The 63,686-nt window shown below is 57.1% G+C and overlaps 2 protein-coding genes across 2 annotated transcripts in view; both read left to right on the top strand.

Annotated features, from left to right (window-relative positions):
- The first annotated feature begins 2,963 nt into the window (after positions 1 to 2,963).
- SRRM3 (serine/arginine repetitive matrix 3) lies at positions 2,964 to 55,904 on the top strand. The gene is made up of 15 exons (XM_032430802.1): positions 2,964 to 3,143; positions 22,926 to 23,190; positions 29,489 to 29,590; positions 37,472 to 37,600; positions 37,681 to 37,761; positions 38,217 to 38,246; positions 38,665 to 38,727; positions 38,846 to 38,881; positions 40,780 to 40,830; positions 41,260 to 41,364; positions 41,742 to 41,919; positions 52,044 to 52,420; positions 53,304 to 53,528; positions 53,631 to 53,768; positions 55,587 to 55,904. The coding sequence occupies exons 2-15, from the start codon at positions 22,958 to 22,960 to the stop codon at positions 55,813 to 55,815; spliced, it is 1,977 nt and encodes a 658-aa protein (XP_032286693.1). The 5' UTR covers positions 2,964 to 3,143; positions 22,926 to 22,957; the 3' UTR covers positions 55,816 to 55,904.
- A 6,744-nt stretch (positions 55,905 to 62,648) lies between these two features.
- HSPB1 (heat shock protein family B (small) member 1) overlaps positions 62,649 to 63,686 on the top strand; it is a 1,512-nt gene continuing 474 nt past the window's right edge. The window contains exons 1-2 of the mRNA XM_032430767.1: positions 62,649 to 63,159; positions 63,670 to 63,686. The exon at positions 63,670 to 63,686 is cut by the window's right edge and continues 47 nt beyond it. Coding sequence (XP_032286658.1) covers positions 62,790 to 63,159; positions 63,670 to 63,686 — 387 coding nt within the window. The 5' untranslated portion in view covers positions 62,649 to 62,789. The remainder of the gene's footprint in view (positions 63,160 to 63,669) is intronic.

Here is a 63,686-nt window from a genome sequence, read left to right as displayed (position 1 = left end):
TCAAATAAATAAATAAAATCTTTTAAAAAAATAAATAAATAAAATAAAATAAAATAAAATCTTTTTAAAAAAATGGATGACATGATGCTAAGTGAAATAAGCCAGTCACAAAAGGGCAAATACTATATGGTTCCACTCTGTGAGGTCCCGAGTAGTCACATTCATGGAGAGCAGCAGTAGAGTGCCAGGTGCCAGGTCACTGAGGGGAGAGGAGATGAGGAGTTAATGTTTCAAGTGTAGAGAGTTCCAGTTTGGGTTTGCGTGATGCCTGCACAACAGTGTGAATGGACCTAATGCCACTGAACTGTATACCTGAAATGGTTAAAATGGTAAATTTTATGTTATGTGTATGTGTGTGTATATATATATATGCATATATATATGTTTTTGTTTTTTTTTTAAGGAGGGTAAGAGGGGACAATAGCCCTACTCTATATGGGGAGGTCTTTGAAGAGCTCATCGGTCGAGTGTGATTCAAGTAGAGATATATGTTCCAGGGGAGAGGGACTGGGGAGGAGTGGGCACCAGGCAGGGGTCCAGGACCTAGGCCAGGCAGATACCATGGAGGTGAAGAAGAGGGACAGTTCCAGGAGGTAGAAGTTCTGCAGGGAGAAGAGGAACCAGAGGGCTCAACGCCTCACAGGGCTCTGACTCAGAGGCTGGGCTTTGGGTGGGGAGGTGCATGGGGCAGGGACCCAGAATGAAGTAGACAGTACCTCCAAAGGCTTAAGTGAAGAGAGCTTGATAAAGGGACTGTGCACAGAGCTGCAGGTCAGGATATGAGAACAAGCCAAGAAGGACAGAGAAGCGCCCAGGTTCACAGTTTTAGGAGCCACCAACACCGTCTGAAGGGTCACAGAGAGCAAACAATGCCAGAGCCAGGCCAGGAGCCCTGGAGCTGGGGATGAGAGGTCACTGGGCCAGAGCTAGAGAGGAACTCCTCAGGGGAATAAATACCTAGCTTCTCTTTCCTCCTGTTTTTCATTCTCCTGGTGATGCTTCCTCTTGTATGAACCCAATCAGTAGCCAAGGGTAAGGGAACCTGGGTAATTGGTCTGCAGAGGTCAGTCTCGAAAGTCCCAGAGGAGGGCAGAGAAGAGAGGAGAATGGACCCAGAGGGGCAAATGGAGAAAAACAGCACAGATGGTCATGCCATTTGTTGAAATGAGTAACACAAGGGAAGGAACCCTTCTTGGAAAATTAGCTGGCCGGTAGAGAGCCCAAGGAAGATACCTATTCCTTTAAAGCAGGGCAAGGAGGTGTAAGGGGTAAAGGGGTACTGGGGCTGAGGGGCTGCCCAGGCATCTTGGGTTCCCCCATCCCAGGTCTGGTAGAAAGAGGGCCCAAGGCAGCTGGGAAGACTAGCTTGCAGCCAGCTGCAGGCCCCTCTCCCCTTCTGCCCTGAAGTACCTCCCCCCACTGTGAAGCCAGAGGGCCAGGGGCTGCGGAGGCAGATGAGGGGAGGGCCAGAGGAAGCGTGCCCAGCTAGGGCAAGGTGTGCCCAGGCACTAGTCCCAAACAGTTGATGCCAGGGCTGGTCAGGAACCAAATCAGTGTGGTGAGGTTCCATAAAGCCAACTTGACTCCATTTAAGGAACGGGCTTCCCTCTGAGGATGCCCCCTCCCTGCACCTCCTCTGGCCTCCCCCACACCCGCTTCACACACTCAGCCATGGCTCCTTAGGCAAGGCAAGACCCCCTTCAGGGGCCCTCTCCCAGCCCTTGATCTATCTACTCCCTGCTCTGCTTTGGGAGGCCTGGCCAGGCAAAGGGGGCAGGAGGAGCGAGCACACTGGTGCTAAGCCAGCCCAAGGCCCCGGCCGATGAAATATTCATGCAGCCAGAAGGCAGGAGACCAGTCCAGGACTCGCCCCTGGGGCTATGAGGCTGTGCTAACGGCAGCAGCAGCTGTGGCCCACCCCTCTCTCCCACCCCAAGCTTTGTTCAGCAGAATGGAAAGGGCCTGGAGTGCCAGGATCCCAACCACTCAAAGGCACACACACTCCAAAGACACACGTGGGTGAAGAAATGTGGGGGGGTGGGCAGGGAGAGGAGGGGAGAGGGGCACACACAGACATTCGTATATACAGATGGGCACACATGCACATAAAGCCGCACACACTTACAACAACCACACTCCATCCAGGATGACTCTCAGTGTCCTATAAATGCCTTCTTAAAATCTGCGCCCCAAGAACACATCACTCACCTCACCCTAGTCTGGACGCTGCTCAAGCCTGCTCTGGCACTTCCAGACCCATTCCTTGGGACAGGAAGCCTCTACAGGGGCACCTGGTGGGTCCCCCGCAAAGGCCTCACGTTCCTGGCTTCCACTGCAGAAAGGTCTCTGGGCTTCCAAATCCTCTTCGGGAGCCCGCCCTACCCCTGAATTTCCCCGCACTCTGACCGCTCAGTGTTCGGTCAAGGAAAGGAAGGTGTTAGCTGCAGGACCGACAGGCCGCCCAAAGCCACGAAGAGAGTGACCAAAGGGTGACTTGAACCCACGACGCCAGACGCCCAACCAAGCACCCCCGAAGGTCCAGAGATTCCGTTCTCAAATTCCTCTCCCAGTTAGGATGGCCCTCCCGTCCCCTCCCAACCTTGGTCCAGCTACCAGGAGGCGGGATTCATGATAACAGGGGCCTCCTGGGGCATCTCCCAGTCGCATCCCAGGGCCCTATTAGACACCAGCTGAGCAGTCAGTGTCCTGGCGAGAACTCAGGATAGCGAGATCTGCTTCCAGTTCCAAATTAATAACCTCCCTGGCCCCGGGCGCCTCCAGGTGCTGGTGTGCTCCCACCCGCAGGGAGTGGAACTGATGTCGCTGCAGTGGCGAGTCCTCGCTCGACGCCCCGCTCCTTGCCTCTCCTGCGGGGGCCCCTCCGGGCCTGCGGGGGGCGCTGTGGGGGGCCGGGCCGCTCTGGCCGGCGGGCGGGCAGGGAGGCCGCCTCCATGGTGGTGCGCTGTCCAGCATTTCAGCAAGCGGCGGCGGCGGCGGCGGCGGCGTCCGCGGGGAGACGGAGGGCACGGGGCCGTGGGTGCCGCGGAGCTGCCCTGCCAAGCCGAGCGGAGGAGGAAGCCGGGACTAGCGGGGCCAGAGGGCCTGGCTTCAGCACCCGGCGGAGCGCGGCGGTCAGCGGGGAGGTGAGAGCCCCTAGTGGGGCGGGGGCATTTCCCAGAGGGGCTGGGGCTGGGTTGAACCTCGGGGCCTCCACGGTCGGACAGGGGCTCAGAGTCCACAGGCCCCGGAGCAGAGGGTAGGTTGGGGGACGGCAAGAGTGTTTGATCCAGGGTGCGAGACACTGGGAAACAGATGAGGAACATTGTTCATTTCACTGAGAGGAATGGAGAAAGTGGGAACCCCGCGGGGTCCTGGGCAGGACTCCCTTGGGCATAAATGACCATGGCCTGGCCAACGAGGATGCTAGGGAGGCCCCCACATGCGGTCCAATTGCCCTCCCCCAACTGTGGAGAAGGACCAGCTCCCTAGGGAAGGGAGAGATCAATGCAGGGACCCCCATGGAGATGCTGGTCACTGGGAGGGGTGGAGGAAGCAAGCCCCCACCTGAATGCTGGGCTTCTGTCCAGCAGGGGGTGGCAGCATAGGGGACAGGCTGGCCCCTTTCCCAGCTGCCCAAATGCCCCTAGGGAGGCAGGCCTGGCAACGAGAACTGGGTCTCACACAGGATGGCATTTACTCTAACACTGGAAAGAGGATGGAGGGTACAGAAGAGAAAATAGCCACGAGGAGTTTTGGGGCGTTCTCTGTGGCCTCCCTTGAACGCCTGGGGAGAGTTTCTGAAGCTCAGAGTGGGCCCGAGCTCAGAGCAAATTCCTGGTCTAAAGGAGAGATGAGAGAAGAGACGCAGCCTCTGCCTCTCATCCTCCTCCCCCTTCCTCTCAGGGCTCCTGCCAGGGCAGTGTTGAAGCCTCCTGCAGTTCCTGCTCCTGGCGGCAGGTCCATTGTGGGGATGGGTTTGGTGGGGAGCAAGAGTAGGGCACCCAGGTCTGACCTGCTACTTCAATGCTTGTGCTCTATCCCAGCTGTGACTTCTCACTCCCCAAAGACCTCACTCACTCACCCACTGCTGGCATTGGAGGGCCTGGGGCTGGCCTTTGGTCCTGTGTCAGGAGAAAAGGCAGGAACTTAGACGGAGAACAGGGCAGGGGCTGGAGACTTTCTTTGTGCATCTTAAGGTCGTGGCCCCAGCAGGTACCAAATTCTTCCCCAGCCAGAAATAGGACCAAGCTGGTTAGGAACTTGCTCCCACACATTACCAGCTTTTGGGCTCCTTAACTTTATGCCCCATCCCACTCTCCTGTGAGGGGTGGAGGAGGATTCTTGAAGGGTGAATAAAGACTTGATTGGATTTTAAGAGGTGGGGATAGGTGGGTAGGGTGTCATGGACTCTGAAGTCTGAGACACATGGGTTCAGATCTAAGCTGCATGACTTCAGGTAAGCCACTGACCCTTCCTGAGCCTGTTTCCCAATCTGTAAAACAGGTGTCATGTTAACAGCATCTACTTTGCTGTTCAAAGAAATAATCCAGATAATGGATGGGAGACGACTTTGGGACTGGAAAATGCTGGGCTCGTGTTAGTCGATTGAAGGCAAGTAAGCATTTTTTAAGGAGGAGCTGGATAAAGGTGGGAAAGTTTTCAGCATTGTTTGAAGCACGTCTTTCTCTTCCCAGAGGAGGTGGACGTTGGCCAAGGGCCTCGTACCAGGCTCCGTGCTAGGCACAGTGCTGCAGATGACTCACTCAGTCCTCACAAAAGCTTCCCAAGGAAGCCATCGTTGTCCCTATTTTGCCGCTGAGAAATGAGACTGGAGTAACTTTCCCAAGGTCACGAAGCCACCCAAGCTGTCTTCCCTGGGGCAGAAGTGCAGCTGATGACCTGTCCCAGCCCCTTGATAACAAGGCCCAGTTAAATGCCAGTTTCTTGATTCGTGATGTGGGCTTTCCAGGTGGGCAGCCTGAGGCGTATGAGTGAGGGTGTGCAGTGCAGTGAGGAGCTGACTCCCCCAAGGTCACTGGGATATTTGGAGGCGGAACGTGCTTTGAACTGGCCAGCTGGGTGCTCCCACCGCAACCTACCCTTGCCACTGTCACGCCTGCCAGAGGGGGACTCTGGGTCTGGCAGGCCCATCTGCTCACTGCCATACCCACTTCTCACCTCCTCTGCCTGCCAACCTCTTGCTGACCTCAGCAAGCCAGTGACTGCCTGTTCCTTTCTGAGCGGTTAGCCCCCACCCCCTGAGACAGGGCCATGGTCACATGCCACTGGCAGCACTGCTGGGGTCAGCCTCCCCTACTGACTTTACTCTTCCTCTGCCCACTTCTTACTGCCCCCCGGGGCACAATCAAGGCTCCTCCTGTCCCAGCAGCCATCAAGGGCTCTGCTGAGGAGATGAGGGGAGCCCACCCTCCCTTCCTTAACTCCCGCACACCCTCCGAGCCCCTGCCATGCACCTGTCACTTCACATACGTGACCTCATTTCCCCCTCACAAAACCTGGAATCAAAGGTGGTTTTGCTCCTTTCACAGAGAAGCAAAACAGGGCCTGGAAGTGACGTGACTTTCCCAAGGTCACAGAGGAAGGTCTTGGTGCAGCCCACAGCCACTGCCGCAGGGACCCAGTGTGGCTTCCACAACACCACTCTGTCCTCAATTCCCCAGGCTCTCCTGGGTGAGGGTCAGCCAAGGCACTGTGGGCCGGCAGGAGGTGGGAGGAGGCGGGCGGGAGAAGTGGCTGAAGGACTCTGGGACAGAAGTCTGAGGACCTTCGACCTTCTTTCTGGGCCCATCTCCGCCCCTGGCTCCTTGTGTGACCTTGAGCAGGTCCCTTCCTGTCTCTGGGCTTCGATGTCCTCAGCCATAAAATGATGGGGTTTGCTGGATGACCCCCGAGAGCCCTGCCAGCACCACGATTTTAAGATCTCTCTGCTCTATAAATGTGTATGTCGGGAAGCCTGTGGTTCTATCGGCAGAGGTAGAAGTCACCTCCAAGTGTTTCAGGGCTTGATTTATTAGTTGGAGCTGAGATTTAAAATTCACCTGTCCCTCCCATCTACAATCTTGGGGTCTTAACTAAAGGGGGAAAATATGGCTCAGAGAGGCCCAGTGGCTTGTGTGGAGACCCCAGATTCTTTCACTGAGCCAGGATTTAGCTGTCCTGGCCCAGGATTGGACGTGACCTGCAGGGACACTGAAGATGCCCTCCATACTCCTCCCAGAGTTGTTCACTAGACTCCAGGAGGCTCCCAGGACACAAGTGCCCAGGCCCCAAATCCAGGGAAGCGGCAGGGGTGTGGTGGTTGAGGCTTATTCATGGTGTCTTGGAGAGGGAGGGATTTTGCAGCTGATGCTCTAAAGAGTGGATGCAGGGTCCAGGAGAGGGAATGAGTTGGTCTGGTGACTAGTCTAGTCTGAGTGGGGAGGGGAGGTCAGGCAAGAAAGTTCCTTCTCAATTCTAACACCTACCTGTGTTAGGTGTGAAAGGGTGGGGGGCTCAGAGAGGAGGAAGGATCAGAGAGGGTAATCAGTGAGAGTGGGTTCAGAGAGGAAGGGGGGTGGTGGGTTGCTCTGTGAGGAGAGAGAGAGGTCAGTGAGGAGGCAGGAGCCCCGAAGAGCAGAGGGGCTTATGACAGGGAGGGGCTCATCACCAACAGTTACAGACTCCAGGCTGGCCCAGCCTAGGTTCTCACTGTGGTTTAGTGCCTGCTGAGACCTCTGGGTTCTGCTCCTTCACCTTCTTCTGGGCATAGGAGGGTGACAGCTCCATCCCCAGAGACCAAGCCCTGTTGACTCCATGTCCCTCAGAATGGGGGCCTAGGGGACCGGGGCAGGTGAGCAGGTCCAGGCTGCCCAAGCTGACTCTCAGCCTGGGAGAAAGGCCACAGTGGCCATGGGTGTCTTAGGTCTAGAGCAGCCCCCAAGCCCCAGGGACACCCCTACCCCCAGCCAAATGCTGCCAGCCCATCCACCTGCGGGGCTGCTTCCTAGGCATTCAGCCTGGCCTCAGCCTCCTGCCACCCCCTCCCTGGCCTCTCGCCTAATGCAGAGGCTGCTGTGCCAGCTGAAGCTGGCAAGTAGGGCCACAGTTCCTTTAGCATCCTGCTGGGGTCTTTGAGGCCTATGAGGTGGTCTGGGCCCAGTGAACCAGACCCTGGGCTACAGGCAGCTTCCCGAGCCGGGGTGCTTTTGGCCTACCTATTTTATTTCTAGCTTTGAGCAGGGCCTGTGGCTCTGAGACCTGTCCCATACTGAGCTCCATCCCCACCACCATCCCCCAAAACTCCCCAGGTTGGAGACAGGTAAAAGCAAGTCTCACTGAATTCTTGTGATTCTAAGAATGGCACATCTTCCTTGCACAAGACTTGAGAAAATAGAGAAGCCAAGGAGAAAATAGAAATCATCTGTAGTCCCACCACCCAGAGGTAGCCACTGTGAACATGGGGGATATTTCTTCCAGGATTTTGTCCATGTGTTCAGAGATCCCTAGAGTTAAATAACTGGAAACACACTGTTGAGGGAAGCCGGCATCCTATTTTTCACTCTATCATGAGAATTCTCTGATGTCTTTAAAGATTTTTCAAAAAGCTTGCTTTAATGGCCATTTGAAGGCTGGACATGGCTGGAACTGCTTCCCAAGGGAGCCGTGAGAGCTGGGAGGAGAACCTTGTCCTCCACCCTTCCTTCTTGGGTGGGGCACACACCTTTCGGGTCTTCTGGCTATGGGGGTTTCCCTTGGAGAGATGGCTTTGGGCCGTGTAACAGTCAGCCAGAGACTGAGGAGGGGAGGGCCAAAGCTGCTGGGGGAGGAGGAGCATGTGAGGGTCATACATCCCCTTGGATCCAAAAAGACCTCAGAAGAAAGCTTAGAACGGGGAATCAGGTGATTGCCAGTCTCCTGGGCTCTGATCTCATTTAGGTCCGAACCTCCACAGTCGGGTCTGTTTCCTCCCCTGTACAATGGGCATAAGGATACCTGCCTCCAGATGTGTGATGAGAAGTGACTTGGGCCAGGATTAAATCCAGTGCGCTCCCCCCAGACATGGCAGCCATCTGAGTCTGAGACCACATGGTCAAGATCTACGGAGTGCCTCCTGTTTTCTGGTCCTGGTCTGAGCACTGAGGACCCAGGAGAACCAGGCACCAACCCTGACCTTGAGGAGCACCCAGACTAGTGGGAAAGGCAGGCATGAGGGAACAGAGCTGATGTTCTGATAGGGCTGAGGTGACCATGGTGATGTGGGCAGCCAGAGGAGGCTTCTGGGGGGGGGGGGGCATTGAAGTTGGGCTTTCGAGAACAACAGGGAAGGTGCCAGACAGAGAAGGCAAGGGCATGACACTCCAGAGACCAGCGTGGACACAAAGCTATGAAAAGTCCTGGTGAGCTAAGAGGATAATGAATAATCTAATGTAGCCATAGCACACAGGGCATGCCTGGGAGTAGAAGGTGGAGGGCAGCCCAGGGGGCAGTGACAGGCCCGCGCAGGTCGAGGAGGATCTTAAGAACCACTGTAAGCTGGGGATTTATTTGGAAAGCAGTGGAATTCAAAGAAGGCTTTGGAGCATCGTCATGAAATGGTCAGATCTGCCCTCTAGGAAGCCCACTCTGGCTGCATGGGGGTGGGGGGAAAACATGGAAAGAAAGAGACCAACTACAAACAGGTGGGGGGTTGAGAAGAGGTGACTGCAAAGGGGACAGGTACTGGAGACATGCCACCGGGAGATTGTCAGGGGTGTATGTGTATGTGGGAGAAAGCAAGGCCTGTGGGCCAGGGGCAGGGCAGGATGGGGAGCCCAGCCTTGGCTGCTGGCCTGGCCCTCAGAATCAGACAGAGAACCCCAGGCTGGGGGAGCAGGCTTCAGGACTGGCAGAGGAGCCAAGCCACCCCTTTTCCCAAGAGGGCACCAGAGGGAACTTCTGGGATGGGAAGGAAGCTGGGACACTCAGCAGGTCCTGCCTCCAAGCAGCCCTGTCCCCCCTCCCTGTCTGGCCCTGTCTGACACGTGCTTATTTGTCCCTGTGACTCATCCATCAGTGTCCCCAGACACCTCTCTTCTCTGCCTCCAGATTCGCTCTCCCTCTGTCCCCTGCTCCTCATGTATCAAAAAGCAGAGATGATCATTCATTCATTCATTCATTCATTCATTCCTACATCAAACTTTTGCTCAGCACCTCCTCTGAACTTAACAGCTCAATTACCATTGTCATCCCCAAATTCTGTGCTAGGCGCTGGAGAAAGGGAGAAGCAGCCCTCCGTTCAGTGGGGAGCAAGGCCCATAAACTGGTGAATGTTTTGAGACAGAATATGGGTTAATGAGGGTGCGTTCCAAGGACAGCTGGGTCACTGGCAGCGGGGGAGGTTGCTTGCCCAGTTGACTTTAGAGCCGGCTTCACAGATGGACTTGATAGGAGTACAGGTTTGCCAGGGGGAGGGAAAGGGGAAGGCATTTCTGGCAGAGAGAACAGCATGAGCAAAGATGCGGAGGGAAGAACACCAAGCTCTTGGGGAACAGTGTGGCTGGAGAGTCGGGGTCTGGGCCCAGGGGCTGAGGACCAGGCTGGAGAAGGAGACCTCATGAAGGGCCTTAGTGCCAATCTGGGGGGAGGGGGGGCTGGGCCTTTCTCCCGTGGGCGGTGGAGAAACCAAGGGATGTTTCCAGCAGGTAAGCAAATGGCCAGAGCTGTTTCGGGAAGGTCACCCCGGAAGGGCAAACATGATTTGGACAGATGGAGAGAATTGGAGGCCTGCAGTGTGTTTTCAGAACATGGGTCACATGGCCAGGGGCCTCTCCTACTGCAGCTCAGCTCCTCCCAACCCGGGACACCCAGAACCACGGCAGCCATGGGTCTCTAGGTGCAGAGTACCTACCTCGGGGTTTCCAGAACAGCCTGTGAAAAGCAGATTCCTGGGACCCACCCATAATGATGGATTCAGTGTGGGGCCTGGGGATCTGCATTTTTGAAAGCTCCCAGGTGATTGTACATGCCAGAGTTGGGAACCAGCGCCTCGTCACTTTGCCCATGCTCTTGCCTGTGCCTGGATGCCCTTCTTCCCCCTTCCTCGACCTCTTTGAACGTCAGTGTCTTCTGGACAATACCTTGTTCCAAGCTCTCCTCCCTCTACGTGCCCCCAAGTGTCCCGTGCTACTTCCTTCTTGGCCCCTCTTGTATTCTGTCCTGGCTGGTTGTTTACCCTTCTGTCTCCCTAGGCCGTGAACACCCATTGGGCATTTCCCATGTGCTGGGTCCTGCTCTAAGGGCTTCCCGTGTACTAACTCATTAGTCTTCACAACGTCCTATGAAGTAGTCAGGTCACAGCAGGGCGATACTGAGGCACAGAGCGGTTAATAAAGTCACGAGCATCACCCAGCTAAGACACGGTAGGAACAAAGAGGCCGCACCGTTCGATGATAGCGCAGACTAGGAGCTCTTGGAGGGCAGAACCCCTGTGTTAGTCACTGTTGTGGGTCCCCAGTGCAAACACAGGGTCTGGCCTATGGGAGGTGTTCTGTGCGCTCAGCTATAGGATGGGCTTCAGGGTGACGACACCCTTCCAGGGCTGCTTTGCAGCTTGGGGACGTCCAACAGGGGTTGAAGCAGCAAGGTGCCCAGTCTGGAGTGGGGATGGTGGCAGCAGAGGCAGGGACTCCTGTCTGGGATTTTAGGGCAGAACAGTTTTCCAGACAATAGCCCTCCTCTGCTGTGCTGAGGTGCAGCCTCTCCGGCATAAATCAGACCCTCTCAATCCCGGCCAGGGACCAGGGGAGGGCTTGGGGGGGTGGGAATCAGACAAAGCCCCGATGAAGATTCTGGGGCTGATGGCAGAGCAAGGTGGAGACTGGGAGAGCGGCCCCACCCAATCACCCAGTCTGACCTTAAGGGACTCACCCCTTCCCAGAGCAAGAAGAGCCCCCACCATTCCTGCCTCCCACCCACAATCCCTCAGGAGCCGTAGGTTATTGTCAATGATGTTGTTAATTAACTGCTTAATTAACTATTTAGGCTAATCAGATTAATTGACATTAATTGGCTACCATTTGTCAAGGACCCTGGAAAGCTGTGCCTCTCAAAGTTGAAGTGTGTGACTGGGGCTGAGCAGGGGAGTCAGGGAGGTGATACGGTGCTGCAGAGCTGAGGGAGCAGATGGCCGGCAGTGGCAGGACCAAGGGCGCCGGGACGGCCGCACAGGGACTGTGCATCTCCCAGTGGCTCTCAGGGCTGGGCCCTTGGACTCCTGAGTTCTGGCTCTTCATGCTTTGGGAAACACATCACTCTTCCTGTCCTTTAGTTGAATTAAATAAAAAGGTCTGACGAGGGACCAGAGGGAAAAGGGAGATACTTTCCAACCTTAAGGGCTGTAAAGACCTCGGAGTGGGGAGACAACTTAAAATCCTAAATAAGCCATTATATAAGTAGGTCACCGCATAACAACTGCTGGATGGCATGCATATATTTGGCTAAAGAAAAAAAAGGGAAAGATGAGCAGTATAGGGTAGATAAAATATGCAAAATATCATATGTGATCAAGTGATCAGATTTGCATTATTTAGTCAATTACAGCCCCCAAAACCCACAGTACATTTTTATGCCTGTTTTAAAACACAACTTACAGTTTTAACTTATAGCACTTGAAACAAAAAAGAAAAAACTACTATGAAATGCATCCTACGTTTTGAAAAAGAAAAAAAAAAATGCCAACCCACTCAAAACTGGGAGTGTGAATTCAGAGCTGCTCTCTGAAGCTTAAATGGCTTCTACATCTAGGAGGCCAACGCTGGGCTGGAATTTGGTAGCCTTGACTTTTTCGCAGACCCCCTGTGGGTCCCTTGTCCTCTCCAGAATCCCTGGGCCTGTCTTCCTGAGTGTTTATGTGGAGCACAGGAGGTGTGAATTTTGAGTATTCTGGAGATGAATACAAATGTGAGGGGAGAAAAGGGGTCCATTTTTGCAGGAGGGTCAAGCTGCCAGGATAGGAGGGGTGCTTCCTGGGTAAGAGGGGGACCTGGGTGACAGAGATCTCTAGCTTGGTAAGGGAAGACCTAGAGAACAAATGTGGGGTCTCTCTCTCTCCCCCTTTACTGCCCGATCCTGCAGCCCCTGGGGGAGGAAGGACCAGAAGAGACTGGAGGCTGTTGCCTAGCAACAGGAGGCGCATCTGGATCGATGGGAATGGCAGGCGAGGCTCCAGCCCCCAGCCCAGCTCTCTCTCTTTGATCTCACCCGGCCCAGCAGAAACCTGGGGGGGATGCCCAGGGCAGCCTGCTTGATTAGAGCTGAGTCAATAGAGGGAATTTTCCATAATGAGATTGTGTGGGCAGTGGAGGCCGCTGCCCTGGCTTGTCCTGTCACCCTCCCCAGTGGGTGGAAGGGGCTTGTCTATCTGTCCTGCACACATCCTTCCTGCTGAGAACTCCCGGGGCAGCACATCACCACCAACTTTGATTCTTCTAAGTCTTGGACCACCGGAGACTCAGAGCCCAGCGCTACCCTGGCCCCAGTAGTACCCAGGCCCCTGACACTTTGGCCAGATGGGGAAACTGAGTCTCAAAAAGGAAAAGAGATCTGATCCTACAGCTTCTGGCCCATCTTACCCTTCCTCAGCCCAGCTCCCAGGTGTGAGCCTGAGGGATCTGGTCCTTGCGGGGAGAAGGGGGTGAAGGGCATGATGGAAACTGATGTCGGCCCACGGGCTTGTCTGATTTCACTGCAGGTTCAGCCCCAAAGGCCAGCTAGGGAGAGTCCTCAGAGAGTACGGAGTCCTGGCACACAGGTGTCTCTCCCCAGGATGCCTCGCCAAGGCCATCTGGCTTGGACCCTCCCCAGAACACAGAGATCACCTCCCTGGCAGCCCATGCCATTAGTGACAGCTCAGCCATGAAAAGCTTCTTTCTCCGGTTACACCTCCCCCCACACCACCCCCGCCGAACCTCAAATCTCCATTCTAGCTCAGGCAGCCACAGGGAAGCTGTCTGCCATCCGAAGTCCAGTGAGGACCCTGAAGAGAAGCAGAGTGGGCTGGGTGGGACGGGGTTCCTTTGTTCCACCGGAGTGCAGGGAAGGGAGACTAATAGACTACTTGTTTGTTTGGGATCAGCACTGGTCTATACAGGTCTGCCTTCCAAGTTGAACTGGTCTGCATTATTTTCAATGACCAGTGTTGCATGTTCTGCTCTATTCCATTGGTCTTAATGCTGGTCTGCATTGGTCTGTGGGTTCCCCCACTGTCCTCTGTTGATGAATCCAGTCTGAACTCTGGCTTCAGGCCCTCTGTGGCCTGTCCTGGACTGCACTGGTCTTGCCAGGGCTGTACCACCTCAACTGCGGGCTCCTCTGTAGGGAGCAGACAGCTGAGGCCTCCTTGTCCTTAGGGACCTGCCACCCAAGTCCTCTACTCTGGGACCCCAAATCAGAGCCAGCAGAAACAGGGACAGGGGCCCTGGGCTGATTGGCGGGAGCCCGGATGCCAGGCAAGTCCTTTCTACCCATTCAAAGACAGAGCTGAACTCCAAGGTTTACCGAGTATATGACAATGTGACCTGTGCAAAAAATGCCAACAAACGCAAATTCTGGGCACATTGAAGCAGTAACCAGGGACCTTTCCTGCTGAGGTCTCTGGAAGTGGTAAAAAAATAAGTAGTGAGCTCCCCATCAGCACAAACACAGGCTGAATTTCAATAAAAGTTCACAGATGTTTTAATAAAGGCTCACAGATGGGTTGCATTGTGCCAAGCTCTGTGCTGGGCACAAGGGACACAAAGATGGGTGTTACTCTTGGAGAGCCCTTGGAGCCCCTGCCCTGGGAGAGCCCCCACCAGGCCAGGGAGCAGTCACAGTAGAAAGAAGTAGATGCTCAGAGTGGCAGCCCAAGGGTAAGGCTCTGAGAGCACAGCAGAGGTGCGTCCCCCACGGGAGGTCAGGGAAGGCTTCACAGAGGAGGAGATGCTTGAGCAGTGTCTTGTAGGGAAAAATGGAAGGGAAAGGGCATTCCAGGCAGAGGGAACAGCAGGGGCTGGTGTGTTCTAGAGTGCAGTGTGTCTGAGACACAGGGGGTCTGGACAGGTTGTTCGGGACTCAGGTGCCCGCTAACCTACCTGGGGTTTCTCCTGTGGAGAGTGGGCTTGCCCTCCCTCCCTTGCCTGCCCTGGACACCCCAGCCTGGCTCTAGGAGTTTGGCCAGCCCCGCCGCATCCATGCATCCATTCCACAGCAGACCCAGGCTGTAGGCAGAGGACAGCTCCAAGCCCCGCCCAGGCCTGGCTGGACCCCCACTCCCCCCGAGGGCTGCAGCCCAGGCTGTGGGGCCAGCACCCTCGTGGGCCAGGCTGCCTGCCCCTCCTGGAAGGTTGCCCTTCCCCCAACCCAGCCAGACCCAGCCCCCGGGGCTCTGGCCAGAGCCTGCCTCCCAGCTCCTCCGGGGGCAGCAGGAAGCTCCGGCTGCTGAATAATTAAAAGGAAGGCTTTCAGCGGCTCTCCCTCCCCCCTGCAGCATCTTCTCAAGGGTTGGGTAACAAACAGCAGTGCCAACACCTCCCAAGAGAGACTCCAAGGAGGCAGGGAGGAAGCTCACTCTGCTTAACCCTCTCATTGCTGGCCTGCCTGAGTGCCTTACTCCCCAGTTTCATGCTGCAGGCTCTGTGGGGGTTTTATCTGTGAGAAGCCGCCTTGTAGGCCTGCTAGTCTTTACAAGCTGGTGCTCATTTGGAACGGTGCTTATCTACCTGATCTGTTCTGATTTATACTGATCTATAGGTCTTACTGGTTAACTCCCGCCTGTAGTGGTTTAAGACCCATTGGCATTGTTTATGGGTAAGACTAGCAGTTAATGCTTATACATAGAACTTACTATGTACCCTTAATTTAAGGGCTAATTACTTCACCCCTAAACTGGGGGTGGGGGAGGGATTTATATTAATCCCATTTTACAGGTGAGGAAACTAAGCACAGAGATTAAGTCAGTTTAGGGCACATGGTAAGCGCCTTGAACCCCGGCTGGCTCTTTGGCCATTTGCAGATCTATGTCTGAGCTGGGCTGACCCTTAGGGTCAGACCTCTCTCCAAAGGGCAGGGACCCCCAAAAGTGAGGGCACTGGGCAGCAAGAGAGATCCTTGAAAATGCAAATCTGACCATGACCTCCCCAGCTCAGCAGCCTTCACTGGCTCCCCGTTACCTGCAGGGTATGGTCCTAGCTCCTCAGTTCCCCGGCCCCCCTCCCCCAGCCCTCTGTGCTCAGCCATGCACAAGCCCATGCTCTTCCCTCTTTCCTCTTCAAGCCTTCTTCCCACACATCCCCACATTCTGCCCAGGACATCCTTCCTCCCCTTCATTGTCCCACAAACTCCTCCTTATGCTTTAAGATCTTGCCTCCAGGAAGACCTCCCAGCTTTGCTTCTCCCCACACACCCAACTCAGTTGACGTATCTGCCATATCCCCCATCCCAGCACTCATCTTGCTACATTATAGGCATTAGTGCATCTTCCCCTGCATCTCTTATCCTCGGGGGTGGGGGCGGGGGCAGAGTGGCCATTCACTGAATAGCTGTGACATGAATGAGTGACCTGAACCTAGGGCTGAGGGGGCTGTTACGTGGTCCTGAGCCCCCAGACCCACCCTCTCCTTGTACAGATTGCAGGGAAGGCTTCCAGTTTGTTCTACCCACTACTTGATGACCTTTGCCCATCTCCCCATGCTCATGCTTATGGCCTGGGGGTTGAGAGAAGGGTCCCCCAGGGAAGGGAGGGGTACTAGGAGAGCAACCCCCACTTCTGCTCCAGGGGAGCCAGGGGTGCAGCCTGGCTTCAGTGCCAGGGGTGGGGGTGGGGTAGGGGCACACCCAGATTTCTTGGACCCAGTGGAGATGGGTTTTCTTTTCCAGCTTGATAAAATATCTTGAGAAGCCGCTATGGTTGCGCACTCATTTTTACAAAGACCCGGACTTAGTTTCACAACCTAAGTACCTGGTTTCCTGTGTGTTTGTAAGTTCCATCACGTTTCTGATGTGCCACATCAGAATTTTATTCCTCCAGGAAACTCAGGAGGCCTGCCCCTCCCCACCCCCCTGTCCACACACTGGGCTTCTTCTCTGGGAGGGCTCACCCTCTGTTCACAGACTGGCTTCATCGCATCATGCATCCCACAGACCCTGCCCCTCGTGGTCCCAGGTCCCTGGGCAGGGCCAGGCCTTTGCCCTCAGCCTGTGCTGTGCCCTGTCTCCACTCCTTCTTCGTTCTACAGACTCATCTTTGGAAGGGCCAATTCAAACACCATTGTCTTTGTGAAGCCGTCCCAGAGCTTCACAAAACAGACGCCCTCTGGTCTCTTTCTTGTTCCCCCAGCATGGGGTGGGGTGAGGAGGGTCATCAGGATCTGTCTTCATAGCAAGCTTGTCACTGAAAGAATGAACCGCGCCCCACCACATTATGAAGTAGGGGGTATTGTCTCCATTTTACAGATGCGAAAAATGAGCCTTGGGGAGATTTAAGGACTTACCCTGGTCACCCAGACGGAAGTGGTAGAGCCAGAATTCAAGCTCAAGTCTTCTGGCTCTGAATCCATGCTCTTTGTCTACTCCCCACCCCGGTCCTGGGCCAACGGGAGACAGAAGGACCTTAGTGGCAAGATGGTGGTTAAATTGTGTGACCATGGATCCAGAGCTTGCTTGAAGCCATGGAAATCTGTACCTTGAGGGGGTGGTGGCCCCGAGTCCCAGCACTATATCTGGGGAGGTGGGTCTCTAGAGGGCAGGGGCAGGTAAAGGAGCCCCCAAGGGAAGGGTGCTGCTCTCTAGGGATCAAAGGGGGCCCCAGGGGGCCCACCTTGGGGGTTCTCTAGTGCTCGAGGCTGAGATGGGAAGGGGGAGAAGTAGCCACAGGGAGGGAAGGGAAAGTGGCTGAGGTCAGTCCAGCAAATTCCTCGGAATGGTGCCCACCCCCTGCCCTGGCCAACCTCTGCCCTCTCCTCCCTCCCCAAACAACTACCTGGTTCACTCCTGGGTTTCAGTCTTCCCAATGTAATGACAACTCCCAAGTCAGGCCCCAGATCATAGCCTCCTCATACCCCTGATCTGAGGCTTCCTAGGCATCTTCACCTGGACGTGTAGGGATTCCTCACACCCATTGTGTCCAAAAGAGGACAGTCACCATTGACAAGCAACGATAGTGACCACCAGTACCACCCATGAGACACTCATCGCATGCCAGGCACTGGGATAGCATTTCCCAGGGGTTAGTCCTTTACAACACACCCAGAGGGAGAATGCTATTATTAGTTCCATCTTACAGGCAAGGAAGCTGAGGCACAGAGTTTTAGTCACATGACCAAGGTCCCTCAGCTCATGAGTTCCCCCCCAAAAGCCTCCATATCTCCCCATCAAACCAGGGTTCCCCAGGGCAGGTCCCGCTCTCCCCCCTCAGATGCATATGTGGTCCACTGCCCCCTCCCCAGACCTGGCCAGGTTGCTACTGTACCTGAGCATCCTACCCTTCTGAGCCCTGGGGTGAGTGATGAGCTCGTTAGCTGAGAAGCCTCTGTGCCTGTCAGCAGACTGGACCCTGCAGTACTGCCAGGCTGCTTCGCCTTCAGTGAATCTCTCCCAGCAGAGCTGGGCTTGAAGGTACCTGCAGCCAGACTGTGTTCCATCCTGTTCTCAGCCAGGCCAGCTCAGGGGAGCCTGGCTTGGGTCTGAGGGATGGAGGCCAGCCCAGGGATTCAGCCATAAGACTTGGAAGTCAGGGCTCTGGCTCTTGAACCACTTCCTGGCCAAGAGGAGAGGAGATGCCCCGTCCCCCCACCCATCAGCCAGCATTGTTAATATGCACCGTGGGTATGGCTCCCCCCTCCCCCCATCTGGGCTTGCCCTTGACAGCCTCAGGGCTGAGCTCTGGGGGTGGCTGGTGTGGCTCTGGCCACTGACTACATCAGCAGGAAGGGGCCAGGCTGAAGGCTTGGTGGTATATATACAAGTTAGTATTGCCTGGATTTCCAGAGGGGGAAAGGACCTGCGGGATCTTTGAGTCCACCATCTTCATTGACCAGTGGGGAAAAAGGGTCCAGAGAGGGGGACTGACTTTCTCAGTGTCTCACAGCCAATCAGCACTAAAGACTTCCCCCATTTGCTGCTCTACCTCCAAAGAAACTCAGTGTAAATGTTTCCAAGGACCTTATCATGTTAGGGTCAGGGTGAGAGTGAGGGCCTGCTTGACCCCCAAAAGCTCCTCACTCTCAGTGCACCCCCAATTTGCCCTCCATGTTTCCCATCACAATAAACGGCTGCACCATCCATCTGGTCTCCCAAACCAGCCCATGAGCTCCCAGATGAGCTCCCAGATGGCCAGGATAGGGTCATGTTCATCTCCAAATGCCCAGCCTTTCATAGGCTCGGGCCCGAGTAGATGCTGGGTGGGTGTTTGTTAAGTGAATATAATGTCTACTTCCCGTTCGAACATTCCTGTGATGGAGAACTCACTTATATTAGGATGAACTGAACTGCTTTTTTTTCTTAAAGGTTTGATTGCTAAGAGGAAAAAAAAAAAAAAAAAATCCTGTCTTGGGCTTAGTTGAAGTCCACTCTAGCTGACTTCCCTGCAGGAGTCATGGCTTTATTCTGGAACAGCCCAGATTGGCGAGTGTGTGATGGAGGACGGGCAGCGTCAAGGGCACTTGAGAACTTGTTATAAATGCAAATTCTCAGACACTACCCCAGATCTACTGAATCAGAAACTCCAAAGCTGTGTTTTAACAAACCCTCTGGGTGACTTTGATGCTGAATAAAATCTGAGAACTGCTGCTCCAGACACCAGCTCCCAATGGCTGGTCCAGAGAGAGTCTGTGTCAGAATCACTCGGGAAACATGAACGATGCCCCAGAGATTCGGGTTCAGTAGGTCTGGGGTGGGTCCCAGGTAGGCTTGACCTATAAAATACAAGACACCCAGTTAAATTTGAGTTTCAGATAAACAATGATTTTTTTTTTGTATAACTATGCCCCAACTATGAAATTCATGAAATTCAAATTTAATTTAACTGTGTATCTTAGTATTTTTTTCTTAAGACTTTTATTTATTTATTTATTTGAGAGAGAGAGAAAGAGCACAAGCAGGGCAGAGGGGCAGAGGGAAAAGGAGAAGCAGGCTCCCAGCTGAGCAGGGAGCCCCATGTGGTGTTCGATCCCAGGACCCTGGGATCATGACCTGAGCCAAAGGCAGATGCTTAACCGACTGAGCCACCCAGGCGTCCCAACCCTATCTGATTCCCTACAGATTCAGCCAGGTTTGGCCTAAATCCTCTACAATCCTTCAAGTATTTGAAGATAGGGATTCTGACCACCTGTATACTCTTATCACCTCCCTATTCTAGAAATCATGTCTTTGTTGAGGCAGCCTAAGATAACATGCCACAATATGATATTGACTCGAATCGGGTCTGTGACCATTGAAAACCCCTAAATCCTTCCTAAATATGCTGCTTCTAAATCATGTCTATCCCATTCCAATTTTAGAAAGTTAGCTTGGGATCCAGCTTCAGAGTGAGGGATTTGTCTCTGTCGTGTTCCACCTTCTTCAATTCCTTTCATCTTTCCAGCCTACTGAGTCCTTTTAGAAACTGACTCTATTTATGAGGCTTCCCAGGTGCTGTCCTCGATGAATCTGATCATCAGATTATCAATGTTCCATCCAGTCAGTGGTGAACATACCAGATCAGACATGGGTGAGGACAGAGCCCTGTGGTCCTCCACTAAATACCTCCATCTAATGTGACATTGATCCATGAATCAGCTCCCTTTGAGCACAGGTCAGTCTATCCACCGATTACAACAGTGCAGAATATTCATTCCAATAACCACAATATCTCTCTCTCCTTATGTAGTTTCACAGGGATTCCATAAAAGATAAGGTCAGATGCCTCTCAGAGAGACCTTGTGCCTGCAGTAACTCCCTGGTCGGCTGGCCCAGCACCTGCAGCTTGGAAGGAAATGGGCTCCACATGCAGTGACTATTCTTAGGGGCCTGGCGTTCAGGGGTCAATAACCTATATCTGATTCCTGCCTGGTGGCGGCCTCTAACCCACCAGGTGAAGTTGGTAGAATCCACCATCTGTCCCAGTGAAAATCCAGATGGCCCCTGCCCCTGTGCCCATATACCGTCTCTTTTCCTTCTTAGAGCCATTCCTGAAAGATTGCCCTCAGCGGGCTAGCAATCTTAGCCAGGTGTTCTCCTAGTGCTGGGGATAGAACTGCTCGGGACGGGGTCTGGAGATCTGAGTGTGCTCAGAACTGCTCCCACCAGCTTCCCCTCCCCGCTGCCCTCAAGGAGCTCAGGCCAACTTCTAGGCTGGAGAGCCTCGCCCATGTCAGAGAGAAAGCATGCAGGGCAGCATGGCTCAGAACCTGGCTCCGTGGGCTCCCCTGGAGCTGAAGCACTTTCTCCCCATACCCTCAGCATGCCTCTTCCAAGTGGTGGGTAGGCTCTGGGGAACCAGAATGAGGGGATCCCTCCCCTCAAAGGGCTCACAGTTCAGGAGGGGGGGTCAGATGCAAACAACAAGTTGAACTTCAGTATCTATAGAGGTGAGGACAAAAGCTGGAGCACAAATAGATAATGGCCCACTCTTCCTGAGAAGCCGGGACAGCTTCCCAGAGGAGGTGACACTTGGGCTGGGCCCTGAAGGATGAGCAGAAGCTCCCCAGGTGGAAAAGAGAGGAAATGGAATTCCAGCACAGGGGAACTCTATGGGCAAGGGCCCAAAGGAATGAGAGTACATGTCTGGGGACTGATGACCAAGGCCAAGGGGCTGGATGTTGGCTACAGGATGAGGCGTAGCAAGGGAGGAAGTTGCAAGATAGCATAAGGCAAAATGTGAAGGGGTCTTACACGTTGTTAAGGACTCTGCAGGAGGCAGTACTCGATCCCGCCTCCTGTTGTAATTATCTTCTATTTGTTCCACCCGTGTGCATCAAGCTCCACCTGCTCATTCAGGCACTTTGCTGGCACTAGGAGTTGAAAGCTAAGCAGCCCTCAGTGCGGGGGCGGGGTGGGGGGGAGGGCAGACCTATGAGCCCACGGTGACAACAGCCACTAGAGGCTATTAACCAGGGCATGACACAGTCTGATGTGCTCCTGGACTGATCTCTCAGGTTGCTGATGGTGATGGTGGGGTGGGGGGTGCGGGATGGGGGAGGCAGGATGTAGAGGCAGCGGATCAGAGTGAGGGGCTTGGATTTTGCTGGTGACAGGAGGGGAGCAAGTGGATAAATGGAAGCGATGTTGAGAAGAGGGGATAGGGGACCAAACTTGGTGACAGGTAAGCTGTGGTGGGCCCTGGTGGAACTGGGTGCAGGGCTGGGCTAGGACAGAGGTGGGAAGCTGGCAGGGCTTAGGGATGGAGAGAGAGGTTAGAAGAACAGGTTTGGTCTGTAAAGCCCCAAGAGCCTTCCTCTCCAGAAGAGTCTAGATGATGCTCCCAGGCACAGGTAGGGACCAGAGGCTCAGAGAAGGTCAGTGACATCCTCAGCGTCACACAGCAAGGAGTAGAGGAGCCTGGCCTAGAACCCAGGGGCTTGGGATTTAGGGGGATGAAAAGAGTTTATGTTCTCATCGTCACCATCACTGCCTGTCACTCTGTCCCCTTCCCTGCCTTCCAGTTTTTGTGGCTCCGAACACCCCCACCCCCATCACTCCAAGGCCAGTGAGGGGAGTGACTGTTGTGGGGTTGTGTTGCAGGAAAGGCCCCATCCAGGATGTCCAGACATGCCCAATCCCTTCTTCCCACCTCCCTCCACAATTCCCTCTTTCCCATCCCACTCCCTGGGAAGGAGGCCTCTCTGTTGCTTAGCAACTAGCTGGAGCCTAGGAGAAAGGAAATGGAAATAGCTGGAGGTGCCTCCCCTCTGTCAAGATAGGTCCTTGGTGCACAGGAGGGTGCTTGCACATGGTGCGTGTGCATACTCTACTCTGAGCCTAGTGTGGAGCCAGGGCCTCTTACCTTTGGAGCCATGCTGCCTCCCACGTGACTCTGAGCCTGCAGGAGGATGCGGCTGTCTGCAAAGCTAATGTCGGTGCCATTTGGGTCACATCTTCAGGAGCAGTGTTTCCAGAACAAAGGAGGGGACAGACCTGTGGGCGTCCCTCTGGATCTGGCCCACCCCTGGAAGGTTGGCTTTGGAGACGTTGGCCAGATCAACTGAAAACTGCGTGTGTGGTGGGATTGCAGTCAACTGCATCTTCCCATCTCCCACAGGGCTGCCCTGGGAACCGACTGGGAGTGGGGAGCCCATGTAGCCTGTGACCCCATAGGCCAGCAGGACAGTGTGTGTTCAGAGTGAGGTGGAGAAGTTTAACTGAGGCTGAAGGAAAAACAAAAATAAAACTGACAGATTTTACCTGGGGCACCTGGCTGGCTCAGCTGGAAGAGCACGCAACTCTTAATCTCAGGGCTGTGAGTTTGAGCCCCACATTGGGTGTAGATTACTTAAATAAATTAAATAAATACATAAATACATAAATAAATACTTAAAAAAAAAGACAACAAATTTTCCCAGAGACCCATGTGGTTCCCTGGGGAAGTTACTAGCAGGTGTGCAAGCAGGGGCCCAGGAACTGGTATAAGGGAGAGTGCGTTGCCTAGGTGGTTACTAGGTCCCTGGAGATGACTATTCCAAGCCCACGGCCCTTGGAGGCATTCTAGTCCAGCATCCACCCACTTTGCAGATGGGAAAGCCTGATGTGACCCTGAGGTGTGACCCAAAGGTGCTAACCTGACATCAGCCCCCGCCCCCGCCCCCGCCCCCAAGCATGAGAGGACGCGGATTAGAGCCATGAGTGGGCCTTTAAATCTCCAGGATTAACCCGCGCACAGGAGCTTAGCAGGTGGCCGAGAAGTGACCACCGGCCTGGTGTCTGTGTCTGTCTCGCAGGGCCGAGGCCAGCGGCTCCGGGGCCAGCCGCCATGTCCTCCACCGTGAACAACGGGGCGGCCAGCATGCCGTCCCCCCCGGATGCGGCGAACGGCTTCCCGCAGCCGGGCGCCTCCTCGGGGACCTGGCCGCGGGCGGAGGAGGAGCTGCGCGCCGCGGAGCCGGGCCTGGTGAAGCGCGCGCACCGCGAGATCCTGGACCACGAGCGCAAGCGGCGCGTGGAGCTCAAGTGCATGGAACTGCAGGAGATGATGGAGGAGCAAGGGTGAGCGGGCCGGGGGGCGGGGCGGGGCCGGCGAGGCTTGAAACCCCGCGGGCAGGCCAGGGGCCAGACTGATCCAGTCGGGGTGGCGCCCTTGCAAGGCCAGACGAACTTCATTCATTTATTCGTTTATTCAACCAATAAGCTGTCTTGAACGCCCGGTTTCCGTCGAGCTCTGAATTAGGCTCAGATTCACGGACGCCAAGGAGACACAGTCCATGTCTTCCAGAAACATCCAGTCCAGCGGGGCCGGGGGTGGGGTGTGGAAGAAGCATCGAAACATCCATGGCAAGTCAAGGTCTCAGTTTGCCCTTCTCTAAAACGGCTCTATTGAGCTTCCTGGACTCTGCCAAGCAGGTGCCGCAGCCATGCCCGAGGGCACAATGGGCCCTTACTACGGGGGCGTGGAGACTGCCTGTGGTTTCAGCAGAGGAGTTCCTGCCGGCGGCCACACCTGGAAGCTTCAGTTTTACCTGTCCTGTTCAGAACCAGTCACAGGGACACGCAAGGGCGCCATGTACTGCGCTGTGCAATGTTGGGTCCCAGAGCCAGATTTGAGTCCCTTCCTCAAAGACCACCCCTCACCCCCCTACTCCCTCCCCATCTCAGAAGAGAAACAAGCATGTTTATAACCAACTCCACCATAAAACAAATTAGAATCATGGTTATGGGCCAGGACAGGAGAGGGCCAAGTGCTTCAGGAGCTCAGAGGAGAGATTCTGAGAAAAGATGTTTGAATGGGCCTTGAAGGATGAGTAGGAGTTCGTCAGGGCTTGTGCATTGATCAGTCAGTAAGGATCTTTTTAGGGACTTCCCTCAAAAGTCCAGTGGAGACAGGACAGGCCTAGCACATGGAGGTGGAGGCAAAGAAACAGAACAAAGCCATTCCCATGGTGCAGCTCCAAGAAAGCTGGTGGTCCCAATGTTCCATTTTGCATCTGCCCTGAGTATTTTGAAACTAGTGGGCTGGCTGCTGAGTGGGAAACAGGGCTCACCCATCAGACTTGTACTGTCAGTGAGCTGAGAAATCACAAATGCCCAGAGTGCATTGGGTCCCAAAACCATATGGGGGCAGATAGCCTGTGTCCAAAAGTGCTTCCAAACCACACCTTTGTCCACCCAGGCCTCCTGGGCTCCCCAAGAGGCAGCCAAGACATGGCTCATCATCACCGTAGAGCCCAGGAAGACACTGAGGCTCAGAGATAGTCATTGGCTGCAGGCAGAGCCAAGGCTGGGCCTGGATCCAGGGTCCTCAGGGGACAGCCAGGCAGGGTCCCTGGGGCACAGAGACTTGGTCCAGGTGGGGGTGGGGAGGGTCCCTGCAGGGAGCGATAAAAGGATGGAAGGCAGCTGAAAGGAGGCTTCCAGCTGGCAATGAAACCAGGTTTGATGAGCCGTGGATGTGGACAGAGGAAATGAGATCCCTTAGGGACAGGGTCGAGTAAGGGGTGGGAAGAGGAGAGCCCGAGGACCTTATCAACCTACAAATCCTGCTAAGTTGGGAGACTCAGGCCTTGAAGGGATTGTGGGCAGGTGGGCAAGGTTAGGGAACAGGAGGGGTGCCTGGGCCAGAAGAGGGCCAGCCTTCTGTTCTGTACTCTTGGAAACTGCCTCCTTCCCCGCGCCCCCCCCCCCCCGGAGCCCCACCTCCTTCCTGAGCCCCCTCTCTCCCCCTTGCAGAGCCCCATTCTATCAGGGAACTCCTAAGGCCCCTTCTCATGGCACCTCTCCCCTCCAAGCCTCCTCACCCTGGCTGAATCTCCTCCTCCAGGAGCCCCCAGCCCCTCACTGCACACCAGAGGGTCATTATCAGATGAGGGCAGCCTTAGGCAGAAGGGGTTGGTGTTTGGCCATGTCCTTGATGTCAGTCCCCTGGCATCAAGGACCCATGCCTCTCTGGGAGGCACCCACCAGGTCTCCAGTGAGTGCCCTTTCCCCCACCCAAGCCCTCACTCCAGGTGGTCCTTAGACTGGAGTCTCCTGGAAAGCTAGCTCTCAAGTCACCAGCCCCCCACTGCCACCCCTTAGCAGCAGTCTGGTCAGTGGAGGGCACAGCCCAGACGTGAGCAAGCCACGGCTACTTGGCCTGTGCGATAGGGAGTCGTTCTGAGAGTCCCATGGGCTAAAGATGTTCGGGGCTTCCCCACCTCCAGCCAGTCCCCATAAGGTGCTCCACGAACACTGGGCACCCTTGCTCTGTTATAGAATCTAGTCATTAATATCTGTTTCTACAAACACTGGTTCATTCGAGCTTATTTACCAGGTTCTCAGGCATTTGACAAATATTCCCACTAGTCACAGGAACACACATTCTTTGGCCCCATTAAAAAGCAATCCCTTCCCTAATATTGATGGATGGCTGGCTAATTCACTGGTGATTGATGCTGCTTTGGAGTCACCTTCCCCGGCAGCCTCCGAGGGCAGCCTGCAATCACTGGAGGGCCAGGACCAGAGCCCCCCCGTGTGGTATGCTGCTCCCACCCCAGCCCCGACTCCCTCCCACACACACCCACCTATGCCCCTTCCTGTGAGGACTCCCGAGGTGCACAGAGCCTGGAGCTTGGAGGCCTCCCTTCTCCCTGTTCTGTTTCCTCATCCATCAGATGGGAAGAGGAAGGCTGCCCACCGCCGCAGAGCTGCAGGGAAGAACAAATTAGTGACCAAGGAAGCGATTATTTAGGAACCTCCAGGTCTGGGCAGAAACGGGCAGAATGACACAATTTCTAATCTGGGGACCTCTTTGAAAATGCAGTGTCTCCTTACTGCACCCCAACCTCAGAGGGCCATCCAGGGAGCAACAACGAATTTGGCCTGTCCTTCCCTTGTGACCCCTTCCTGGTGGGGACACTGAGACAGGTGTCAATGCCCTCCCTGTCCCCAGTTCCCTGGCCAAGCCTTTGACTTTTAAGCCTGAGATTTTGGCACAGCAGCTGGACCCCCTGCATGGTCTTAAGCTGGCAAGTGCTGCCACCCCCACAAGGAGTGGATGGTTTGGTACCAGCCTCCCTATCTCGGCCCTTGCCTCCAGGCCCTTGCCTCCAGGGAGAAGAGTCCCAGGTGATTCCCAACCTGGGACGATGCTGACCTGGCAGGGGTGTGGTGTGGAAAAAGGCAGGGAGCCTAGGACTACTAGATCCTCTGTCCCTCCTGCTCTGTGACAAATAGTCCTTTTTTTTTTTTTTTTTTAAGATTTTGTTTGTTTATTTGAGAGAGAGAGCACGAACCGTGCGGAGGAGCCAAGAGAGAGGGAGAAGCAGGCTCCCCGCTGAGCAGGGAGCCCGACTCGGGGCTCGATCCCAAGGACGCAGGATCATGACCCGAGCCTAAGGCAGAGGCCCAACCAAGTGAGCTACCCAGGGCCCCCAAATAGTCCTTACTATTTATTGAGCAGCTACTATGTGCCACCCACTGCACAAAGTGCTTTGTAAGCATCATTTCCCTCAATCCTTGCGACAGCCTTGAAAGACAAGTTACTACCCCATTTCACAGATGTAGAGGCTGAGGCTGAGAAGTGTATGGACTTGTCCAAGGTCACAGAGCTAGGAAGTGGGGCGTGCCAGGACTCAAAGATAGGACTGCCTGGTTCTCGGCCTCTTGCCTTACTCATGGTCCAACGTGGCCTTGGCTGAGGGTTGACCTCAAGAGGCATGAGGGAGCAGGAGACTTGGAGGTAGTGGTTGTACCCAAGACCTCTTTGCCCATCCTCGGGTCCCCAGCTTCTCCCAGCAAGATGTCCCGGGGCATAGAGGGGTCCTCCCCAAGTCTCCACGTCCATTCAGTCCAGCCCTCCCGGCCTCCCAATGACACATGCTGGAGTCCTGGAGCCTGCCGGCTCTAGGTTGAGCCCTAAGTCCCTTCCCTGCACACGTCCTGCTCCAGGTCTCAATGAAACCCTGACTTCTGCTCCTACCACCCAGCCTCATATGCTCCACAGACCCCAGGAGTCCGGGGAATGTGGACACTGGCCTGAAGCCCATCCCGTTCAACTGAGGATCTGGCCCAGCCTCGCTTTTGGACCATCTCCTCCCCAACCCCTCCAGGCCCAGGGCCCCATGCCTAATGGCCCAGCCAGCCTATCTCTCCCTCCCAGAGCCCTGTGAGCCGGGGGCTGGGCAGTGTGGAAGGGCCTCTGCTGTTTGTCTCTATGCTGCTGCCAATGACAAGCCTGTCCCCTGAGGAGAAGGTGAGGTGGGAGGAGTTCCTCTGTGCCTCCACCACTCAGAAAGTGCGACCACTCCTTCTTCCTGGGCACCAGGACAGCCCAGCCGACCAAGGGCTCTGCACTGCCCAACAAGAAAGGCCAAGGCACCTCCAGCCAAATGCCCAAGTCTGAGGCTAACAGGGACTGGGGTGGACATTGATGAGCCAAGACCCAGGCTTGGAAGAGAGGGGCCCCTGCTCTTGCAGGCATGACTTAATCCTCCCTACGGTGGGCCACAACACAGGTGCCTGGACCTGCAGAAGGACAGAGCACAGCTGGGGGTCAGGGGATGCGTGCTAAGAAGCAGCTAGTGCTCCTCATGTAGCCCCTGACATCCTCAGTTGGTCTCCAGGCCCCAGTCATCCTGCGTCCTTGATGGATTGTTGTCCGCTTCTTCGCCTGTATCCTCATGGCCACTCTCTCGCTCCGACTTCACCATCTCCTGCACAAACCCCTACAGTAGCCCAGGGCCAGCCTCCCTGCCTCCAGATCCCTCCCCTCCAGCCGTGCAGCTACCAGAGACAGATGTCCAAAATGAAAATCCAGCCTGCAAACAGTTCAATGCCTCTCCATCACCAGCCACCCGTTTGTCAAAAAAATGTGGATGCCACATGTCAGACAAGGTGCCAGATGCTGGGGACACAGTGGCAATCCAGACAGACAAGGCCCTGCCCTCAGGGAACTCCCAGGCCAGTGCAGGACACAGAGGAGTCAGTCAACAGGTAGACTAGCACAAGAGCCACCCGGAGGTACAGGTTGCTATGGAAACACAAATGTGGGCACCTAACGGGGGGGGGGGGGGTATCCGTCCTGGTGTAAACATCCCATGAACCACGTCTTTGTGCTTAGCCATGATTATTTCCACAGGGTAAACCTGCAAGTTAATTTTATGAGTCAAAAGATGTGCCCATTTTTTAAGGGTTTTGCAAGGACTTGCCAAATTGCTCTCCAAAAAGGCTGGGCCAATCCCAAACGCCTGTTGGAGAAGTTGGGGGTGGGGGAGAAGGGAGGAGAAGAGGAGGGAGGACAGCCATGGGGTCCCTGAGGGGCAACGACGTGCCATTTTCATGGACATGCTCCGTGCGGAGGCCTGGGTCTGCTGTGTGGACAGAGCGGCTGGTGAGCAGAGGACAGACACAAGACAGAACCCGGTTCCTGTTTTGCCACCACCATGTTTTCCATCTGGGACAATGACCTGCAGCCCAGGAAGGGGAGAGGGAGGGGTTTAGGACCCTGAGACTCATTCAGTAACAGACAGGTGCTGTGTGCCAGGCACAGGGCAAGGGGCTGGGTGAGCAAAGATTCCCCCCCACCCCTGCCCTAGGGCAGCGTGGACACAGGCTGGAGGGGGACATGCCAGAGGAGCTGAGAGGCCCTGCAGCGGCTGTCACAGGGGCGCAGTGAGAGAGGATCATGGTGGACCCCAGGGCGTGGGAGCAAGGATGATCATTCTGGACTTTGGTCCCTAGCCTGAGCCTGGGCTTAGGGAGGGAGGGAGAAGGGAATAGAGAAGTCAGGGGATTCATTCAAGACCAGACCTCACCCACCTCCCCTGCCAGACTGGGAAACATTGGATCTAGCACTGGGATCTGGGACAAGCCACTTGGCAGCCTTGCTCATGCAGAGGTTGGGATGCTCTGAGGACTTCCCAAGGCTGTTGTGAGGATCAGATGTCTTTGAAGCCAGGAAAGCAGAAAAGGCCTGGATCTTCATTTCTCCCTTAATATGTCTCCAGAGAGTGACTGTAGTCTGGATGTGGGCGGGCAGTCTGCCCTGGAGTAGAGGAGGACCGGGAGGAAGGGCACACAGCCTCCGCTGGACAGTCTCCCCACCTCTAAGAACAACAATTCCTTTAGTTCATTTGGTTGTTTGGCTAGTTGTTGCTTGTTTGTTTAGTTGGTGGTTTGCCTGGCTCGGTGCCAAATGGGTAGGTCTTGAGCTTCCCCAGCGCTGAAAGCCTTGCTTGGTGGTGGGACCTCGGACGGGTCGTTGCAAGCTGGAAGGTGCACCTGTGATGGGGGGAGGGGTGGTGTGGGGGGAGCAGGCAGGGAGGGAAGGAAAGCCAAGACAGCAGCCCTCACCTTCCCCGTGCCCCTACAGGTACTCAGAGGAGGAGACCCGGCAGAAGGTCAGGACTTTCCGGCAGATGCTGATGGAGAAGGAGGGAATGCTCACTAGGGAGGACCGGCCTGGGGGCCACATGTGAGTGCTCCCCTGCCTGGGGGTGGGGCAGGGGAGGATGTGAGCTCAGGCAGCAGCTGGGTGCCAGAAGGGCCTTTCTAGAGGGGGCTGGGGGGGGGGCAAGGTGGAGGAGAGGGCATGCATCCCATCCACTGGAAGCTCTGGCTGGCCCTGGGCACAAATCAGGGGCCACTGGGCCCCCCAGCATCCCCCAGGGCTCCCCTGCTATGGCTCAGCAGTGGGGAGGCAGCCCAGAGCCCAACTTGGGGAATCCTAGGCTGCAAATCGGTGAAACTTAGAAATGTTCTGACCCCAGGCATGGCTACTGGCTGACAGTGTGGCCCCGGGCCAGTCCGTCCTCCCCAACTATTACCACCTGTAAAATGGGCGGGCCCCAGAGTAAACATGGGTTCTGGAAAGTAGGAACCAACACACCAAATGCCATTGCTCGCGTGGTCAAAGTCTTGTCGGGTAACAAGAACAAGGGCTCTGCGGGGGTCACCTCTTGCTCCTGTCATGGGCCAGAAGGAGTACCAGCGTGCCGTGGGCCCCTGGGCATCAAACAGGGAAGTGATGGGGCAGCAGATTTGTCTCACGTTAGAGACCTGGGAATCACTCAAAGCCGGAGGAGAATGCAGCAGGCTGCTGTGAGGATGGTGGAGGCAACCTGTCCCTGCCAGTGTCCAGGCCCAGGGGTGGGGGTAGGGGGAGGGCTGACCAAGCCCCATGCCCTGCAGGAAGTGCGCACGGAAGGAGCATCATGGAATCCACTCAATGGACCTTCCCCTTGCTCAGCCTCGGAGCCCCCACCTAGTCCTGGCTCTAAGTGGGACCGAGGCCGGGTGAGCAGCCAGGGTAAATGTGCCTGGCATTTCCTCCACGGTGGGACTAACTTGGGCAGCAGGCATCTTGCTGAGGCCCTAAACCCCTGTCACCTTATCTCACACAAATCAAAAGGACAGCAACACCTTCTGAGAGATTTTCCCGTTGCTGTTGTTGTAAGGACAAATGGCCCTTCGGGAGTAGACGGACCTGGATGGGCAGCGGGGAAGCCCTTTCTTCTTCCTTCTCGACCTCTGAGGGCTCCAGGGGTGGGGGAGTCCTGCCTGACCTCACCTAAACCTCACCTCTCCGGTTCGGGGTTGGGTAGGAGCAAACATGGTCAGAGCAGCCCCAGGCTCGTGTGGGGCTCATGGGTGATCTGGGGGAGCCAGGCTCAGGGGTGATGAGGTGATGCTACCACCACCTCCCTCTCTCCAGCCACCCAGAACTCACAGCACCCCCAGCCACTCCTGCGCCCTCACTTCGGTGGTGCCCATCCAGTCCTACTCACCCAAGAGCAGGGCCAACGCCTCTCTCCCCTTCCCAGAGCTCCTGACAACCAGATCCTCCCCCAAACCAAGAGGTCCTGGCTTTCTGACCTGTGCCCCCTCAAATCACCCCAGGGCTTTTCTGGAAAGTCACCCTCTTCCACACAGTGTGAGGGCAAACGTCCTGTGTGGACTCTCCGGCCATCTTCCCTGGCCCTTCCAGCAAGAAGCCTGCCTTTCTTCCCTCTCCCGGGCTCCTTCCTTTTAATGGAATTCCCATCCTTCCTCAACTCCACTTCCTCCTCTGGCCACCACCCTACGTTTTTCTCTCCTTTCTCAACCGAATTTCCGCGGAGTGTGTGGCACACTTGACCTCTACTTCCCTAGGCCACGGGAGCCATGGTGGGTTTCTGCCCTAACTCCCGTGACCTGCTCACCCTGTGGCCTCCAGAGTCCTACTCCTCATGACCCTGTGCCTCTCTGCAGGCCTGGCCTCTCTCTCTGGCAGGTGCTTCCCCATCTGGAAGCCTCCTCTTCCCCTGGCTTCCAGGGTGCGGTTCTGTGTCGCCCCTGCCCCTCCGGTGGCTCTCTCTGTCTCTCCTGCTCCTGCCCTCCTCCCAAATGTTGGACCCTTCCCTCCACTCCCTGGGGGGAATCTCATCTGTGAGCCAGCTGGGACCGCCTCCTCTGAGCGAGTGACTCTCCAGTCTTCTTCAGTCGTCTTGATCTTATCTTCCCTCGGATGAAGGAATGATGCATTTAAGAATCGGGGACACGCTGGGAAATCTGCCACTGTGTCCATCATCAGAAGACATGTCCTTGAGGGTCTGTGCTGCACGCCTCCCCCTGTGCCGGTGCTAGGAGTGGGGAGGAGAAGCGGGGAAGGTGGGGTCCCCGCCCTCTGCAACCTGAAGCCAGGAATTACCAGCAACTCCTGGCCAGAAGAGACAACAGGGTAGCCCCTTGAACCCCTTAGCCCTCGGGCCTGTGTGTGTTCAGTGGAGGGTGGGTGTGGTCAGTCAGGAAGGGTCCCTTGGAAGGGGCAGTGTCTGGAAGACTCGGGGGTCAGGGAGGACTCCTGCTCTAGAGGCAGAGGAGAATATAGCCTCGACCGGGGGTCCTGGGATCCCACTCTCATGTTGGAAGACATTGAAGACACGATCTTTATTGGTTTTGTTTACTGCTATCTCCCTGGTGCCTAGAACAGTGCAGCTTGCCCGATTTTCCCCGAAGTCTGTCTCCTCCTCTGTATGGGAAAAGGGACAGGGTCAGAGGCTTCTCCTAGCTCAGGCAGCCCAAATGGTGTGAAAATAGCACTCCGGTGACTACAGCAAGCCAAGGAGGCTGATGGCCGCCTGGAATCTTCACAGGCTGGGAGGAGCTGCTGTTTGTGGTGCTGAACCCAAGGCCCAAGGCAGAGAGGTGACAGGGAGCTGGTGACAGATTGGCCCGCCTTCCTGCGGACTGGGCATCTGAGCCTGTCTTCACTTCCTAGCCCAGAGTCTGGGGTAGTGGAAGGACAGTGTGGGCTCTGGCGTCAGACACGTCACCTGCCCCAAACTCTAAGCTCAGTGTGAACCGCCTGGGCCCTGGATCCCAGCTCCGCCACACCCCAGCTGTGTGACGTGGGCAGGTCCTTGACTTCTCTGGGCCTTCGCTTCTTTATTTGTACAGTGGGCCACCCAGCAGTCCCTGTGCTTATGCATCTGGCTTCCTGCCCCTGAGACCCCAGCCCCTCATACACTGGCATTTTGAGACATGGAGAAATCCGATGCCCTCTTAGAGTGAGGTGGCAAAGCCAGAGCCAGTAGAAGGGTCACCACACAGGGAGGAAGTGAGGAGGGACGTCTGATTTTAACCCGCTATGGACTGTAAGAGCCCATGGCACCTCCGACTCAAGAAAAGTCTCGAGGGGGCAGGGTCATTCCCAGAGCTTTTTGTCCCCAGAGATCATCTTTTTTCCTTAAGTTAATTGACTGGTCTGAGTGACAGCCTCTTGAGACAGACCCCCTTCGGTCTACTCTCCACACTGGATACAGGACATCTATTCCATAGATGATGGGAGCCAGTGGAAGGTTTCCGGGAGGCGTGATGTGGTCAGACAGGTGTTTGGGGACTTCCCTCTTGGGAAGAGGAATCAGAAGGGTGACACGGCAGGGAGATTAGTGGGGCGGCTGGCACTCTAATTGGGAAGCGAGGCGAGAGAGAGAACGTCCCAGAGACATTGAGAGAGGACACGCCTTTGTCCTTGGAAACTGATCGATGTGAGGAGACTGTTTCTCCTTGGAAACCCTCTGTGGCTCCCCAGCTCCCATGCAGCCAAGCTGCACTCGCTGGCCTGGCGCTGGGAGGCTCTCCCCACCCTCAGCCCAGCCTGGTGCCCCACTCCCAGCCTCACACAGCAGCCAGCCCGACCTGCTGGCAGACCCCAGCTCCATCCTGCACGCTCTCCCTTCATGCCTTTGCTCATGCTAGGCCCTTCTGCACCTGGTTCAAGTTCGCCCCATCGTTCAGGGCTGCCTCTAAAAACCACTTTCCCAATATTCTCGGGATAAAAGTGAAACCTTCTCCTCCTTGGAATCCACACAATGCTTTCTTACTTCTTGTGGTTGCTATCAGTTCTTTTTTATTTTTTCGTCCCTCACTCTGATAGACAACCTTTAAGAAATAATTGCTTTCATAGTTATGTAACATCACAAAATGCTTGGGAGAGAGAGGGTTTATGGAAAACAATATTCATAAGCTACTCCCTCACACAGTGAGCAAATTCTAGTGTTGTTTTTTTCTGTGCATCTAATTTTATGCATCGAGCCACCTCTCTGGGCCTCATTATTTTATCTATAAGATGAGAATATTAGTGATGGTACCCATGTCACTGACTTGTTCTGTGCATTAAATGACTAAATGAGATAAACACACATCAAGTGCTTAAAAAAAAGGATTCCTGCTTAGAATAGTACCTGACACCTGCGTTAGTAATTATCACAATACGCCCCAGGGCACTGTGAGGAGCCGGAGGAGAGGCCCCAGGCCTGACTCATCCCTGTTCCTGTCACCGTGGGGGCCCCCTCCCCCGCTTCCCCCCTGCCCAGGCCCCAGGCAGGCCTGGCGCTGGCTGCGTGAATGAGCAGAGAGGGCAGACCCTTTGCCTGGAATCCTCCCCCCCTCTGTCTGGCCTCATTCATCTGTCAGTTGGCCATTATGCTCCCGGCTAGTGGCAAACAGAGCCAGTTCATTAGAGAAACTGGCATGAGAAGAGCGTGTGAGCGGCAGTCTTTACCCAGGTCAGAGCCTTGCCCAGGGCAGCCAGTCCCAACAGGTGTCCTGTGCGGTGCGGAACCTCCATCCATGCTCCGTCCCTCTGCAGTAGACCTCGAGTGCGTGGCTGGCTCTGGCCAGCTCTGTGGGGCTTGGACTGTTCCGTCACAGGGGAGTAACGCCTCCCCTGCCTAGTCCGCAGACATGGGGAGGTGTCGACTAGCTGACAAACACGAATTTAAGAGCAGGAAGTGCTGAACAAATCTGGAACTTGGTGCGTATACCTACAAATGTGTCTACAAAGCAGAGAGGCCATGGCTGAGCTAACATCTGCAGCGGAGGCCAGCCGGGCAAGTAAAGGCCTGTCTGTTTGACCATGAATTCTCAAAGCCAACTGCCTAAGTGAACTTACATTCTCTACTCAAAGGGGATGTTCCTTTCCTTCTCTGGGCCTCAGTTTATTCTTCTGTAAAATGGGGGGTGCGATTTCTCTCAATCAGGTAGTGGCTCGGATTGGGATTTGTGAACCATGAGGAGCTCATGGAAACGTTAGAGAACATTACTGTTAGTGATGATATCATCTAGGAAAGGCAGGCTAGGAGAACCCAGGTTTCTAGGCTGGGGGATCCTACAAAACAGGTATCCTGATACCAGCTGTACAAACTCAGCAAGAGAGGCCGCAGCCTAGGCCCATTTATAGCCCTGGAACATGCAAGGCAAGTCTTACCAGAAAGTTCTGAGAACTTGTGCCTCTCCCTGAGCCTACTACTCATGCTCTATGCTTGTCTTAGCAGACTCCTAGCAGACAAGATCCCAAGTAAACCTCTCAGAAGGGACCAGAGAGTGAGAAAGGCCACATGAGAGGGCCCCAGGGAGGGAGGTTGCAGAAGCTCTATCCCTGGGCCAGAGGAAGAAAGATGTCTCTAGGGGTGTGGCCAGCAGACCAGGAGGGCACAGCACGGGAAGGAGTTCAGATGTTACAGGCAAAAAAGGATTCCTGCAGAGAGCAGTGCCCAAACTGAGCTATTCTATTTTGTAAATAACCTTCATCACATTTGTGTCGAGATAAACGGAGGCTCCCTCCAGCCATCAGCTCACCCACACAATGTTTGAGGGGCCCTTAAATTTTGCTAAAGACTGTGTTTTATGTGTCCGGCATTTGTGTGGCTGAGGGCTGTGTGGGGGTGACAGGGCTGCGGATGGCGGGGGGCTGGACAGGCCAAGGAGCTGGAGGTTTCAGAAACAGGAAGGAGGAGGCCGCTGGCTTCAGGAAGAGGAATGTGGGGAAGAGAGGTTTGAATGGAGGGATGTGGGGATGTTTGGCTCTGTGGGGATAGGAAGGATGACATGAACCCCTCCTCCACCATCCCAGAAAAATCTCCCATACTACCTGTGTGACCTCAGGGTTGCCCAGACCAGGTGTGTGTTTAGGAATCAAATGGCATTCTTGATATCAGCCCCAAGGGGTATTGCTTCCCTGTCAGATTTGGGTTACATTCTTTTTCGGGGGAGGTTTTGTTGTTGTTGTTGTTTGTTTGTTTGTTTAGCGAGACAGAGAGCCAGGGAAGGGACAGATGGAGAGGGAGAGAGAGAGAATCTCGAGCAGGCTCCACACGCAGCACAGAGCCTGACACGGGGCTCCATCCCACCACCCTGAGATCATGACCTGAGCCGAAATCAAGAGTCAGACGCTTAACCGACTGAGCCACCCAGGCGCCCCCCCATTCTTTTTTTTTAGTACATCAGTCCTTCAAAGAGCAGATTCGTGGGTGCTCTACTGGAGACGTGCCCCTGAAAATTCTTGCCCTTTCTTTCACGTGTCACAACCCTGGAAGAGAAGGTGTGGGTGCCTTAGTGTCTAACAGGGGTCCCTCTGTCTAACAGTGGCGACCATGTGCGGGACAACCGTCGTGGGCCAGGCCTGTTGCTCCTGTCAGGAGCTTCACAAACAGAATCTTACTTAATCCTCTCCTCAGCTGGCATATTCTTTTCCTGCTTGTGGAGATATAAGGAGCTGGAGACTCCGTGAGCATGGTCATGCCTGGCTTGAGACCTGTCTGTGTGAATCCAAAGCTCATGTCATATCCTTAATGCTCTGGGCAGGGAAAGAGTGAGCCTGGTGAAGGGCACCCAGGAGTGAGGCTAGTGGTGCCGAACCAGGGATGAGGCTCCATCTGGGAGGGGCACTGTCGGAACCTGCATGAACTGAAGAATGGAAGGTGGGGAGGCCCCCGCCTTGAAGCCATTGCCCTGGAGCTTGGTCTTTGGAGGCTCACTTCTGGGCCTGTTCAATTAAAAAAGGAGCTGCACAGTACGGGTTACCTCAGTGAATTCTCCCAGGAGCCCCATAACGTAGTCATCCCACTCATCTTGGAGAAGAGGCTCAGGCAGGGGGCACGACAGGTACCAAGTCACACGGGGACTCAGGGCCAGCGTGAGATGAGGGCTCCTCTGTCACTTGGAAGCTCATGCTCTTGCCCGAAGCCCAGCTGCCTTTAGGAGGCAAGCCTCCCTCCACCAAGTGCCCGCAGGGAGCAAACATCTGTGGCAGAAGATGGCTGGGGGCTCCCGAGCTGGCCGCGGCGCCCCGGCGGAGTGCAGCGGAGGGCTCGGCAAGATGGATGGGGAGCCTCCGCGGCGGCGCAGGGCTGGGGCCCACGGCGCTGCCACCGGGCAGTGATTGATGACAGCCCGGCAGCGGGAGAAGAGCATGAATATTTCAGAGCGGCAGCCGGGGCTGGGGGACGGGGTGTTGAGGGTGGAGGGAGGGAGAAGCCCGGCGGGGGGAGGGGGGGAGGGGACTAGGCCAGCGAGCCCGAGTTAGGAAAAGACTGACACCAGAGATGGGGAGCTAGGAGATGGGAAGGGGCTCTCTGGGAGCTCACGAGGGAAGGGGGACTGCGGAGGGGGAGTGGGCTGAGCGAGGGGCAGGGGGCTAGGGGTGGGACGGACAGTGGGGCTCAAGGACAGGGGTCGGTGAAAGGGGCTCTACGAGGGAAAGCAGGGCGGGAGAGAGGAGAGGAACACCGTGAATGGAACCGAGGGCCTCGGTGAGGGGAGGGCCTCACCAAGGAGGAGGCGGCTCACTGAGAGGTGAGACCGTAGAAGGGGTGAGGACCAAGGGAGGCGGGAGGGCACCGCTGAGGCGGGGGTGGGGGGGCTGCCCTGGAGGCAGCCCTTCAGGTCACCCAGATCCCCGCCTGACCCTCTAGAGGTCGGGGCCGCACGCCGCCGACCTTGCGGGGAACCAGGCCTCGGGGCGCTGCGCGGAGAAAGGGGCAGGCGGAAGGCGCGGCCCCAAGGCGCGGGTGGTGAGCGTCCCTGTCGCCGGCAGCGTGGCGGAGACCCCGCGGCTGCTCGAGGGCGCGGAGCCGGGCCTGGAGTACGCGCCCTTGGACGAGGACGACGGCCCGGTGGACTGCGACTGCCCGGCCGCCTGCTACCGCGGGCACCGGGGGTACAGGTCAGCGCCTACCGCGGCAGGGGGCGGAGGGGGGCCACGGCCGCCCCTCCTCCTTCACCCCTCCTCCCCTTCTCCCCCAGGACCAAGCACTGGTCCAGCAGCTCGGCGTCGCCCCCTCCCAAGAAGAAGAAGAAAAAGAAAGGCGGCCACCGGAGAAGCCGGTGAGAGCGCCTCACCGCCAGGCCGGAGGGGGCGGGAGGGGCGGGAGGGGCGGGAGGGGCGGCGGTCCCTGGGTGCCCACCCCTCTGCGGGCAAGAGACCAGAGGCTGCATTTGGGAGCCCCGCCCCTCGCTGAGCCCCCCCCCCCCCACTGGCCCCTCACTGGCCGGGCCCCTCCACTCACTGAGTCCCTTCATTGGCACTCACCCAACCCCAGAACTGGATATACTGACCCCTGGGTGACAATCCATCTGCTGGAGGTCCCCCTTCCTCCCTCCCCAGCAGCCCTCCAGTCACTCACCACACCAAGTGTGAGTGGCCTGGGGAGGAAGGATTTAGCCGGGTCACCTCTGCGGTTCCCCATCTGTGTGTCCCCCTCTCCTGTCCTTAATGAGAACCTGGCAAACGTCTGGAGCCCCAACTGTCTGTCTGTCCTTTTCTCTCCCTGGCCCCTCAGCAAAAAGAGGAGACTGGACTCCGAGTGCAGGTCAGTGATAAAGGCGGGCAGGGGTGGGGATGTCTGGGTGGGCGAGACTCCAAAGCCATCCCTCAGAGGCAGGCGGCCTGCCACAGCAGAGTCTGGACCCTGGAAACTGCCAGAGTGCTGGTTTTCCCCACGGAGGCCAGGAATGCCACCACTGGAGCCTCTGACATTTGGGTGTGAATCAGCCCTCACTTATGATGCCAAGGAGGCTGAAGGGTGGCTAGGAGACAACACGGGCGGCTCCGTCACCCACTCTTAGGGACCTTGCTGACTCTCGGGGCCCCGGTTCACTTTGTGCAACGGGCAGCTGGCTTCAGCTAGATGCCCCAGGCGCCCAGACTTCCCAGCCATGTCCAGCTGCCCCTGCCCCGCCCCTCCCGGGCAGCGGTTCACCAGAGCCCCCACCCCCCTGTGTCCGCAGCTGTGGGAGCTCCTCACCGCAGCGCAAGAAGAAGAAGAGTGTGAAGAAGCACCGCAGAGACAGGTACCTTCTCTCCCCTGGGGTGTCCTCTCACCTCTGTGGCCCAGGACTGTGGCTGTGCAGATTTGTGTCCCCAGGCCACCCCAGACAAACTCAAGAGAACTCTTTTGTGGCCCTCCAGGTCTGATTCTGGGTCCCGGAGGAAGAGACGACACAGGTGAGTGATGCCCTGCTGAGGATGTGGACAGAGGCTAGTGCCACCCTGCAGGGCCAAGGCCCAAGGGAAGCAATGATGGGAGGAGGGTGGTGAGGGTCTTTCCCTGCTCCATCCTCCCCCCTCCTGGGACTCCTTCCCAGAGCCAAGCAGGGGAAGGAGGGCAGGAGAGGAGGATGGAGGCCAAGTGTTTGCAACACTTGCTGGTCCCATGAGTCAGCCTTGATTTGGGGACCCTAAGAATTTCCAGACAACACAATGGGTCCATTATCCAAGGGGTGTGCCCATAGAGGCGTCAGGAAGGAAGAAGCATCAGGACCCCAAATTTGCAGGGAAAGGGCATCCATACAGAAGGAAAGCTCAGTAGGTAGGATACCGGTAGGCAGGCTGTGGCTAGCTGTGGTGTCTGGGGGACAGGTGCCAGCCCCCAAAAGACCTGACTGCCAGGTCAAGGAGGTAGCCTCCAACCAGACAGGGCTGGGAGCCAGCATAGGGCTCTGAGCAGGACAGAGACTTGTTCAGGATGGACTGGGGGAGGGGGGAGGAGGAGATGAAAGTCAAGAGCCCTGGCAGAGGCTGGGGTGGGGAAAGTAGAAAACTCAGCGAGGAGGAAAGGAAGATGTAGGGCAGTCACATCCCCAGGGCTGGCATGGGAGACAGAGCCCCTCCCAGTGGCCCTGAAGAGGGTCAGGGTCCCCAGTCTCATTCCTGCAGTGGGACTTTGCCCATGGCCACTTGTCAGGTGGGGTAGGAGCATAAATAAACACCTAATCCTGACCCTCCAATTTCCCCAGTTTCCCATCCCCCCTTCTTTCCCTTCCTCTCCTCCTCTCTTCTTAGGGGCCAGTGTGGGCCCCTACTGCCCCCTAGTGGTCACCATCAGTCTGCACCGATCCTCTGGCCAGCTCCCATTGGTCCTGGGAAGGACCTAAAGGTGACCTAGGGCTAGAGCAGCTCCAGATGGGGAGACTGAGGCCCGAAGCAAGCAACATGAGTCCTAGAAATGAAATCTTTGGCCTCCTGGGCCTGCCCCCACCCACCCTGCTCCTGTGAAAAACACATCCTGTTGTTTCTTAGCATCACCTGGATATTTGGTCAGAAGAAGGCATCTGTTCAGGGCTAGAAGGATCAAGCTGGAATCTGGTGGCATCGGGGAGGGTGGGGCTGAGGGGCCTACAGGGACCAGGGGTGGAGTGAGACCTTAGACACCTACTAGGAAGCTTTTCAATCTCTTTGTCAAAGATAGAAGAAGGACTGTGGGGCCTGCCCCAGAGAGCTGGATGGGATGGGACGGTATGGGGCAGGATTGGGTGGGATGGGAAGCTTTAGGGGCAACCCTCGATGAGAATCCAGAAGACCCAAATGTCAGGGAGATCATGCCCAAGGGAGAGTATTTCTTTCCTAAACCCCTGGGGAGCTGGCCCAGAGCTGAGCCACAGTCTGAGGGGGCAAAGAGGCAGGAAAGCCTGGGCTCTGCCCTAGAGAGCCCCATCTGAGGGGACCTGGGACCCAGGGGACACAAACAAGGTGGGGAGGGGCCACTCCAGCATGATGACTTATAGAAGGGCCTGTCCTGAGACCGATTCCAGAAGGAAAGGACAAGTCAGCCTTCTTTCTGGGGTGGTGGACACATCACTTATGGCACCCCCAGGAGAAGCAGCTACTGGGGCTCAGACAGGCAGCGGTCGTGGGCCAGGGCCTACAGGAGAAGGAAGGAAGGAGGCTTGGCTGAGTGAAAGGAACCAAAGCAGTGGGGTGGGATAAGCAAGTCCGCCCGGCTGGGGGTGGGGACTCAGGTCCCACACAGGAACAAATCTCAGATCCACACCCAGGCACAGCCCTCCTCCTGCCCCCCTGCTGGGCTCAGGCTGAGCTGTCACCTCAGCCTCTGCTTTCTGCAGATCTCGAAGCCCCAAGAGCAAAAGAAAAGAGAAGAACAAAGAGAGGAAGAGGTGAGAACCCTTCATCATTCTCTAGCTCCTCCCCCTCCCCCTTCTAGAATCACAGAATTGGGCCCTTGGAGATAGTTCATTTTGTCCCCGCTGCCCAGATGGAAAAATTCAGACCCAGAGAGGAAGCCAAGAGCCCCTGCGAGTCAGTGACAGAGCGGGAACTGGAACCCAGGCCTCCTGCCTCCTAGTCCAGGGTTCTTTCAAGCTCGGCCCTCGTCACTCCCCCCACATCCCTCCACCAAGAGCACCAGCTGAGGGGTCAGTGAGGTCTTGGGGACCAGAGCTGTCTAGACAAAAGGACGCCTTTTCCTAATTCCCACAAATGACCCACCTGGATTAGGGAGGTTATATCTGTAGGAGACTATAGGGGGTGGGGTCCCCCTTGGGGAGGTCAGGCAGAACTTAGGTACTGGCTGGCTTCTGTCCCAGGCCACACGCGGAGTCCCCGGGTCGGAGGTCCAATCGCCACAGCAGCGGCAGCTCTCAGAGCCCCTCCCTCTCCTCCCATTACAGCGATTCCAGATCACCCAGCAGGTAGGTCCTGGGCCCCTGGGAGCACTCCAGAGGTGGTTCAGCTCGGCTTTCTTGCAGAATGAACACTCCCGAGGGCTGGAGAGGGGGCTGGGGAAGAGGATGGTGGACAGAACAGCAATGGGGGGGGAGGATGGAAGTCTACCAGGAGTGAGCATGTGCCCACCCACCTGGCAGTGGGCGAGGAAGAACTTCGGCCCCTGCCCAGAGACGCCCCAGACCTTGAACTGGAAATCGAGGCAGTGTGCAGGTTAGGGCTTTGCTCTCTGAATGCAAGGGAGAAGGCGGGTGGGGGGCTGCTCTTCGTGCGGGGGCAGCGGTTCCACTTGCAGAGGGGGCGTCCCACGCCGGCTCCCCCCATCTTCCCTCCCCCCTCCAAGGCTGAGCCCCAAGCACCGAGATGACGGGCGGAAGACGGGCAGCCAGCGGTCCAGCGGGAGCCGGTCGCCTTCCCCGTCTGGCGGCAGCGGATGGGGGTCGCCCCAGCAGAACGGCGGCAACAGACAGCGGAGCGGAGCGCACGGGGGCCGCCCCGGCTCGGCGCACAGCCCGCCAGATGTACGTACGCTTCGCTTTGCAGAGGGTTCCCGCGCCGTGCGGGCTGCGCCGCGATGGGGGCGGGGGCGGGGGGGCGTCACCGCCGGGTAGGGCGCGGTGAGTGTGCAACGGGGGATAGGCGCCGCTTCCCCCTCCCGGCTGGGGGGGGGGGCGACCTGGAATGCTTGGTTGTTGCGCCCACCTGGCCCGAGTGTCAGGGGGAGGGGGCCTGCAGGCTTGGGCCACCCTGGAGCTTGGCAAACGGAAGGCCAGAGGGGGCTTGACCACTGCGGCTCTCAGCCGGTTGGGAACAGAGCTGAGGAGAACCCAGGGTCTCCTGCTGCCCTCCCCCCAGGCATATTAGGGTGGGAGGGGCATGGACGATGCTAGGGGTCGCAGTCAGGAACCGGATTCAAGAGACAGGATCTCCCCTGGGCATTACTTAGGCCCTGAGTCTCCCTCTCCCCACCAAGCCCTTTCCCCCTCTCTGAGCACCCTCCCTTCCTCAACCCCCTCACTGCCTCACTCCCCCTCCCTCAGAGTCCTCCCCTTTCTCTGTCCCCGAGCTGCCGCCACTGAGCTGCATTTCTAAAGTCCCTGCTCCAAGGAGAGTCTGTCCTTTTCCCCGGGACTGCCCACGCGTGGACAGATGTCTCAATCCTGCAGGCTCCCATGTCCCATCCTTCCTAAAGCGCCTGCCAGTGTCCCCATTGCTCCCTCAGGGACTCCACACCAACACCACTCAAAAACTGTCCCCACCCATCCTTCAAGAGAGGCACAGAGTCCTTGAGACCCACAAGCAGGTGTGGTGATGGTAGGGGCTGGTAGAACAGACAGGCTTCTCAGCCTTTCCCAGGTGGATGGGCTGGGCTGGGGGTGGGGGGCTCTCCTGAGCCCCAGGGGAGGCCCACATCCCCTTTTGTCTATTGACTTTGAAGTACAGGATAGAGCCCCCTCAGGGAGAGGGGGCTGCAGTACTGGCAGGGGCACGGGGTGGGCACGGGGGACTTGGGGTGGGCAGGCCTGCAGGTTCCCCCCCACCAGACCCAAACTGCCCCAGATGCCTCAGCAGGGAGGGTGGGGGCTGCCCCTCCCCAGACCTCAGGTCTCAGCAGCAAACATGTCCGTGTTGGTCAGTTTCATTTTGATTTTTGGCTGTTTCCTTCACTCCCTTTCTTTTCTCAAACACCCTTATTCCCAAGACCTTAGGGAGGAAAGCCAAGGGCAGCTGACAAAAGGTTCTTGGTCTCAAGATTAATTTTTATTTAAGGACATTACCTGTTTCGAGACTGCCCCACTTGGACGGGGTGTCAGGCTCCTGAGCTCCTAGGGGCCTGGTTGGGCCACATAGGAAGGATCACACCCATGTCCCAGGATCTGCCTTGGGGGTGGGAGAGGACACACAGAGGTAGCTGGACGCAGTCAGGACAGGGACTGGTGCCACAGGCCCCAGAGCTCCATCTGGGAAAACCCAGGAGAGGGTGTACCCATCCCCCCACCACCAAGGGCACAGAGCGAGCTTCCCATCCTCCTAGAAAAGCACAGAAGGCAGCCAGGGCCAATAGGAGGCTCCATCCCACTTCTGATACCCTCTCCTCCCTGAGCAATAGGCCACCACGGGCCCTGGGCTTGTACTGACAGAATGGTCATGGTCTACATAGACCCCAGGAGAGAGCAATCAAGGAAGGTGGCCTAGCTTCCAGCCTTGGGGAGGACACCACCTCAGCAGCACCCAAATCTTGACTCCCTCCCAGAATGGGATTCCATTTTGGCACTGCCCTGGGATTTTCCGGGGAGAGAGCACTTTGTTACCCCTTTCACGAAGCATGCTCCCCAAATCCTCTCCCTGCCCTTGGGCCCTGCGAGATCTGGGACCTCAGGACATCCAGGCCTTTCACCTGCACCTCCTGGGAGGTGAGATGGGGGTGGGAGGGGGGGTGTCGTAGACTTAGCCATTCACCAAAAATGTCTTTGGGGACAAGTACTGGGGGGTGGGGGTATTCTTGGACTCTACCTTTAAAAAAAAAAAAGAGAGAGAACAAACGGAAAAAAAAGAAAAGCTCACCATTTTTAACCCCGTCTATGTTTTTGCTTGTTTTTTTAGCCTCCCATTTGAACCGTGGTAATATTGTGATTCCATTTCTTGTTTAGTTGGCAAGGGAAGAGGGTGGGGAAGTTTATGTAACTTTTCCTATTATTTTGTTTTTGTTTGTATTTTCTTTCTTTTTTTTTTTTGTTTCCTTTGGTAATGTACAGAAATGCAAACTATCTCTCTGTTTGTTTTTTTCCTATCTTCTATGTTGTTCTAGAATTTTGCTTTTGTGCGTGTTACTGTGGGAGCCTCTCCTCCTAATGCAGAGATGGGTTTTGAATCTCAAGCGAACATTAATCGTATACATATCTCTATATACTTATTCTTTTTTCCTTTGTAACCAGAATTTAAAAGGGAAGATAACTCTTAAAAAGTGACTCCCACGCCAACAGCTCCTGCCAAATCTGCAGTGGCAGCAAATCCTCTCCTCGACCCCAGGGCATGTGCTGGAACTGCCTCAGTTTTTAAATGAACAGAAGTGGCCCAGACTGTTCTTCCGTGTCCCTATCTATAAGGAACCTTGGAGGGAAGCTGGGAGGCCCAGGGAGGAAGAGATATTTGTCCCGAGTCACCCGGGGAGCATCCCAGGGCAGTGAGCACCCGGTGTCTCCCCAGTTCCATCTAGTATAAGATGGCTGGGCATGACAGGGCCAGGCTGCTGAGCACCTTCTGAGCAGGCCTCAGATCCTATAGGAGGGAGCTGTACACCCCGGAGAGAGTTTAGCTCAGGTGAGGGCTTCAAAGCCAGACACTCCCAGCAAGAGAACAAGTCCATCCTCCTCTTGAGACTAAGGCCAGCTGGGTGCTGGCTCCCAGCACATTTCTGTGTTGTTCCATACCACACCAGGGAGAAACCCCTGAAGGGATTTCTGGGTTCTGCTATTTACTGCTCCCTGCAGCTCAGAGAGGTCAAGTGGACCAGCTCAAGGTCACACAGCTTTTTAGAGGTAGACCCAAAAGGAGACTCCAACCCTCTCACCTCAAGACCACCAGCCACAGCCAAGATGTGGAGAGAGTGGTCAATGGAAAGCACATTCTGGGAACCCTGAGTAAGGGGAGAAGGATTCAGGAGGTGCATGCTGGTTGTTTCAGCTCCTGCCTTCCCCTGGGGAACCCCTCCAGATGTCGATGACACACTCTCAGCTCTCAACTCCCTGGCACTGGGGCCTGCCCACACAAAGACCAGGGTATAGGTGGGCCCAGCATTCAGCAAGCCCAACTCTCTATGAGGGCTGCTTCAATGACTCGGGGAACCCTTTGCCCTCCCAGTATGGGGACAGAAATAGTGAAGCAGAGAGGGAAGGGGGCACATGATTTGGGACAGAGAAGTAAGATGCTGAGCCCAAGTCCTAGAAAAGGTGTGCAGGGTTTAAGGACTTAGAAGTAGGGCCCCTGCCTTGGCTCCACCTGTCCCTGGCATTGCAAGTGTCAGAGGGAAGACTCACTATTCAGTGAGGGTGGCAGAGAAGGTTCCCGAGCAAGGCCCCTATAGGCTCTCTCCGGCCTCCACCTTTGGCTCAAATGTCATCACAAAATGGGCAGCCTAGGGTGACCCCAAACAGAGGTGCCCATGGCGCTGCCTGACCTGCCCCATCCCAGGCCTCCCCCCTACCTGCCCCCGGAAAGAGCAGTGACCACAGCTGGAGGGAGGCAGTCAGAATAGGAAGGGGCATCTTGGCCTTTCTTCCAGGATGAAGCCCGAAGGTAGGAGGGATGAGTTTTCCTAAAATGATGCAGAAGCCCTGGGAAAGTGGCAGGCCTGAGGCAGGATCCGATTTCCAACCAAATCTGTGGTTGCCTTCCCTTTTAAATGCACCCATCCCTTCACCCCATCCATCCACTCTGCGTTGTTGAAACAGCTTTTCTCTCCTTTTTCAGTCTGGGCCCACCTCTCTCTATTCCCTGCCTGTCTGTCTGTTTCCTTCTGCCTTTGTTTCTCTCTCGCGCTCGCTCTCTTTGTGTCTCTCTGTCTCTTTCTCTCCATCTCTCTCCCCAACATGGGCCTCTGTCCCCATGCTGCCAGCCCCTCTCCTTAGCCCACCCTCTGGTTCTGCTTCCATCAGCTGCTTCCTGCATGCCCTCTGGAGGTTTTCTGTTGTTTAAAGAGTTAAGGAAAGCTTGGCTTATTGGAGCCTGTGGGTTTAAAAAAAAAAAGAAAGAAAGAAAAAAAAAAAAGAGGCAAACAGAACCGGCTGGGCAGGAGCCCCCTCCCATCCCTGGGACTAGACCAAAAGCCACAAGGGCTGCACAAGTTCTGGTTCCCGAGGGGGAGCGCAGCTTAGAGTCACTGTCTTCCCCCCCCACCTTCTGCATTCCCAATGCGGAGACCTTCTTTTCTTTTTTATTATTGCATTCCTGTCCCTGACCACTGAGAAGGTAGGTATCCCGGCTCAGCTGTGCGCCCGCTCGCTCCCCATCTCCAGATAAGCCCCGCCACTCTGCTTGGTTTGAATGTGGTTTTCTCTCTCTTTCTCTCGATCTCACTCTGGTTGGTTTTCTCCCCCTCTCCCTTTTCTTTCTTTATTTTAGTGACTACTCATTTGTAACCTTGCATTTTCTCCAAATGAGCTACAAAGCTGTGTTTCCTGGTTTGTCATTTGGTTTTCTTGACTCCCTCCCACCCCACCCCACCCCACCCCCGACAACTTTTCTTGTTCATTCTCCCCTCCCGTCCACCTGCCCTGCTCCTTCTTCTTCCTCTCCCACCCCGACCCCTGCCCACCCCCAGCCACCTCCACTCCCTCCCTCTCTTTCTCATTTTGTTGTCCGAATGCATTTCTGTGTGGTTAGCATTCCAAGTTTGTGTTCCCTTCCTGAACTGTATGCTGCGGTTGAGCCAATTTGATTTCTGTTGTCTGGAGTAGCTGCTAAGCCCCCCACCCCTCACCCCTACCAGCCCCTGGGGCCCATTGGGGCAGTAATCAGTGGTGGAGGCACCTGTGCCGGACCTCTTGGCCTCCAGATCCTGGAGGAAGTTCTGGCTGAGGCCAAGCCTGAGGAAAGAGTCCTGCCCCACCCTCTAGGGCCTGCTGGGTTCCCAAGGGTCCTGTCCTGGTGGCAGGTGGAACTTTAGGGTGGGAGCTACAGACTCTGGGGCAGGAGCTGGCCTCAGGGCTGAACCTCACAGCCCCATCTTTTGGGTGTAATGGGAGTTGAACTTCAGGGGGCCAGTGAATTGGCACTGGACTTAGAGGGCCTACTTAGCAAAGTTTCTGTGGGGCAATTTGGGGGATGGAAGGGACTCTCAGCTCACCCTCCCCCTGCCTGGACCACTACCCATCCCAGACAGGGGCTCCCTCAACCCCCCAGCATCCTTCTGTCTTCTGAATTTGAGCTTAGTGTGCAGAGAAGGAGTCAGAAAGGACGATCAGTAGGGGCTAGGTTTCCCCAAGTTATTGGAGCAGAACCAAGCCTAGGTCCTGAGACTTGCAACTCCCAGCCCAGTGCTCATCCAGTCACATTGAGGGTACCCATCAGGAATAGGTCCTCGGGGGACCCGCCTCCCCATCCCTGCTCTTTAAGCTGTTTCCTGTCCCATCTGGGAGGAGCTACAGAAGTCTGTTATCCCAGCCCTGGTGAGGCTTCGGTGGGCCTCCATCCTCAGCTTTGGAAAGAGTAGGCCTCCATCCTCTCCTTCCCCCATCCTCTCCTCCCCCTTCCCTCCACCCCAGGGGCATGTGGTGAGGAGTTCACTCACTCAGAACATTCCTCATCTGTGAGTGGTGTCGGGAAGGCAGGCAGGAAGTTGTTCAGGGTGGGAGAAATAGCTGTTGGTCCCACAGGGAGACTCCATCCCAGCCTGATGGGAGGAGTAGAGGCCCTATCTTCCAGGAGGACCTGATGTGACCAGGGACCCAGAAACAGGATCGTCCAATGCTGAGTTAGGGGGGTAGTTGTCTGAGCCCTGGGGGGGGAGCAAGGGCAAAGCGTCCCAGATGCTCAGTGTTCTTGTCCTTAAAAATACCAGGATTGGGCTAGCGCACCATCTCTTGCTACTCTTTTCCATTGTCTTTTCCCCTCAAAGATTTCTTACATAAGCAAAAGAGAAGATAGCAGATAGCAGGTGGTACCAAGGAGCAGAGCGGCTTCTGGAAGCCAGGCTCAAAGACAGGCAAGGTCCCGTGCACTCACTTATTCATTCGTTCACACACACGCTAAGCCGGCATTTGCTGAGCACGCCTCCATGCCAGGCCCCATCTGGGTGTCCATGCCTGGCGAGAGGCAGGCCGATCTGGGTTTGAGGCCCCCACCTGCCAGGCTAGAGGACTAGAGAACAAAATGACTGAGAACAATTAGAGAGAAAAGCTGAACCGTGGATGGGGAGCTCTGCTCACTACCGTAGGCCCGGCTCTAACACACCTTGGCACAGTCCCTACTGAAAGAAGGCACAGGGGTCTATGGGATCATAGAGGGATGCACCTGACTCAGGGTGAGGGTCAGGGGAGGCTTCCTGGAGGAGGTGGTCTTGAGCTGAGGGCCCATAGGCATTAGCCAGGCTGGGGGGGGGGGGCAGGCAGCGAAGGGGAAGAGGGGACAGGAGTCATAAAGAGCAGGCTTCTGGAGTAGATGTTTGGAGGTCCCTGGCCACAACAGTCCTGTCTAGCTATGAAATCCCATGGTGTCTGGACTTGGATCTCCCTCAATTCTTGGGAAGAATGAGACCCAGCCAAGCTGAGGATGAGGCTCACCCTCCGGCAGGATCATGGTGACCCTTTCTCCAGGGAGGAATGGGTGGATAAGGGTGTGAGATTGACCCTAGGAATCCTCCCCCAGGGAAGGTGCTATCTGCCACCCTGCCCTGTGGTGCCTTCCTCCCATCCTCCCCCATCCTGGCACGTGGGGGTGCCCAGACGTTCCTGCACTGCTCTGACCCTGTGCATCCGTGAGGGGTGAACCCCTATTCAGGCCCACCCAGCAAAGACCCCAGTTATCCCCACTTTACCAATGAGGAAACTGAGGCCCGCAAGAGTTAGGTCACTTCTTTGAGGTCTCAACAGACTCACATCAGGGCTGATTCCAGGGTGTTCCACTTTGCCAGTTACTATCATCTGAAGCTATGGTATTTGGCTTGGAGGAGGGGAGAGGGTTCGACTTCAAGGCACACCAGGCAGGAAGGGTCCAGAGAAGCACAGGGGGCCTGGTGCAGAGGCTTGGGCCTCGGCAGTTGTGGGTAGCAACATGGTAGGGGTGGGCATCCACCCAACCCGGACTCTTTTTGTTCCTAACATTCCTACCACACTCCCAGCCCAACAGTGGGAAGTAGAGAGGGCCCCCACGGTGTCTATGGGAAGGAACATCAAGGCCTTCAGTCTCCTTCCCCCACTGCTGGCCTCTCTCCTGGAGTCAGAGAAGCTGGCACAGATCCAGAGTCTAGGTTGGAGCCAGGGTTCACAGCCAGATCCTGACCCCCGCTTTAATATTCTGCCTGCTTGCCTTGCTCCCTGCCCCCACCACAGTAGTAAGCAAGGGCTTCTTAAAGACTGGGTCCGGTGTTTCCTGGGTATGTATGGGTCCCTATGCCTTGGCTCCCAGGGCTCCCACTCCCCCACCTAGTATCTGTTCACTTTACCCTTGAAGACAACCCGGGAGATAGGAAAGAACTTGGAAATTTTAAGATCCTGGAGATTTCTTTCTCATTTGCTTCCTCTGGAGGGAAAGGGATGCTGTATGACAGAACCTAGTCCTGGGGGTTTGGGAGCTGTAGGCACAGGCCACCTGCTGAGGTGGAGGGGATATGTGTCAGGGGAGCCAAGGGTCTCCTGGTGAGGTCTGTTGAGAATGAAACTGCCATCTCAGAGGGGCCTTGGCTAGTCAGCCCAGTTCCCATGTCTCCTAGCCTAGGATGAGGGGTGATCAGGAGAGTCAGGGTGCTCAGGGAGGCATCTCAGTACCCAGTGATATCCACTCCGCCCCAGAGGGAAACACCAGGCTCTCCCAGGAGGCCTTCATGGCCCATTTGACTCTGGACCGGGGCTGCACCTGCTACGGCCAGCGTTCATTGGCTGCTTCAGCCACCAATCACAAACTGGCTGTGCCTTTCCACCAGTGAGACTGACGTCTGGGCTCTGCCTCCCAACCCTGGCTGGATCCAGGCTTGCACAGAAAGGCCTTGGCACCACCCTGCCTCTTGCAGGAAGCACCAGGGCCATGCCAAGGAAACCATGCTCCTTCCAGTCTCTTGGCAGCAAGGTGCCCTGAGGGGTGGTAGTTGGTTTGTTCTCTCATCCAAAAAGCCTGCCGAAAAAGCTTGGCCCTGACCCTGACCCTCTTCAAGGACGAACCTGGTTTGGTCCCCCACCCTTGTAAAAGCATTTATTCCTTCCTCAGCAAGAGGCATTGAGGACCTCCTAGATGCCAAGTTCTGTGATCAAAACCGAGGTTACAGAGCTGAATCCAACAAAATAATCTGCCCTGGGGGTGCTCGAAGTCAAGTTGGTGCTGGTGATTGGGGGTGGGGTAGGGGTGGGGGATGGACTTCTAAACAGAGGAGTGTAATCAACCGTTACCAGACCGAAACCCAAGGACAGGAGGAGGGGTCATTTCTGTGAAGGGAGGAGGATGGAGAGGGTGGCCAGGGGTGCACAGAGAATCCTGGAATATTTGCTCTGGAAGGGACATCAGGAAGCAAAGCCCAACCCTCTCACTTTGTGGATGGGGAAACTGAGGCCCAGGATGGGGAAGGGACTTAGCCAGGGTCACTCAGTGAGGTAGTGGCAGGCTCTCAGACCCCTGGTGGCCAGCCAGGGCCCGTTTGATGGTGCCAGGCTCCCTTTCTGGTTTTCTGAATCCCAACCCTTGTGTCCTAACTGCACTTTTGGAGACACATTTGACATCTCTATCCGGCAGTCACCCAAGAGGTGCCTGCTCAGGCCCGAGGAGCCGGGCGCTGCCAGTCCTTCCTCCAGAGGCAGTGTGGCCTCCTCTCGGCCTAGAATGGGGTGGTTGCGTTTTTCTCTCTCTCTCTCTATCTCTCTTGCATTTTTGTGAATCTAATGATGAACTTACGCTACCACACTTTTCCCTTCTCTTACACATCTTACCTACTAAAGGAGGAAGTGCCACTTTATTGGTAAGTGGACGTTAACCAAGAGGGACTTAAAAAATCAGAACTTAAAAAAAAAAAAAAGGAAAAGAAAAGAGAGAAACAGAAAGACAGTCGGGTGCTGCTGACAGTTCCACAGGTCTCTGCAGGGCCGGAAAACAAAGAAAGAAAAATGTTAACAGAAAAAAATGTCAGTTCCCCAGGAGTTCAGACATTGTTTTTGATTTTGGTATCTAATGACATTTGTGGATTTTGTTTTTTTATTTCTGTTTTTCCTCCCTTTCTTCGGTTCAGTTTTGAGTTCAGTTGTCCCGCCCCGCCCCCACCCCCATCTGTGTGCCGTGTGCCCCCTCCATCCCCTCACCCACCCCCACGCGCTGGGGGGCCTGGCCTGGGGGGGCTGGCCCTGGCCCGGCCTCCCGGTGCCCGCCCTCTCTCTACTCTCTGCCGGGATCGTCCGTCCCATCGGGGGCCAATGCCAGCCCCCGTGCCCGTCCTGGAGCCCCCTCCGTTTCAGCCCCCCTCCCCCCACCGCTCCGTCCCTCTTGTGTTTTGCATGCCGAGAACCTTGCATGAGCTGCACTGTTGAGGCCAGAAGGTGGACACTCAGGAGAGGCAGAGGCAGGGCAGGCGCGGGGAACCGTGTGTGCGATGCTCCGGGACTGGCAGCCCCCGGCCTGGGCCCGGTGAAAGCCCCCTCTCCTTCTCTCCCCCCACCCCCACCCCCGCCCGCTCTCTCACCCTCGACCTCGCTCCTTCTCTTGGTCTGTCCTCTCTCTGTCTCTCCTCTTTTCCTCTCTCTGCCCGTCTCCTGCTTCTCTAACTTCCCCTGCTCTGTCTCCTCCGGCTCTGCCTCCCTCCCTCTCTCTCTCCCTCTCTCTCTCTCTGCTCTGGACTCTCGACCTCCTCGGTTTTCTCTGTCTCTGCGGGCCTCTCTTCCGCCCCGTCTCTGTCTGTGCCTCCGTCCCCTCTCCACCCCCTCCGTGCCCTCTCTGCCTCTCTCCCCGTCAGAAGCCCAGCTCGCCCTCGCCCAGGGCCCGCGACCAGGCGGAGGCCGGCGCAGCCACGCCGCCCGCGCGGGGCAAGGAGAGCCCGAGCCCGCGCTCGGCGCCGTCGTCCCAGGGCAGAGGAGGCCGCGCGGCGGGCGGGGCGGCCAGGCGGCGGCGGCGGCGGCGGCGGAGGCGGCGGCGCTCCCGGTCCTCTGCGTCCGCGCCCCGCCGCAGGGGCCGCCGGCGCGCCCGGCCCGCGCCGCCCCGGGGCTCGTCGCGCTCGCTCAGCAGGGCCCGCTCCAGCAGCGACTCCGGCGGCGGCGGCGGCGGCGGCGGCGGTGCCCCCGGCCCCGGGCCCGAGCCCGGCTCCGAGCGAGGCCACGGCGCGCACGGGAAACGGTGAGCGGCACGGCCCCGGGGCCCGCACGGGGCTCCCCTCCCCGCCCTGAGCTCTGCCGCCCCCCCGCGGAACACCTGCCCCCACCCGCCCCCACCATCCGCCTGGAACACCCTTCCCCGCCCTGACCCCCCTCCCCACGGAACAGCCCCACACCGGCCCCTCTGACCCCTCTCCCTCCCCCCAAACCCCCCCCCCCCCCCCTAAGGCCCCCCCCCCCCCCCCCCGCCAATGACCCCTCTCCCCGCACTGACCACTCTCCCTCCTTCTCAGTAAGCTCTCCCTTCCATGATCACTGCCCTCCCCCTCGCCCGACCATGGAGCACCCTTCCCCACCCAACTATCTCTCTCTCCCGCTCACTGGCCATTCTCCTTGCCCACTCCCTGAGTTCCCCCCGCACCGATCGCTGTCTCCCCACCAAGGAGCCCTCCCTTCCCCACACTGATCACTCTCCTCCCCAACAGAGTCCCACCCCCCACCCCACCCCCCGGGATTCTCCTCCCATCAAGGAGCACTCGCCTCCCTCACTTGACCGCCCCCACTGATCACTCTCCCTCGACACCACGGAACACTCTCTTCCACACTTATGTCACTACCCCACGCCCACCCCTAGCCCATTTCCCTCCTCTGGGAATCTAGTCCCGCTCCACCACCTCACGCACCACTTCCTCCCCCTCACTAACCCTTCTCCTCATCCACATCTCCTCCGTAGAACTCCTCCCCTACGGAGTCCCTTTCCCTCCACTGAGCCCACTTTGTCCCTAGCTGAGCCCCCTCCCTGTCACCGGCACCCCTTTAACCCCACTCCGCCACCCCACCCCACCCCCGCCCAGCCCACTGTCTCCCTAGCTGACTGAGTCCCTGTCGCCGCGCCCCTCCTCCAGGGCCAAGGAGCGGCCCCCGCGCGCCCGGCCGGCCAGCACCTCCCCGTCCCCGGGCGCGCACGGCAGGCACGGCGGCCCGGAGGGGAAGAGCTCGTCGCGCAGCCCGGGCCCCCACCCGCGCTCGTGGAGCTCCAGCCGCTCGCCCTCCAAGTCCCGCTCGCGCTCTGCGGAGAAGAGGACCCGCAGCCCCAGCCGCTCGCCGTCGCCCAAGAAAACCCTGGGCCGGTAAGTGCGGGCCCGGGGTCCCGCCGGGCGCAGGGGTGGCGGCGGGGCCGGGCCCAAAGGGGCCCGGCTGGGCCGCGTCGCTCACCTCGACCGGGCCCGCAGGGACAAGGACGGCGAGGGCCGCGCGAGGCACGCCGAGGCCGAGGCCGCCCGCGCCCGGCGCCGCTCCCGCAGCTACTCGCCCATCCGCAAGCGGCGCCGGGATTCGCCCAGCTTCATGGAGCCGCGGCGCATCACCAGGTACGGAGGGGCCCGGCCGGGCCGGGCCCGCAGGGACCTCCTGGGGGACGCACTGAACCTGGTGCAGGCAGGGGAGGTGGGCTTCAGGGGAGGGAAGAGGGCCTGGTGAGGGCTAGAGGCCCCTGGAGGAGGAGAGAGCCTAGAACTGGAGGTGCTGGGGAGGGTGGGACTCAGAGGCAGGGGTCTGAAGGCCCACGGAGGGGAGGGGGCTGTGTACTTGGGTCTGAGTGGGCAGCAGCAAGCATGGAGTTCAGCTCCAGAAGATTCCAGCCATCCTCCTGGAGCCCCTCCCTCTCTCCGTGCTCCCTACATCCATCTCCTGGCAATGATGTCTCCTTTTCTCCTTCATCTCAAGGTCCAGCCTGCCGAGTGGCCTGTGGCCGGCCTGGGGGCCGAGTGGACCCCCTCCCCACAGGCTGCAGGGGAGATGCCCATGTGAGCTGATCTGGCTCTGTTCAGCTGTCATCTGTCTGCCTCTCATGTTGTCACTAACTTCACTCCGCTCACCTCCCAGCGCAAACCCCCCCCCCCCGCCCTGGGGGGCGGAATTCGGAGGAGGGGGCACCAGCAGCCTGCTCTCTGGGGCAGCTGTGGGAGGGCCTGTCCCTTCCACTCTCCCCTCCCCCCACCCCAGTCCAATGGGGCTGTGGGGAGTGTGTGGCAGATATGGCAGAAGCCACATCAGAGAGCGTCTCTGCCAGGACTGGAGGGTGTGGGCCTAGGTCTCCCTGTGAAATTATGCTCTGTGTTTGTGGAAACCAGTCCGAAGCCCTAGACCCCTGACTTGGGGTCGAGGGCTACAGGCAAAATTCTGAGCCCAGCTCTGCCACAGACCCTGCTGGGCAGCCTTTAGGAGATTGGTGTGCCTCTCTGGGTCTGGGTGTGCATGTCTGAACAATAAGCAGAGCTCCCTGAGCATCTTTTCAGCTCTAACATGGACTGATTCTCAAACTAGCCCTTCCAAGTCCTTGATGATGCAGATTGTGGAGGGAGGAGAGGGCATCGCCTCCTCCCCTCAGCCCAGAGCTAGAGGCCAGATGGCCAGGCTTGGGACACCCCCTAGACAGGCCACACACCTCACCCATATGCGGAGGGCCCTAGACTCCTGGAGCCCCGCACCTTCCACCTGGCAGCCCCCTCAGCCCCTCTCCCAGGCTGCCTCCTCCTCCCACTAACGTACACCTGTTTTCTTCCTCAGAATTAACCCCACGCCATGGGGCACTGTTGCCCCCTTAACCACTCTCTTTTCTTTTCTCTGGGTCACAGCCTCCTGGCTTCAAACTAACTCCGGGCCGGCGGGAGGTAGCTGAGTGAGAAGGGGCCAGCGGGACTGGGGGGACAGGGTGGGGGCATGGTCATGGGCAGCAACGGCCAGGGCTCTCCTCCTTGTTCCCTTGAAGTGACCTGACAAACCGAAACCCTCGATTCTGTGGGGACCAGAGAAGCAGGGCTGGGCCTTATCCACAACCCTTTCCATGACCAGAAACCACTGCTTAGCTTGGTTGATGTGAGTTGTCTATATTTAAAAGTTTCATTTATTCAACAAATACTTATTGAGCACCTTCTCAGGCCAAGCAGACTTGGTCTCCTTTCTCTGAAGACAAGTGAGGAAAAACGAAATGACCAACAGGAAACTGGCAAGAGACCACTGACTGTCCAGTCCTTTCGGGGCAGGGGACACTCCAAGGCCAGAGGTCAGGGGAAACTGAGGCAGGGAAGCCCTGGCCACTGCTGGGGAAGGGCTCAGGGCCTGAGTGAGGGCCCAAGACAGAGCTCAGGGACCCGAATGGCCTGTAATCAGCTTTTCCCTCCCGGCAGTGCCCGAAAGCGTCCCATCCCCTACTACCGGCCCAGCCCCTCGTCCTCCTCCAGCTGCCTGAGCAGCGACTACTCAAGCCGGAGCCCCAGCCGCAGCCCCAGCCCGGGCCACAGCCACGGAAGCTACAGCAGCCGCAGCCGCGGGACCCGCAGCCGCACGCGCAGCCCCTCCCGGACCCCCAGTCCCAGCTACCACAGCCGGAGCAGCTCAGAGAGTGGGGGCTTCTGAGCCCAGACAGACCCAGCTTGGTGCCCCCTGGCATAGGGAAAGGCGAGGGGTCAGGCCCCAGGACCTGTGAGGGGGCCTGCACCCCACTGCTACAAAGAGGTCCCTGGGCCAGGGAAGACCTTGAGGGTGGGCGCCCTGCAGACGAGGAGGAGCTGGGTTCTGCTGCTTTTGGAGGGTCCCCACCCCCACCTCCTGTCTGCCCACCATGTCCAGGGAACAAAGAGCCGTTGCGAACACAGGGATCACCCTGTCCCCCTTCCTGCTTGATGCCAGGTCACCAGGCTGGGGACAGCTCAGTGGACCCAGGGACACCTCAGAAGGTGCCAGACCTGGGAGCCTCCCCTCCCCTCTCCACAGGGCCCTTGGCTCCTCTCTATCAATGGGCAGACAAGGAGGTGGGAAGGCAAGCAGGATCTAAGTTAGCCAGAAGGAAGAATGGCCTAACCCTTGGTGCATCGCCATCCAGGCTGGGGAGCTGCTTCCTTCTGAATTGGCTGCACGATCCTGGCTGAGGGCGGGAGGCCGGCTCCACGGCCTCCCCCCCAGCCCCTCCCCTGGCCCAGGAGTACCCAGACCCACTAGGTGGGCCCCTAAGCCCCAGCCTGAGGAGCCGGGGAGCTCACTCTTGGTCCCACCTCTTCTCTCCAGACCAGGCTCTCCCCTTCAGCCCTCACCCCATGCCCTGAGCCAAGGCCACAGCTGCCAGGCCTTCTGCATGACAAGAGGTGGGACATTCGGATCACACTGCATCTGACCTTGAGGTCAAAAGGGGTTCAGGTCAGGAGGTGGGAGGGAGAAGGGGTAGATGGAAGAAGAGCCTGTGAGGAGCAGGGGAGAGCAATGCAGTCCGATGACCGAGCAAGCCCTGGTGTTCCAGTGTGCCCTGTGTCTGGGACATAGGCCAGATGGCAGCACAGGGTCACCGGCATGGGATAACATGCACTTCGGGGCCTGCCCAAGGGAGCACTTCCTTCTCGGGGTTTGGTGGGGAGGTGGTCAGTGGAGTCTACCCAGAGAAGAGTGCTAGAGCCCTTTGAAGAAGGGGTTAGGGTTAGATCTAGACTGAGGGCCTTGGCCTACGGCATCAATGGGGAAGCAGTGGCCCCCCAGCCCTCTTCTGCTGCTCCCAGCCCACTCCTCCTGGGGCCCTCAGGGATCTCACAAAGTCTTCCTTGGCCCAACAGGGCACCTGCCCTGGGCTCCCGTGGGGGGAGGGGTCTGGGGTCTGGTCCGGGTTCCCCCTCTATTTCCCCCTCCCTCTTTCTCCGCGGTGCGGATAAAAATTGGACTCTAATAAAACACTTGGTGCCCGGATGACAGGTGGTGAGACCAGGCCTCTGTGGATTTGGGCACCTGGTGAGTGTGGGGAGGGCACAGGGTCCTGGGGTCCTTCCCTCCAAGAAGTGGAAGGGGCGCAGACTCCACCCCAGAGAGAAGATCTGGCACCAACAAGCCAGAGCCCAGTGTGTCCATCCCCCTGACTCAGTGTAGGAGCAGAGCATGCAGCTCAGTGGGGAGGAAAACAGGGACCCAGGAAGACTTTCCTTTCAGCCTGGAGACTCTGGGGGCTTTGAACATCCCCACTTCCCTCAACCCTCACGCCCCACCTAGCTTCCTCTCCCATCATTGTCCTTGACTCCAATACACCCCAGTCCAGCTGACCTGCCTCCTTGGGCCCTCCATGCATGACCTCTCCACCACCAAATGTTCCGGTGAGCTCATGGTTCAAGACCTAGCTCAGCTGCCTCCTACTCCAAGGAGACTTCATGGTCCCCAGCTGCAGTGGCCACTCTCACCTCTGGGTCTCTCCCGCTCTTCTGGGTCTATACCTGCCTTTAGGGCCCCAAGCTCTTGTACGGCTTATTTGTGGGCATGTCCATCTCTCCCTAAATCTGTGAGTTTCTGGAGCCCAGGCCATGCCTTCTTGGCCTCTGCATCCCATCCCCCAAATAGGCACCCTTGAGATGTTTGTCAAATAAGTAAACAAGTGAACCGGGGAGCCAGGGAGTGAGCGGGTCCAGAAACCTTGGGGGAGGGGAGGGACCAAAGGCAAGGTGTGGTGGTGGCAGATAGACACTAGAGGGCGACAGAGAGGAAGAAAATTGCCTGTCAGTCGGCACAGAACAGGCCGGAATGGAGAGCCCTGGGCGGAGGTTCTATGTCAGCCTGGAAACCCGAAGCTCCTGTCCTCAGCACCCATCCTGGCTACTTGGGGAAGCAGTGTCCAGTCCCGAGGAAGGATTGGGAGAGTACCAAGCCCCTGCCTTCCCACAGACTGAGGGTTCAGCCTGAACTCTGTCCTATACCTTGGGAAAAGGGGAAAACTACCTCCAGGAAGGCAGGCAGGAAAACAGGAAACTCCAATTCTGCATCTGGTAGCCGGGGGGGGGGGGGGGGGGAGGTATGTGCATGAGGGAACCTTCCCAGGAAGTGGGCCTTTGGCGTGTCGAATGCAGGTCCTCTCCTGGTGTCTCTGCTGATGGGGGCCTCGGGGACCCTTCTGTCCTTACCCTGCCAATACACACAGCAGCCGGGAGTCAGTCTGGGCAGGGTTTCCTGTGTCCTGTTAGATATTTTCTCTTCTCCTTAATTGGTTTCCTGCAGCCCCAGACCCAGGGAAGCAAGTCAGTGCACACGCCCAGTCTGGGTGTCCCAGGGAGCATCTCCCATCCCCTGCCTCTCTGAGATGCTCTTGGAAGCCCCTGGGCCTCCCATCGGCCAGTGAGTGAATATGCTGAGGGCATATTCAGCAAACCTGCCCTACCACCAGGCACCTGCCCTTCCTTCTCCAGGCCCCTCGCCACTCAAGGACAACCAAGACACGAGAGTGCTCTAGCCATAGGGCCTCCCACCTCCACAGCCACCACAGGGGATGCCAGGTCCTCCCTCACCACCTCCCTCCACTCACCATACACACACCCCTCCAGGAGTATTAGATGGCAGAGTGGGCAGTGCAGACGGCCGGGGGTGGGGGGAGTGAGGGCGAGTGGAGGAGAAACTGTTGATTCACTATGCTGGAAGGAGCCTTCGAGAACATCCAGTCCAATGGTCTCATTGTACAGATGAAGAAAATGAGTCACGGGAGCCGGCTGCTGGCCAAGGTCACAGAGCCAGAGACAAGCAGGTCCCCAGACTCCCAAGCTAGACAGATCCTTTCTGCTAGACAGTGGGGCGGGAGGGGCCAGCCCTCCCCACACGGCCCCTCCTTGGCCCCCCTTTAGTGGTGAGGGGGTGAGTGACACCCAAGACTAGCCAGAAGCCTAGGGGATGGGCAGGCTGGAGAGGGACTCCCAGAGAGGCAGTGTCTAGATGCTTCCAGAAAGACCTGGTGCCCCCCACCCCCATGTGCTCTAATTACTGCTGCCCACATTTTTAATTCCCAGTAAGCCCAGTGACTGGCACAATCCATCAGCTGTCACGTCTCTCCAGGGAGCTCGGGCAGCTGCCTGAAGACTCTCGCATTTTCTCTGAGGCTGAGCCAGGGAGGGAGGGGCTGGCTCAGCTGCAGCTGGCAAAGGCCTGTCAAAGGTGTGGCTACTGTGGCCAAGGCCTTGGGCTCACTGCCAGACAAGGAGGCTGGGAGGCTGGTCTCGGGCTGCTGCAGAGTACCGCAGACTTTGGGGCTAGGGATGAGGGGAGGGGCCCCTCTGATCAAGGAATCCCAGACCCAAGCTTGCCTCCTCCACCACTGCCCCTGTGTCTACTGGGAAATCCCTGGGAGTCGAGTTATCTTTTTTTTTTTTTTAAGATTTTTTTAATTTATTTATTTGACAGAGAGAGACACAGCAAGAGAGGGAACACAAGCAGGGGGAGTGGGAGAGGGAGAAGCAGGCTTCCCACTGAGCAGGGAGCCTGATGCGGGGCTCAATCCCAGGACCCTGGGATCATGACCTGAGCCGAAGGCAGACGCTTAACGACTGAGCCACCCAGGCACCCCTGGAGTTGTCTTCTTAATCCCAGAAGTATTAGCCCTGGCAGCTCAGTGCCCAGAATGATAGAGTGGAAGATTGTCAAAGAACACTTCGGCAGGTGGGCAAGTGGGGGCTGACATCCAGCCCTTGCTCCTCTTGCCCTGTGCCTGAGCAACGGGGGTACGACCTCCGGGAAGGGTCATGGTCAGGGCTGGAAGGGACTCCAGAGAGGCTGGCCCAACCTTCCCTGCCCCCTGGCTGCACACCTCCCCCTGCGCCCACCAGCCCAGAGCCCACAGCCCTCCCTGGACTGCTTAGGAAGTGTCTCCCCTGCTCAAAGAGAGTCAGGACGCTTGAGTTCCGATCCCTCCACCCGCTTACCAACTTTGTGACCTTGGGGCAGTTCCAGCTCAGTTTTCTCATCTCAGAAATGGGACTCTGAGAAGATACTTAGACCTGCCATAAAGTGCATACAACTGCGTAATTCTTATTAGCCTAAGTCTCAGCACCCAAAATTAAAGGCCCTCTTTCCTTAATAAAGGTGAACACCTCCTGAGCACCAAGCATTCCCCACACATTATTGCATTTGAGATTCACCACAACCCCAAAAGAGGGGTGTGTTATTACTACCCACATTTTGCAGATGGGGACAGCGGGGTCAAGGAGGTCACCAGGCCGGTGAACAGCAGCATCCAAGTTCAAGCCCAGCCTGTCTGACCCCAAAACCCAGTTTTTCCTGCAACCCCACCCCTCTTGCCACCACCCAGAGCCACCCATGTTCCCTCCCTTGTGATTGACAAGGTCCCTCAAGAAGCAACCCATTGAAGATGGATATGAAGTCTCAGTCCTGCCTCCCCCACCTCCCATGGGCAGAGTGCTGGGAGCTGTTGGGCCCTGGTTTGCACAACTTCCTGGCTGGGGCAGCAGGAATGGACCCTCCCTGCCCTGGCTTCAGGCAAGATGCAGACAGCTACTAAGGGAGCCTCTGTCTACAAAGGGTTGGCAGGCAAGGCAGCCCGGCAGCCCCCACCCAAAGCGTGGCTGGGCCTCGCAGGACCACACTTGAAAGCATCCATGACCACACCTGACAGCTCCTGTAGGGTGGGGCTCCTGGACTCCAGTCTGGGCCAAGGTGGGCAAGCAGAGGCGGATGAGAGCCCTCCCTGGCTCCTGACCTCACCTCGACTTTATAGAGCTGGGAATGGGTGGGGTTGGAAGTGCCAGGGAGCAAAGACCTGGGGCTTGCTGAAGCTGAGACCCTTGGGGCGGGGCGGGGGGGGGGGCCGCCAGTAGCTCCCAAAGGAGACCTACTGGGCCCGTGACCTGATCCAGCAAGGGAGGTGGAGCAGAGATGGGGTCCTGTCTGCCTCACACCCTTGGCCCATGAAAGCCCCAGGAGCTCAGGGGTAACCAGAACAACCTCAGACTCATGACCCAGACCTAGCTCTTCCCCCATGGGGCGCAGGTGGATAAGAAAGAGAGAAAGGCATCCAGGAGCTCCCTCTTGAAGAGGAAGCGGACACAGAAAAGGCATGAGATTTGTTGCTACCCCCAGCTCATCGAAGCAAGTGGCTGGAGTCTGGCTTCTGATTTCTCAGGTCTCCTGGGCAGGGCAAGGCCCCCGGTAAAACTGGTGGGGGTTCAGCCTCAGCCCAGCCCTGGGAAAGGGGCAGAAAGCAGAGTGGGCCTCAGAAAGAGAGGAAGTGGAAGACTCCGAGGTGGGAGTCCCATGAGGGTGAGAGCCACGGGCACTAGACAGGCAAGAGGCTTACTCTGCTAGTATCTTAAAGGAGACAGTGCACCAATCACTGTATCTCTTTGAACTCGTTTCTTCATCTAAAAAGGAGGGATAACAGGTGTAAATCGGAAGAAGGAAGACTGGAGGGGGCTCATGCCTGTGAAAGCAGGAGAGAGGGAATGTCAGGATTATGGCAGGAGCCTAGGTGCAGCACCCTCTCTCAAAGGTGGGAGATGGGGGCCTGGATCCCACAGGTGGTCAGACAGGAGGTGGGGGTCAAGGGGCAGGCCTCAGGTTCCAAGCATGTTTGAGTGAATTGTACTTCGAGATCATAATCTGCAAAAAGGGAAACTGAGGCCTAGAGAAAGGAGGGGCCTTGCCCCAAATCACAGTAAATCAACAGCAAAGCCCAGGCCAGATTCAAGGTTACTTACTGCCCTTCAAGTTCCCTGTCCAGGGCTCCTCAAGGAACAATGGATACATGGGGGGATTTGACAACAGCCTTCCTCCTGACCCCCTCTCAGCACTGGGTTTCCGACCTGGGCCACTGCCTCTGCAACTGGGATACTTACACACTCTCCTTCCTCCTCCCCCACCCCTTTTAATTACAGATAAATAACATAACAATAGTGAACAATTATCAGGTACCAGGCCCTGGACTGAAGTCCTTACTTGCATTAAGTTGCTGAATCCTCACATCAATCCAATGATGTAAGCATTTTTATTACTATCATCATCTCTGTTTTCCAGATGGGGAAACCGAGGCCCAGAGTCTAACTTGCACAAGTCCATCCCATTAGTGGCAGAACAGGATGTGAAGTCAGACGCTCTGGCTCCAGAGCCCACTCTTATCTGCGACGCCAGGCTGCTTTTTAAGACATTATTTCCCGGGACGCCTTGTGGTTCAAATCCCGGCTCTGCCACTTCTAGATACATGTGGTCTGGGACAAGTAGCCCAGCTTCTCTGGGCTTTGTCCTCCGGGACAAACGGATGGGGCTGTCCACCAGCCCTGGACGAGAGCTTTAGCGCCCAGGCCTGCCAGTATCTGGCAGTGGGCACTGCACCAAGACCGGTGCTACAGTCATTTGTTTTCTTGAACAAGAGAAGGTTCCAGATGTGGGCAGGGCCTTCCTCGGCCCGCCCCCGCCCCGTGTGCAGGGGGAGGAATGCAGGGGGAGGGGCTGCCCCCAGCCCGTCATTGCCTTTAATAGAGACCTGAAACACCGCCTGCTAAAAATACCCGGCTGGAGCCGCATAAAAGCACTGCGGGTCCGACGCCCCACACTTCTCCAAGCCTCAGCTACAAGCGCAAAGCCAAGCCAGCATGACCGAGCGCCGAGTGCCCTTCTCGCTCCTGCGGAGCCCCAGCTGGGACCCTTTCCGCGACTGGTACCCGGCCCACAGCCGCCTCTTCGACCAGGCCTTCGGGCTGCCCCGGCTGCCCGAGGAGTGGGCGCAGTGGTTCGGCCACAGCGGCTGGCCGGGCTACGTGCGCCCGCTGCCCCCGGCCGCGGTCGAGAGCCCCGCCGCGGTGGCCGCGCCCGCCTACAGCCGCGCGCTCAGCCGGCAGCTCAGCAGCGGCGTCTCAGAGATCCGGCAGACTGCCGACCGCTGGCGCGTGTCCCTGGACGTCAGCCACTTCGCCCCCGAGGAGCTGACGGTCAAGACGAAGGAAGGCGTGGTGGAGATCACCGGTGAGCCCCCCGGCCCTGCGGGGACCCTGCTGGCGGGGCGGGAACTGGGCAGGGAGACTCCACCAGGGACCCGGAAGATTTGGGACTCACCCTGCCCCCGGGCTGTGGCCCCGACTCTAGAACGGGGACTTCGGGTAGTTCCTCAGGGTCCCTCTGGCCCGAAAAACGCTTTATTGAGGGAAGAAATGCCGCCTTCCGGCGCAGATCCCCCAGTCCCGCCCCCAAGTGACCAGGTCTCCTTGGAGCCACCCACAGGCCCGGACGAAGAGGCCATTGTCCCCTGGCGCTGTCCCTGTTCCCTGCCCCTAAGCCCGGGTCCGCGGAGGGGGCGGGTGCGCTTCCTTCGCGCCGCGCCGTGCCGAGCCCCACCCAACCCCCCAAAGCACTGAACCCAACTTTCCAGAAGCTTCTGAGGGGCCCTGAGACACACGGGGGCGTGTGTGGATTTGGGCGGGATGTGGATTTGGGCGGGCCCCTCCCCGCAGCTTCTGACCTCATTCTCCCACCCAGGCAAGCATGAAGAGAGG

This window comes from Phoca vitulina, unplaced genomic scaffold (assembly GCF_004348235.1).
Source record: "Phoca vitulina isolate PV1807 unplaced genomic scaffold, GSC_HSeal_1.0 scaffold45, whole genome shotgun sequence".
In the NCBI taxonomy this organism is placed as follows: domain Eukaryota; kingdom Metazoa; phylum Chordata; class Mammalia; order Carnivora; family Phocidae; genus Phoca; species Phoca vitulina.
This window is presented reverse-complemented; position numbering and strand designations above follow the sequence as displayed.

What these genes read in the sequence shown, in the direction of transcription:
- SRRM3 (XM_032430802.1), top strand. Translation starts at nt 22,958, where the DNA reads ATGTCCTCCACCGTGAACAACGGGGCGGCCAGCATGCCGTCCCCCCCG. An exon ending in GGCGGCCACCGGAGAAGCCG is followed by an intron (nt 37,762 to 38,216) that starts GTGAGAGCGCCT and finishes CTGGCCCCTCAG; the next exon opens with CAAAAAGAGGAGACTGGACT. An exon ending in AAGAACAAAGAGAGGAAGAG is followed by an intron (nt 40,831 to 41,259) that starts GTGAGAACCCTT and finishes CTTCTGTCCCAG; the next exon opens with GCCACACGCGGAGTCCCCGG.